This window comes from Panthera uncia (genome assembly GCF_023721935.1).
Source record: "Panthera uncia isolate 11264 chromosome A3 unlocalized genomic scaffold, Puncia_PCG_1.0 HiC_scaffold_11, whole genome shotgun sequence".
Classification (NCBI taxonomy): domain Eukaryota; kingdom Metazoa; phylum Chordata; class Mammalia; order Carnivora; family Felidae; genus Panthera; species Panthera uncia.
The window spans coordinates 9,356,269-9,428,357 of NW_026057578.1; the positions used below are offsets into that span (position 1 = coordinate 9,356,269).

The window sequence follows — 72,089 nt, forward strand, 5'->3', positions numbered from 1 at the left end:
AGCCACCCGATGGCTGCAACCAACATGAAACAATTCTTATCAACCTCCACAGAAGAACGAATACATGTGCAAACAGTGCAAATCTCTTCATATCTCTGTTACCACCCTCTAAGTTTGTTTCAACCAGACTTCCTTGTTAACATTAAAGTCATTCCTGTCCATCAATAAATGATCATGGAATGATGTCTTTATTTATCTTGTGCATTTTCTAATTCCCTCTGCTAGAATATAAGCTCTCAAAGGGCAATGTGATTTTCCGCATGTTTCCCTACTACATCCCCTGAACCTAGGAAGGCACTTGACATGCGCTAGGCACTCAATAAATTGCTGTTGAGTGAATGAATCAATGCATAGATAACTGTGTTTGCATTTCCCCAAATATATTTGCATTACAACTTGTAATTTCACACTGGGCTTAGTCAATGTTTTTTAACACACTGACACTTACAATCAAGACTCAGAGTCTTACTTATGCTAACAAATGCTGATTCTTCCTAATATACAGTATTGCTTTTCCCAGCTCTGAATATTAGCTTCTCATTCAATCATTATGACAGATATTTCTGAATAAATAAATAGGGTCCCATGTGTAGCGGCGTCTATTGTAAAACTGATCACTTTGATTCTATTTCATTAGGGGCTGGATACAGGAATAGAAACCTTCTGGGAAATAAAGAGCCATCACAAAAGCATACAAATAATTGTAGGAGTGGAACCACACTCTGACAATGGACATGGGTGTCCCCAGCGCGAAAGCCCTGAAAGGGTCAAAAAAGGAGGGGGTCGGAAGTAGAACGTGTGCTCAGGACACTTGAGTGGGGGGTCTCTGGAGTGGTGAATGCCCTTAAAGAACCAATCACAGTTGAATTGGCATGTTTAAGTCATTTTGGCAACGAGGACTGCAACCCTGTCTCCTGAATAAGATACTGCTGCTCTAGCAGAACAAAAGAACCATTAATGCCACCAACTAACCCGTGTAATTCTCATTTACACCTCTTTATTACCTTCCATATACTTCGTGAGAAGCATTACACATTCCATTAATTGTTAACATACACGCAAGTCAAGATCTTTTATTATGCGAGGTCATCAGTCAATGATAACAGAGATATTGATGTATTAGGCTCCTCATCAGAAGTTGAGCAACATTTCCGTTCAAGATGATACATGGACCTTTAAAATGTACTCAATAATATTGAGTCTCAGTATTCCATTGCTTTTCTCTGAATGTGCATTTAGACCTTATACATCTATCTACCCACCCATCCCTTCATTACATATTAGGTATTAATTTTCTACTCTTGGGGCCAGGATCATGCCTGTCTTGTTCACTTCTGTGTCCCAGGGGCTAGAACACAGTAGGAGCTCAAGAGACTGTTAGGCTTGCAAATAAGTGAGTGAGGATGTGGTTGGCAGAATTCTAAGTCCCCACGCCCTGGTGTTACTCCTGTGGTAATGTCCACTTACGTGGCAAAAGAATTTTGCAGGTGTCATTAAGGCTAATCCTCAGTCAATCTTAAGAAGCAGACTTAATCTAATTACATGAGAGTTTTCTATGGCTGAGAATGGAATGGGAAGTCAGTATTTCAAAGCACACTTACCGAGTTTAAAAAAAAAAAAAAACAACAACTATCCTGAGTTATAATCAATATACAAAGAACTGCACAAATTCATGTGTACAATTTGATATGTTTGAACATAAGCAAACACCCACAATTCCATCACCACAATCAATCATCAATGATAGACATATCCAATACCTCCTAGAATTCCCTGTGTCCCTTCTGTTTTTTTTTTTTTTTTCTATTTGTAAAAAACACTTAACGGGAGATCTACCCTTTTAACAATACTGTGCTGTTATCTCCAGGCACAGCCTTGTACAGCAGATCTCCAGAACTTCCTCATCCAGCAGAACTGGAAGTTTATGTCCATGAAATAACAACTCCTCACTCCCCCCAGCCCCCAGCTTCTGGTAATCACTATTGTAACCTCCACTTTGTCGTGACTTTGACTACTTTAGATACCTCATGTAAGGGCAATAATGCCGTATCTGTCCGGGGACTGGCTTCTTTCATTTAGCGTAATATCCTCCACATTCATCCATGCTGCAAATGACAAGATCTCCTTCTTTTCATGGCTGAATAATATTCTACTATATCTGTACACTGATGGAGGAAGCAAAGAGAGGACCAGAGAGAGAACCTGGGACTCAGGGTGACCTCTGGCTGACAGCCAGCAAGAAGGCACTACAACCAGTCCTAAAACCCCAAGAAACTGAATTCTGTCACCTACCTGAATCAGCTCTTAAGAGGATTCCGCCCCCCCCCCCCCCCCCCCCCAGGGCTCCAGAATAAGGCCCCAGCCCAGGGCGCACCTTGATTCCAATCTTGTAAAACCCTAATCGAAGAACCCAGTTGAGCCCATCCAGACTTTTGACTTACAGACCTGTGAGATAATGCACAGGTGTTCTTTTAAGCCACATTTGTGGTAACTTGTTACACACCACAGATCTCTACTACTGGAGAAATTGGGGGAAAATAATGGTAGTATAACAACATAGTATTTTGATCTCTTGAAAGCTTTACATAAAAATAAATAGAGGGGCACCTGGGTGGCTCAGTCAGTTAAGTGTCTGACTTTGGCTCAGGTCATGACCTCGCAGTTCATGGGTTCCAGCCCTGTGCCGGGCTCTGTGCTGACATCTCAGAGACTGGAGCCTGTTTCAGATTCTGTTTCTCCCTTTCTCTCTGCCCCTCCCCAACTCATACTCTCTCTCTCTCTCTCTCTCTCTCTCTCTCTCTCTCAAAAATAAATAAACTTTTAAAAAATTTTAATTAAAAATAAAAATGAATCAGACTATAGAAATCACGTATCAGAGTTGGTCAACTGCGAAAGAAAGAAAGATTGAAAGAAAGAAAGAAAGAAAGAAAGAAACAAACAAACAAAAAACAAACAAAAGGAAAGAAAAGAAAAGAAAAGAAAAAAGAAAAGAAAAAAGAAAAGGAATTACCCAAATAGCAAAACCATGAACAACATATACAACAAAAGCAGGTAACGAGGCATTTTAGAAACCCCAAATTTCAAGTAGGAGGGTGGGGACAAGAGCCCTGAGTCTTTGGCGGGTCAGACTCTGCAAAGAAGCAGAGGAAAGAAATGTGGTGTCTGCAGACCTCAAAACAGGAGAAACTCTAGAGAGCCAACAGGAACTCACTGGAAAGCACAGTGGGCCAGTGTGGGGCAGCAGGCAAAACCGGGAATGCCATGATCCCTCTGAGAGCCAGTGAGTGCCAGAGGCCAGCATGAGCTCAGAGAGGGAGGTTACCCAGGCCACATGAACCCTCAATGGCAACCAGCCAAAATCCCCTTCCAGGATTGGGCCCCACCTCAAGGAGAGTCTACCGGGAAGAGGTTCAAAACTGAAGGTTCAGATAAAAGTGAGTGTGGGGGAAGGAGGGATGCTGGAAGAAGAGCCAGAAAAATCTCAGAAAGGAAGCCACCCTACTTACAATGTACCTAAAAACACAGATGGGGAGGCTCTGTGGGATTGGAAAAAGTATCCCAAAGCACATTTCCTTCTCAAAGTTCAGGACAATTAATTTCATATAAAAGTGACAACAGAAAAGTATGGAGGTCAGATCCCTTGCAACATTACAAGAGGGAAAAAAAGAGAACCAAGAACCAGAACCAAGAACCAAGAAGCCAGTTCTTACAGAGATGTGAGAATACCAGAAAGAAATGCCCACAAAACAGATCAAACCGCAGCCTGCTACACTATACAATAAAATTATACAGTATCTGGGGGGGAAAAAAACCCTACACAGCACAAATCCGAATTAGATAACTCAGAAATGAGGTAAAAGAACACAAACAATACTTATAAATAAAAAATATCATTTTAGAAAATGAAAACCAAGATATAAAAATATGTAAGATTAGAACAATGAGCACACAATTTAGCACAATATATAATGCCTTAAGATGAACAAAAGGCTGAAAAAGAAATTTTTAAAAATTAAAAAGAAACAAAAGGAGATAAAACGTTTAAAAGAGAGGACAAATATTAAAGACAAGCAGAGAAGATTTAAAAAAAAGGAATGGGAAAGGGGATCCCTGAAGGAGAAAACCAATGTAATAAACAAAACAAATTCCAAAATATATAATTTAAGAAAAGCTTCCTAAATTTAAACACCATAGATATTTGAAACTAATTATTGAAGAGGTGCACCATGTACCTGAGAAATAGCGAACTGAAAATCTCCAAGACATATTCAAATAAAATCTGTCGGGCTTTCAAGCAAAAGGAATATCGTTAGAACATTTTAAGCAAAAAAGGAAAGTTATTTACAAAGGACAGAAAATCACTGTCATCAGATTTTTTGACAGTAACACTTAATGCCAGAAGAAAATGAAGTACCATGTTTAAGATACTTTAAGGAAAGAAAATGTAAGCTAAGGATTTTATATCTAGCAAAACTGACTTCCACATAGGAAGGGCACAAACTATCATCATGCAGGAACTCGGGGCAAAAATCAGAACCTCTACAAACCACAGAGTTCCAGTGCTTCCCTGTGTGGGGACAAGAGCCACAGTCCTGAGTGGATCGGACTCTGTAGGGAAGAGGCAGAGGAGAGAAATGGGGTGTCTGATGGATGTGAGAATAGAAGAAACCCTTAGTGCTACTTGAAAAATCTACCAGAAAATGAGCTTCAGACAATCAAAATGACTAGAGGCATCTACAAGAGGACTGGATGGGGATATGAAACATACAATTCCCTGTAGGCTTGAAGATAAAGGAGGGTTAAGGGGTGGAATGTAGTACGCAGAGAACATGTGCTCAGACCCTATGGATATAATATAATAATAATACAAAATGGGTGGAGATATTAAATGGGGAAAACATGTGAAAAATAATTTTAACAGTTTCAAGGAATCATATTGGTTATGGTGGTTCAGTACCGTTATTCCAAGATTGTTGTGTAATCGGACATAAGGAAATGAGTAATTATGAGATATTATCATTTCATCATCCCCTACATCTTTGAGCACCAAAATTCTCCACAAGGAAGAGGAAACGCAGATATAACATAGAAGAGGTTCAGCAAAATCCTGTAGGGCTGAATCTGAATTGGAAGTATCAGTAGAAACTCATATGGTATTTTATCTTCTTCTTGGTTCTTTATTCTGTGAACGAACACCTAAGACCAATGACCAGCCAAATAGAAGGAGCATCCCCAGCACACAGGTTGTGGTCTTGAAGTACCACTTTTAGAGAGCTGGGGCGGGGAGTAGGGGGTATGGAGGAAAGAAGGAAGGCTTCTTCCAGATTTGGAGCAGAAAATGTAGGCGAGTTGAGAACCTCTTACACCGGGAAGTGAAGGACCTATCAGGGTCACGTCAGAAGGACTCAGGACCCGACTGGAAAAGTCTCCCACTGGCAAAAAAAGGAGTAATTTGAGCTTCATTAAGATAATTGCAAAGGATTGAAACCCATCATACTCCTCATTGTGACATAATGACATTAGTAATAATATAATAATAATACTACTAATAAAACTAAATGGTCTCCTAACTAAAGGGAGGATGATGGAGATCCTCATTTTCATATTATGCCAAAATATATATAAATATATATATATATTTTTTATTTATATATTTTTTATATTTATATATATTCATATATTTATAAATTATATATAATTTATATATTATTTATATATATTTATAAATATATAATATATTTATATATATATAATAAGTTACATATATGTATATATACATTATATATATATGTATGTATGTAAACAAATCAGCATTTTATAAGCCACAGTGAAAAATCCGATGTAAGCATCATTCTTTAGGCTGTGTCAACAGCTGTGACACTAAAGGAAAGATGATGATCACACATTTCATGCCTCCTGATGAATGGACACACCACCCACCAAAAGCCTTGCCAGAGACGCTGGACCCAAATCTGACCAAGTCTCTAGATTTAAATGTCAATTTGCAGGAAATACAGTGGACACAGGAACATTCTCAGCTGCACCAAGAAGATGCAATCACAAAATCCAGACTGTGGGAAACTACAGGTTAAATGGCCTGGGTCCTCCACAAGTAAACTGCAGCGAAAATAAAGAAATAGAGACGGAACCCGTAGATTCAAAGAAACTTAAAAGACATAATGGCACCAACACAAAAAGAGGCAAGGCCTAGGGATAAACACTTGAGTGATAAAAATAATATAAAAACTCAAGGAGATTACCACTGTGAAAGCCAAGATTAGGAATCAGCAAGTTTTCCTGCAGTAAATATTCTTTAGGCATTGAGGGCCGGACAGCCTCTGTTGCCACCCCTCAACCGTGCCTTTATGACGCAAAAGCAGCCAAAGATAGAAAGTAAATGAATGGGCATGACTCTGTTCTAATAAAACTTTATTTACAAAACAGGTGCAGGCCGATCCCTGTTCAAGATCATAGTTACTGCGGGTCAGAGAGAGGGAATTTGAACTGGGATACAATATATGTATGGGCTTCTGGGGTGACCAGCACAGTTTTATTTCATGAGCTGAGTGGTTGTTTATTATAAATGTGTTTAGCTTACATTATTGCATTATGCTATATAATTCTTACGTGTGGTTTTGAGTATGTGTTTTATTTTAAAATAAAAAGTAAAATCAAGTGACTCATGCAGACAGTGACTAAAAATCTGCTATTCAGGTTTCCAATGAAAGATGACAATTACTTGCCCTCCGCGTAATATTTTCTCTTCAAAGAGGCCGAGTGAGCTAATGGTAGCCGAGGTAAAGTGTCTGGGCTGCAGTGACACCGCTAGGATTCGATCCCAGTTTCACTAGAACTGACTGTGATGGTTACGTAGGTGTCACCTTGACTAGGGCCACAATACCCAGGTATCTGGTCAAATGCCAGTTTAAATAAATGTCACTGTGGGGCTCCCGGGTGGCTCAGTCGTTTAAGCATCCAACTTCAGCTCGGGTTATGGTGTCGCGGTTTGTGAGTTCAAGCCCCACGTCGGGCTCTGTGCTGGCAGCTCAGAGCCTGGAGCCTGCTTCGGATTCTGTGTCTCCCTCTCTCTCTACCTTTCCCCCATTCATGCTCTCACTCTCTCTCTCTCTCTCTCTAAAATAATAAACATTAAAAAAAAATTTTTTTTAATGTCCCTGTGAAGGTATCTTTTAGGTATGCTTAACATTTAAAGCAGTAAACTGAGTAAAGGTGATTACTCTCCATTTGTGGATGGGCCTCACCCAATCAGTTGAAGACCTTAAGAAAGAAGACTGAAGTCACCCGAGGCAGAGGGGATTCTTCCTTCAGGTGGCCATCGGACTCCAGCTACAGCATCACCTCTTCCCTGGGCCTGCAGCCTGCCAGCCTGCTCTACCTGTTTCAGACTCAGCCCCACAATCTCTTGGGCTAATTCCTTAAAAATACACTTCCTGTTGGTTCTGTTTCTCTGGAAAGCCATGACTAACACACCTAACCATGTAACCCTGAATGAGTTACCCACCTCCTCTGTGCTCTGGGTGCTTCATTGCTAAAGTGGGACAATAACTGCAACAGATACCAAACTGTAAAAGGTAGTTTCTTGCCCCACGTGGGAGGAAGCCAATTGATATTTTCCCCCCGTCCTGACATAATAAAGGGATGCCGGGAGGGGTAGCAGCCACCTCGACCATGAAGATGAAAGCCACAGGCTGAGGCATTGCAGACAAGCGAAAGCAAAGGAGCCCGGGACTCTGATGTCACCACTTACCCATCACACCGCTAGGCTGAGCCAGAAAACCAGAATGGTTCAACTTAACACAGCCAACCCTACCCTTCACCTTTGTAGTCAAGCAGGAAACAACAGACAGAATAACGAGCTAGCATGTTGTATTTAGAGCAAATGCCTAGTCATCATTACCATTCTGGGCTGTCCCTCCATGTTGGACATCCTATCAGGGCTCAATGACGCTGCAGCCATTCCTCCAGATAATCATCTCAGCCTCAACTCTAGAGGAACGAAAGCACGTCTCTCCCACAGGCAGCCAACAAAAGTCTCAGTCTGGGTCCTCAATCGTCATAGGAAATGCTGCTCTAGCTTAGACCAGTTCGCGCCCAGGCCTGATGCTGATGGTTGGGGTTAGGGTTGCCTGATTTAGCAAATAAAAACACAGGCTGCCCAGTGAAATGTGAATTTCACATACACAATGAATTGTTTTTAATATAATATGTCCCACACAGTATTTGGGAGACAGCTGTACTAAAAAATTATGTGCTGTTTACCTGAAATGCAGATTTCACCGGGTATCCCGTATTTTCGGATGTCCCTAATTGAGGCCCATCACATCTAAATACTTGAACTGGGAGCTGTGATTCATTCAATGAGATTCTGGGGCTGTCTTACTGAAAGCAGGTGACAGGGCAGAAAACGCACACACACACACACACACACACACACACACACACACACACTCATAGATGTCCTCTGTAAACATCTCATGTTTCTAAACAAAACAACTTATAGGAACCACAAGCTGAATATCTATAACCTATAGATCTGGGGAGAGAGGGAGGGCCTGAAAAAGCAGGATGTAAAGCATAAAAAAAAAAAAATCCTACTTGTATCTAAGGTAGATATGATCCAACCACACTGATGTTTATGACAAAAATTTTCTATTTCTTTTCCTCCAGTCATTCAATTGCTGGATGAAACCCCCAATAAGACAGAAAGGAAATCATAGCACAGAGTATAAAGATTCAGAATGAATATAATTATATGATAGGTGTGTGTGCTGTAAGCTTGCTCATATCTATCTTTCTTAAAAATAGATTGCATAAAGAAAATCTCTGATTTCATTGAAAACAATAATTATGTCAGTTATACCAAGAAAAGGATTACAATACTTAGAATTTGGAATACTCAGTAACTCACAGCTTGGTATTCTGCATATTTGTTGCAAACCGGAATATTCTGGTATGATAAACAGCAATGTGTATATGTGTGTATGTGTTTGTGTGTGCACATTTATGTACATGTGTGCATATGGCCTTCGCCTGTGATCCAGTTGGATCTAGAAAAATCCATTTTTGAGATATGATAGGAATTAACAATATCATGTGAGTTTCAATGGTCTTAAATTAGACAGCTCTTAGGATGCCAGGATTCAAGTCCTTTGATTTTATGTAACTGACACCTTCCTCTCAGTACTTTAGTCAAGCAGGCTCTACAACAATTAAATAAGAACAAAAGGCACCTAGTACTGACATTACGGCAAATATATATGGGATGTACGCTTAATTGTCTCCGCCTGTATAAATTCCACTAACAGCCTAAGCAGAGCCTCAATTCTCTTGTCCTTTGTGCAGACTCAAGCTCTGTGATCACGGGGAGATTAGATGCAGCTCTTTCAAAAATGTGGTGTTTCAAAATGGACAAAAGAATTTGATATATGACAACTGAAAACTGTTTTTGTTCTAAAAAGAAGCTCGAAGGAAATCTATTTTCAAAACCACCTCGTTGAATGGGGAAGATGGCATTATTCATGTATTTCTTCTATGTTTCCATTCCTTTATCCTGTGTTAACTCAGCAGCTATTTTGCGCCAAGCACTAAGCACTGGGGACATGGGACGGTGTGGGGTATGCTGGCTACCCTTCTGAGAAGAGACGACCCCACCCCAATCTTCCAGGCTGGTCACTTCCCCAGCGCCTGAAGTGTTTCACATGTTTTGGCCTCCCGTTCACTGAAAAATGCTAAGAGGAACTTCTTGGAGGGAGGTATGTTTTGCCTTTGTTGTCCAAATGCTAGTATGGTCCCCTCTTGTACACAGCATTATTTGAGATGAGACGCAGATGCACATTTTAAAAATTTCATTAGCTAGATATATTTTGTATCGGTGCATACCTTTTATACCTGTTGCCATTTCTATTTCCTTTTACAATAGATTTCCGTGATTCAAGACAGGGTTAGAGACAAAGGTGAAGTAAAAGATAACACGGGGGGCACGTGGATGGGCCACCTGACTTTCAGGGACTCACGAGCGGGAAACGCTGTCTTATGTAACTCGGGGGACCCCAGAGAGAATCCTGCTGGAATTTCTCCTGGTGTGTCTGCTGGTGCCGAGATGCCCTTCATTTGGGGACAAAGTCACAAGATCCTTTGGCAGATACTGCAAGGTAAGATGCAAGAGCGAATGCCCTGGGAGAAAGAGCACATGACGCTTAGAGGAAAGCATAAAACTGGGCGACGCCAGGCTTCCTGATGTTTTTAGGGGATGCCACTGGAGACCTGAAAGGTGTCTGGGAAGGGGTTAAAGGGCAAAGAGGAGCAGTGGGCAGGTGAGCCCTGGTGAGCACTGAGTGCAATCATACAGTGATGCTTAGGGCGACCAAAAGGATCTAGAACGTTCTTGGTGCTTTATGGAGAGCAAAGTGCTTTGCACACTTCCTTCCATCTCCCTAAATGATAAAACCATGAAGCGGTACATTGTACATTTGAGGACATATATGACCAGAGTCATTTAGTAACTTGCCCCAAATCACTCAGCCACGCCAACTTGAATCCAAAAGTCAGTTCTCTAATTACCTAGTCTGTCTTACAGTAAAGGATGTAAAGGAACATGATTCATCTACTTGATGGACCACTGCAGCCCTTTGCTACTCTCCCGTGGGCCACAGACCAGCAACAGTGGTATCACCTGGGAGCTTATTAGAAATGCGGTATCTCAGGCCCCACGCCAGACCTGCTGAATCAAAATCCGCATTTCACAGAGCTCCCAGGTGGTCCATGTGCACGTTAAAGTCCGAGAAGCACTGCTGAAACCTTTCCTCCATTCATCCAAGACAGGAAATTGACTTAAAAAAAAAAATAACAAAATCAAGAATAAAATCGCAGACGGGACTGGTACGAACCTCCACGGACAAGGGCGGGAAGAAGGAGGGAGGGAAGGAACAGAGGGAGGGAAGAAAAGAATGAAAGGACTAATCACCTAGCAATCTGGAAAATATAGACCGTACTTCAGAAAACACTGTGGAAATATCCTTTTCCTCTTCTCATTTTGAGCAGGGATGTTTCGTATTTCTCAGGAAAGGGGGCAAAAAGCCAGAGCACGCATACACCGTATAGGTGCAGTTTGAATGTGCCACAGAGCCCCCAGCGCCTAATGAAAGCCTTTTAAGTAAATCTCACGGAGCTCTAATCTCGCGGAGCCCATCCGTGTTCTTCTCTGCTGTTCTTATTTAATTTTTAATAAGAACACTTCCATGCGGCTCGAAAGCACGGCTCAATTAAGAAATATTCCTACCAGGCATCTTTGAAATCTTACGGCATTCTCTTCCTTCTGTTTCTTGATGACCCTCGGTTTGGTTGCGGAGGGTGGTTTATGGGGAGGGGGGAGCAACGAAAGCTTATTTTTTAATTGCAAGTTCAATTTCACACTGTTCTTTGTGGGGTGGCAAGACTGATTTTCAAAGACAGAGCCGCAACTTGTTCATCTGCTGCCAGAAGGCTACAGAGGAATATCTTAGGATTGTATTTTGAAATTTCGAGTGGCATCTTTGATCTGATTCCTTAGGTATTAGATGCCCTTGAAGTTATATCGAGGTCATGAGAAATAATTCTAAATGAAACAATTGTTTCTGAATCCTATAACCCCAACTACAAGTATCTTAAAAGTAATCTAAATTTGAGTCTCTTATAATGCTTAAGGTTTATAACGGAAGAAATACCCGCCTGGGTCTTCCTGGCAAAATTTACCTAGCATTAACGTTTCCTTTCCAAAGACCGGTTTCTGAAGATTTAAATCTAGCCACAAGTTTTCACTATATGCTCATATTTTTCAGCTGAGAATTCACGGTCTCATCTATATCAGTGTATTTATACATCAAGCACATACACGCATGCACGTGTGTGCGTGCACACAGCAACGATAAATGGTACTGCCCGCGTAGGTTAGTTTCGAAAGCACAAAAGAATAATGTTTAATGTACATAATTATGTATTCATTATTTTCATCGGTAATCCATTCTCTGCCTGACATGTAAGCAGTCTTACTAAACTAGGCTTAATATAAATGGGACGATTATATACAGAATCATGAGGGGAGAAAAACAGGTAAAATAGCATTAAGACAGACATCACCATACATCAGAGCTACTGTTCCACTGACCATCAATTTTAACTTTGTCTATCCTCATGGCAAAGACAAAAAGAAAACATACTTTACTCTATGTCTCATACTTCATCATAGGAAAAACCGTACAAATGCATCACAAGTAAAATGTTTTCACGCCCAAAGGACATTTTCACACGGATCTATATTTTGGGGACCTCAAGCAACCTAACAGCCAATGTCTTCAAATTCGGCTGCACGAAAGACAAAATACAGCAATACGGATTTCTGTTTGGACAATCCTTGTAAGAATATCTCACAGAAAGAGGGGACTTCTGTAGGTAGGTGAGGTAATGCTATCCAAAGTTTATATAATGGGGAGATGTCACTGATCTTGGAGTGGATCTTACAAAATGTTGAATCCTCCCTTCAAATACCAGGGGTACCTGGTAAATTCATCAAGGCTACTTCCCAGTTTAGCGAAAGCGCTAACATTCCAGTTGACTTTGCCAGAGACTCAGTGTCTTTAGGAAGCAAATATTTCAAAGGCACGATTAAACTTCCTGCAGGAAGAATTTAGGAGCTTGAAAGATCATTTAACTCAGACACAAAGCATCTTTTTAAAAATAAGTTTACTGACAATGTTTATTACACAAAATTTACCCACTTCAATGATTTTTAGTAAATTTACCAAAGTGTGCAACCATCGCCATAATCCAGTGACAGAATGTTCGTCACCCCAAAATGCGCACGTACAGTTCACCTCTACTCCCTCCCCCTATCCTAGGCAATTGCTAACCTACTTTCTGCCTTTTTTTAATTTGCTTTTTTGGAGATTGCATATAAATGAAAGCATACAACACGGAGCCCCTCGTGGCTGACTTCTTTCGCTTTGCATGATGTTTTTGAGATTTGACCAAGTCCTAGCATGCATCAGGACTTACTTCCTTTTTACTGCCAAATAATATTCCACTGTGTGGATATACCACATTGTCTCCATTCACCAGTTGCTAGACATCTGGGTTGTTTCTAACGTTAGCCATAGTGACGCTTCCCAGTTTCCAGAGTCGTGCGACATGCCAGAGATAAATTAGGAACAAGTTTTGCCAAATCATAAATAATTTTCTGCACACCCCCTGTTTTCCCTCTGCCCCTTAGCTAATGTTTAATCATTGCAAGAGCTGATACTTATTCAAGCCTTAGGATATTTGAAGCTTATTATGAGTTCACGTCTGAACCCTCTGGCAATTAATTACTCAAGATCGTGCAGCTGGGAGCACGTAATAGAAGGGCTCGAAACTTAGCCGTTGGACTCTCGAGGCTGCATGTGGTCATGGTACACCACTGCCTCTTCATATCTCCATGCTGACCTCCCTTCCTCAGGGAAAGTCTCTTCCTGTTCCCCCAACAGCTTAGACTCCTGTTAAATGTCACGTACACCTCTGTGCTTCTACAGGACATCCTGGTAATTAACATTTCACGGCCCTATTTCCTTCCAGGCTGTAGGTTCCAGGAAGACAGGGAATTAGACTCAGCTCCTTTTTCCCCCCTCTGTTTTACCCTAGCCTTATTCGGGTCCAGTATAGGCATTCAACAAACATGTGTGAAACAAATGAGTCATTTTTCATTAGCATAACCTCCTAAAGTTCACACCAGGATAAGTTCGATAGTTGCCAAGCATTTCCAAAAAAACAGTATGAGATTTCTACTTTAGTTAGATCATTGAGCATAAGCACTTAAATATTGGAACACACTTGCTACATACAAAACTTTGATTTTGGAATATTTTGATGATAAGCAGAGCCCTTTAAAGTGAATTAACCAATGGGTTGGTTTCCCTTAATGGGGTTGAAACACCAAAACCATGCCATGATCTTAAGAGAGGATGCTGTCTTTCCTGGTTATCAGTAAGAAATGCTTTTCCTATACTCCTCAGTTTTGTTCTATTTGGGCCCTGTCATACTTTGTTGGGGGGTGGGGGGAATCTGTCCTGTACATTGTATAACGCTTAGCAGCATCTCTGGTCTCTACCCACTAGATGCCCGTAGCACCTGCCCTTCACCCCCACCCCAGGTGACAATCAAGAATGTCTGCAGGTATTTGCCACATGTCTCCCGGAGGGCAGACTTGCCTCAGTCGGGAACCGCCAGTCTTGGCATTTTTCCGAGTATATCACATGTATTAGCTCATCGACTCCTAACAACCCCGTGAGGTAGGTATCATCATCATCCCCATTTCAGAGAGTAAAACAAAACAAAACAAAACCAACTTTGCCACTGCAACTTTAAGGAAATTACCCAAGGTCACAGAATTCACTCTCTACTCTACTGCCTGTTGCTGGTTAGAGGGGAACCCTGCGGTCACTCGTAGCTGCATGAAGGCAGGGGACAGGAATAGCACATCTGGCTGATTCTAATCCCAATCCATTGCCTTCATATAGTAAGTGATTAAATCCATGTTACTGGCTTAGAACATGCCTGGGACACAGTAAGAGCTACCTCAGTGACAGTGTTGTAAACATTATTATTCCCTGGGTCTGAGCACATTGCCGCTCAAATGAAACCTGGGTTTATTAACAAGAGAGAAGCTTGGGCTAGATGTCACTCTAGAACATATTCTATAATAGCATGTGACACTGTCAGCAGCACCCCCATTTTCTAAAGCCAGGGGATCAATTTCATATAATAGCTCTACTAAGATATTGAAACATAAGTAAAATAGGAAGGCAGTTAATAGCCCTCTCATATCTTATATCATTTCAAACTGGAAATCCATCCATCATAAGAACTTAACTGTTTACTGTGAGTTTAGAAGTAATAAAATGTCACAGGCTTTAGGAAGCATTAAAAGCTTGTGCTTTATTCAAAGAATATTCAACATACTTCATCCATTCCTTCTGTTTACGAAGCCAAAAACCGAGGAGAAAATCATGATGCAGATAGAAACAGATGCTATCTCTCCCCAACCACTTGCCCACTAGAGTAAGGACTAGGGACTGAAAATTGTGCCCAAACCAATGAACAAGAATTTACTTATTCATTTAACTACATACATGTATGCCGTTGTCTATACATTGGAATATGTGCGTGTGTGGGTTGAGCTCACACTCTGAATCAGACAGAGTTCAAGATACTGAGCGTAGAGCGGTAAGAAAACCAGACAAAATTGCCTCCCCTCGTGGAGTTTACATGGTAGTGAGAGACAGAAAATGCACAAGATAAGTATAACCACCTAGGTTTTGAACTTGGATGGAAAGAGCCCATTATATTCTGGCTTCCTCCCTTGAATGATATGGAAACAAAAGCTTAGCTGAGGTTGATGAAGGCTGGGAGAATGTTACAGACAACATCAAGCCAAAAAATGCTGATGAACCCCTCATCTTATAAATAAGAAAACTGAGCCCAAGACAAAAGTGCTTTGCCCACGGTTACTGCGTAGGAACCAGAAATCTTTCTGACACAAAAAACCAAAACAGATGGAAATACTCCAATTGAACTCATTTATACCAAAAGGAGAGTAATTTGGCTCCTACAGCTGGCATGTCCAATGGGTAAATCTGGGTTTCACGTAAACTCCAGGGCTTCAGAGTATATTGTTGGGACCCTGACTCTCCACACATCTCTCAGTTCTATTTCCTTCTCTGGTGGTTTCACTCTCACTGAAGCTCACCCTCGAAGTTTACAAAAATGACCCCTGGCAGTTCCTGACCACTAGGCAATGTAACATGGTCTCCAAGAGTTCAGCTCGGCAGCTGACAAATTTCAGATCCCAGCTCTATCATTTGCAAGCCGTGTGACCTCACGCATATTCCTTTACCTCCCGGGGCCTCAGTGTTTCCATCTGTGAAATGGGGACAAATATGGGTACATATAAGACAGGGTTGCCGTAAAGACTGAAGGTTGTTGTATGTGAAACTATTCACATAATAGTGTGTTCTTCAAGCAGTGCCTGGCAGACGGTAAGTACTCAGGCATCTATTACTGTTGACAGTTTACCAGTTCCAGTGGGAAGAGCTTCTCCTTTCTCAGGAACTCATACTAGGCAGGAAAGGGAATTCTTCCCGCCCGGGGTTGTGTGCTTGTTCCTGAGCCACTGGAGGTGAGGTGGTAGGACACTCCCACTGGCCAGGCCCCGGTCATGGTCCACACTGCAGCCATGGATGTAGGAAGATGAATGAGTCCTGCAGAATCCCACAAATTGCAAATGAGGGGAAATGGATTCCCCCGAAGAACAGGGGGATGCTAGGCTGACAGGCAAAAGAGCTATTCATTCCAGAGGACGTTGGACATGTAGGGGACTGAGACATGGGGGGGGGGGGGGTGACATGCCAGAAGTTACCAGTGAAAATACACTTCATGTCAGTACAAGGATGGATGCCCTGGGAAACAAAACCAAGTTTAACTAACGTTTCCTCTGACATCGTTGTTTTGGGGGTAACATTTTGGCGGGAGGTGCTAGGGTGTTGACTTTGTGGTTACATTTCTTTCGGAGAGCTGGCTATTATTTTGCCCATTTTCTCTGTCCAAACTTTTGGGGGCAATTCCTGAAACTTGATTTTATAGCTAATGTGACAAACTGGTTTTTACGTGGGACAAAATTGACTCTCAGATGGCCTCATTTCACCCCACAAATTTTGTCAAAGTGAAAGTAAGTTGTCCAGTGTTTAAGAATAGACTTCTGGGGCACCTGGGTGGCTCAGTTGGTCAAGCGTGTGTTTGACTCTTACTTTGGCTCAGGCCATGATCTCACAGTTCATGAGATTGAGCCCCATGCCGTCAGTGTGGACCCTGCTTGGGATTCTCTCTCTCTCTCTTCTCTTTGTCTTTCTCTCTTTGTCTCCCTCCCTCCCCCACCTCTCTCCCTCTCTCTCTCAAGATAAATTTTTACAAAAGGATAAAGAGACTTCAAATTAATCACAAATTTCTGGTTCTTCCCTTGACAAATTTAGACACTTGTGCACTTTGGGACTGAATTCCCACACGGACATGGATGGAGTTGAGTTGCTCCTTTGGACAAAGTTGGTATATTCTAATGTCTTGCTGCTCAAAGCGTGACCCACGGGAACTTGTTAGAAAGGCACAATCTCGGGCCCCCATTCTGGATCAGCACGAACAACATCTCCTGGGTAGTTGAAGGCACATTTGAGTGTGGGAAGCACTGTACTGTCCACATTTGGGCCTCACCCACTTCCCTCACTGACGGTCATGACCAAGAGAGTGGTGGGGCAAGAGGAGGGATGGAGGGCATGAAATGTAAGAAGGCCTCGTTCTCAGGCTCAGGCCAATGCCCCACCTCACGGTGTCCAAACGCAACATTAGCTCACACACCCTGAGAGTGCACATCGCCTTCAGTTGTGTGCCTTAGACACATCTCTTGCCTGACTCCAGTCCAGGCCCCGTAGAGGGCCTTTCACTTAACTGTCAATGGCCTATTTCCATAGCGCTAGGAACAGAAGGCGACACGGAAACATCTAGCACAACTCCATATTTTTGTAATTGGAAAACCTAATGCTGAAAAAACCTAATACCTCGGGGATGCAAATGGCCCCGAGTTGAGCGTCTGATCAATGGCAGAGGAGAAAACCCAGGGGTCCTGTCATTAGGGCCACTTCCTACTACGCCCAGCGGCCCCTCTCCCCCGCTGGCCGCAGCTTCTGGATCCGCTTGTAGAAAAGTGACAAGGTCCTGGAAGTAGGTTAAGGATTGTGAAAGTACCATGTTTATTCCTTAACCAACAGATCATTACAAATGGTTGCTTGTTGATCAATAACCTGGTGGCCTAAATAACACGGATATCCTTAAAGGAATTCGAGAGGGTATTTTCTTTTACTTGATGAGAAAGTCAATTTTTAAAATAATCAAAGGCAAAGATTTCCTAGGTTCCACACCAAATCCATACAGGGGGTCGGGGGGGAACGATAAATTGGCCTTGATCAAAATTAAGCAAGATGCTATGAGGAGAATAAAAAGACAAGCTTTTGACAGAAAAGAAATACTTGGAAATCATGTATCCGATGAAAGGCTTGGATCCAGAGTCCATGAAGAATATCCAAAATGCAATCATCAGAAGGCAGACTAACACAAAAAGTGGGCAAACGATTTCAAGAACTGCTTCACCAAGAAGACATATGGAAGGATTGCAAATCAACATGTGAAAAGTTGTGCTGGTCATTAGGGACCAGAAATTAAAATTTCAAAGAAGTACATAACTGTTTAAACATCTAAAATTATCAAGCTGGCCAAACTAAGTGTTGTTGATGGACTCACACTACACGGCCGGTGGGAATACAAAATAACTGAATATCAATCATACCTCAATTTTTAAAAAATATATATACTAAGAGAACAATAACAACAAATATTCTTTTCCTTTTTTTTTAATTTTTTAATGCTTACTTATTTTTGAGAGAGACAGACAGACAGAGCATGAGCAGGGGAGGGCCAGAGAGAGGGAGACACAGAATCTGAAGCAGGCTCCAGGCTCTGAGCTGTCAGCACAGAGCCCAATGTGGGGCTCAAACTTGTGAACCACGAGATCATGACCCAAGCCAGTTGGACGCTTAACCGACTGAGCCACCCAGGCGCTGCATGGCTGTTTCTTTAAACACAACATACCATGTATCTACTGCCCAGAGATTTCACATTCACTGTTCCCTCTGCCTGTAATGCTTTTCCCCGGAGATTCAAAAAGCTTGTTTCTCAATACCTTTTCTGTCTTTGCTCAAATGTCACATACTCTACATATGAGCTTACTTCATCCCTTCCCCCAGAGCTCCCTTTTCCTATCCCCAGCTGTATCTTCCTGCCCTCCACTTAGTATCTGGCATACTATCTATTTTGTGTCTTTATCTACTTAAACACCTGCCTCTGCCCTCAGAATGTAAGCTCTCTGGGAGCCAGGAACTGTTGACTGTTTTTATTCAGGGCTCTATTTCCAGTGCCTGGAATGATACCTAGCAGGTATTAGAAGCTCAGTAGTATTTGCCGAATATTGATCCAGTTAGGTCTTTAACTTTCAGGGGCTCACGGGCACCTTACAGTGGCATTTTGGCACCTCCCCGGCAGGTATGTATTCTGAGACTCCACTATGAAAAAAAGTCACCGACCGAAATTCTTTTTGAGTTACCAGTTCACACAACATTCGAAACCCCAGAGTACGTATGTGAGAATAGACGCAACAGCATTTTATAAGCCGCAAATCACTACATTATTTTTTTAAGTAATCTCTATGTCCAGCGTGGGCCTCAAACTCATGACCTCGAGATCAAGAGCCACACACACCACTGACGGAGCCAGCCAGGTGCCCCAGAACTACACTACATCATTGTTAATAACAAGACTTATGTGACTTTTCTGAGTCTGGGGTGACTTAATTCTGAGCAAGTCACTTCTACATGTCTGGATCTCACTTAACCCACCTGTAAAATAGCGGTTTAAACTCAACAATGTCTAGATTCTTTAGGGCAGTTCAGCTTAGTGCCAGAGAATATAGATGGTTACCAGACAGACCTGGGCTCAAGTCTTGGCCATGCCCCAAACCCCCCACAGATCTTGGGAAGTCACTTAACTTCTCTCAGCCTCACTGTCTACATCTGTAAAATGGGGGCAAAAAAAAAAAATGTCCCTGCCTCTTTGGAAACCATTAAGAATAAAATGAGGGGGGCTCCTGGGTGACTCAGTTGGTTAAGCGTCCGACTTCAGCCAGGTCACGATCTCGCGGTCCGTGAGTTCGAGCCCCGCGTCGGGCTCTGGGCTGATGGCTCGGAGCCTGGAGCCTGTTTCTGATTCTGTGTCTCCCTCTCTCTCTGCCCCTCCCCCGTTCATGCTCTGTCTCTCTCTGTCCCAAAAATAAAAAAAAATAAAAAACGTTGAAAAAAAAAATTTTTAAATAAAAAAAAAAAAAAGAATAAAATGAGAGGGGCTCCTGGGTGACTCAGTTGGTTAAGCATCCGACTCTTGAGTTTGACTCACAGTTCCTGAGATCTAGCCCCATGTCAGGCTCCGCGCTGTTAGCATTAACAGCCTGCTTGGGATTCTCCCTCTCCCTCTCTCTCTGCCCCTTCCCCAATCCCTCACTCTCTCTCTCAAAACAAATAAATAAACTTTTAAAAAAAGAATAAAATGAGATAGTACCTGAAAACCACCAGGCATACCGTAAGTATCCAAAAAGTGAGATGTATTATAGCATTGTATTTTCCCTTTTTTCCCATCTTTAACACAATGTCACTTTTATTGGATATTCCAGTCCCTTCTACCTTCTACGAGAATTTCATTTCAATTTTAATTCAAATACTTCTAAATCTTGAAAGTGAATGAATTAAAGCTGCTAGCCAGTAAAACTCAATTCAGTATAAATGCTCCCAGGTAGAAAGTTTCCAAAAACCATTGAGCCCCACCCACCCATCTGGGCCTGGAGAGTCAGAAAGTTGAACCACATCACATACTGCTCTATTTTAAATGCCACAATGAACCGTACAGGCCTAACTGCAATTAAATAGTCCCTGCTGACCACTGAATATATAGTACATCATGTTCAAGAGAGGCAAAACTGTCAGATTAGTGGAAATTCATTTTGGGATTGCTGGGTAATTTCAAGAGCTGACAGCCAAAGAAAAATCCATGATCCCCTGTGTGTACCAGCATATATCACTCTTTAACAGCAGCTGTTTGGGAACTCATAATGCAGCAGTCTTCCTGATTCCAAAGTTCACTTCCAGAACAAAGTTGGAAAAAAAAATGTGAGTGATGAGATCATTGTTTTAAACGGTAAAAAAAAAAAGGAGAGAGACCCTTCTTGTACCAATCTTAGCTAAACAAATTGGAAGTGGGCTTCTAAAGCTGGCATAGGCTTTGGGAGCCAGTCACTTCTGAGCTGAGGACTGGGGGCTCTCACCCAGGTAACCGTTCTGGACATTAGTTCCGGACAAGCGTTAGGGACATTGGTTCAGAACCCTAAATGGGACCTTGTTGCTTGGGGTCCTTTGTCTGAATGTACATTTCTTTCAGATAGTTTTCTCAAAGTCACTTGGCCCTAGATAGGAGTCTTCAAACTCTCCTCAAGAAGATACTTCCTAGGTGAGAATTTTTTGATGGGCAAAAAACATTTCACTTAGTCGATAAGCCCTGGAGGGCTAACAAACATGTATGAACTGTTCGCTGTGTCCCAGGCACGGTGCTAAAGGCCGTAGCCCTACGGCATTCTTCTAATGCTTCGTTGGAGCTTCTGAAGTCTGCGTTCTTGTACCCACTATGCAGACGAAGAAGCTAAGGCTTGGAAAACACGGCACTAGGACTGTGATCCTAGCACCAGTACAGTAGATTAGATTCTAGGCCATCTACTCTAGAGGAGAAGTCTCCAACAGGGGTCATTTCACACACACACACACACACACACACACACACACGCCCCAGAGGACATCAGGCAACGTCTGGTCGTTGCAACTGCATGTTGCAAACAAAGGCTGCTGAACATCCTATAATGTGATGGAGAAGCATCCAGCCCCGTATCTCAACGGTTCTGGGAAACGTTGCTCTAAGACAGTGATTCTGAAGTGTGGCCCCTGGACCATCAGTATGAGCATCGCCTGGGATCTTGCTAGAAATGCAAAATATAGGGCTCCACCCCCAGATCCAGTGAGTGGGTTAGTGGCAGCCACCTGCGTTTTCTCGAGCCCTCCAGGTGATTCTGATGTAGACCAAAGTCGAAGAAAACCCCTATTTTAGGGCCATCTGAACATGTGGACTGAGCTCCGCTGCTCACCCTAAAAGCTTACAAAACCTGAAAAACAAACCACAATGAACATCAAGGCCTTTGGTTTGTCGAATGCTACCCCCATCAGAATTCTAGATCAGCCACACCCCCTTCCTTGTTTCTGAGGCTACTATAAGAAGGCCACTAGCCTGTCCAGGAGCTTCCCGGTGATGTGCAGAAACCAGACAGAATGCTGGTGAGTTCTTCGGGAGCATCTACAGTCCCCTTCTCAATGCTTCTCGGATCACTAAGATACTCCTTTTAGCAACATATCAGTGAACATATATCGGCCCCCCACTTAAGGCAGGTCCTGGGAGAAGGGCTCATACATGCAGCATCTCAATTATTATCGCTAAAAGGGACAATGATGAATACCGTTTCTGGAGGACTTTTCATGTGCCAGACACTTTACCTACGTGATCTCATTCCTCACTATGGCCCAGAGGTTAGGTTTTATAATCACGCCCATTTTAGAGATGAAGAAACTGAGGCTTATGTTGGGGATGTTCTATTAGATACAGACATGCTCTAACGGGGTCGCCAAATTCCAGTGTCAACCTTGGGGTTGACAGGAAAAGAGCACCAGGCTGCAGTGAATGGAAATTGTGCCACTAACGACAGCTTCTTCCTTGTTCGTAAAATGGAACGTTTAAATTAAAGCAACTCTAACTTCCTTCCACATCTCACCAGTTACGAATCATGGTGGTCATAATTGCTCTGTTTTCTCGGGATCAGTGCAATGAACACTGTAACTATTGCCATTGATGCTTACACTGATTTCATTACCTTGTACTGATATCAATTTCATCGATACAGCATCGGAAACTTTTCCCCGTGCTTTTCCAACCATGATCTCCATTCACTTCACCACTGTTTTGTAAGGTACGTGGAGGGCATGTTGACTTCGTGTGATATTTGGCCACTGGAATGGTATGTGGGTAGCGAACATTTATTGTATCCTCGCCACGTGCCTGGCAAGTGCTAAATGCTTTATAATCCTTCTCCTTTACCCTCAGGGTGACCCTCTGAGACGAGCATGACTCTCCCCACTTCGTAGATGAGACAACCAAGGCGCTGAGAGGAGTCAGGACCCAGGAAGAAAAGCCATCGGTGCTGGACCCGTGTTTGACCCAATGCCTGACCGCCCCCAAGCCCAAGATCTTAGCCTCAGAGGCACAGAGAGAGCTGACATCCCTAATGAAATTTATCACGATGGAGCCTAGAATTAAGTCCAAGCCCCTGCCTCCCATCCTGTGGTCCTGCTTCTAGAGCATAAGTAGACTCCAATCTTTTATTCTGGGGCTGTGGGTGGGCATGGAATCAGGGGCCGGATCATCCTTGCCAGGACGGCAAAGACGCTCACCTCCACCCTGCTGTCTGTGTGGGGGCGGGGCGGGGGCGGATCTGCACGGCGCTTGCTCCCTTTAAACGGATGCACGAGCCCCTTGGGAGATGAAGCTCGTTGGTTCTGTCACTCGTGAGTAATGCACCATAGCTCCCTGGTGGGGAAAATGCCAGATTATACAATAGCATGCTTTGGTGTGCAGCTGTCTTTAGAATAACAAATCCCCTCTTCTGCTTGTGAGCATTACGCTTTAATAAAAACCAAAATAGTGGCCACAAATCCCAGCTCTAGCTAAAGGGCATGACTTGTAAATTCATGTTGGTTACACCCCTCACCACGCCCCGCCCCCCAAAACACACACCTTTCATAATTCACAGGGAACGGCCCAGCCTGTGGCTTTATTCACCTCTGGTTTTTGGAGGGGGCTATATAAAAGGGAGCAACATTTCTCAGCCTCAGCACTACTGACGGTGACGTTTGGGGCTGGATAATTCTTTGTTGGGGTGCTGGGGATGGGAAGACTGCCCTGTTCATTGTAGGATGTTCACCAGCCTCCGTGACCTCCACCCAGCAGGTGAAAGAAGCCCCCGACTCCAGTTGTGACAACCACAAACATCTCCAGACATTGCCAAATGTCCCCGGGGTGGGGGTGGGGGGTGCAAAACTGCCCACCCTTTGAGGGACCCCCCCCATGTCAACGAGAAAACAATTAGCAAACAGTGTCGTGCGTGGGCGTTAGGAGAATTCATGCCTCACAGGTGAAACCCTCCTTTCCTAAAGAAAAACACGAATATATTCATCCCCGGAAGGAAGCACTGGGTCCCAACAGTGTGCGACATAAAACAGACCTCCTTCTGCAGTGATCCGAGCTCAGCGGAGCCCTTTCCAACCACCGGCCTTTTGGGAGAGCTGCGGGTTCCGCACACTCCCGGCAAAGCTGGGCCCGGAAGGCGGCAGTGGAGACGGCTGGAGGCGGAGGCCCTTCTCCCCGAGCTCACGTCTCCACTGCGCTCACGCCAACGTCACCCGTTCCAAACTTAGAGGTGAAAGCTCGCAGGTGAGACTGGCGAGTGGAGCGACAGGTTGGAAATAGCACGCTCAGGGGAGGCAGAGAGGATGCGTTTCCTCCCTGCCTGCCTTGGGTGGGGGCATGGTGGCAACAAACGGGGGCACTTTTCTTCGCAAGGGGACACTAAATCGGTGCTCACCTCCGGGCACCCTATTTCAGAGGCTCAGTAACCCGCCCCCCCCCCCCGCCCCCCGAAAGGTAGTGTCTGTCCACAGCGGTTTAAAAAATGTGGGGTCTTGCCCACATTGAAAAACTGCGATATTGCTTGTAAAAATGCAGGTGTCAGACTTCTCAAGAAAAATAGGCAGTTCCGGGTGCCTCAGGCCGGCAAGTCTGCAGGGCAACCGTGATGAGCTGGGGCTGGGTGGTGGCGCCTCCTGTCGGCAGGGAAAGCATGTGGCAGTTCACCGCAGAAGGGCGGACCCACTCTTCATTTTAAGGTTTTTTGTTTGTTTGGTTTTTTAATGTTTATTTATTTTGAGAGAGAGACAGAGCACTAGCCGAGAAGGGCAGAGAGAGAGAGAGTCAGAGCGAGACACAGGATCTGAAGCAGGGTCAAGGCACAGAGCCTGACACGGGGCTCGAACCCACAAAGCACGAGGTCATGCCCTGAGCCCAAGTCAGCAGGCTACTCGTCACTTCACACCTGTCTGACGGGATTCCGCAGACGACTGATTTAAGTGCCCCCTCCTCTTTTTATTTACTCATTTTTAATGTTTTTAACGTTTTTTATTGTATTTTTGAGAGAGACAGAACGTAGTGGGGGAGGGGCGGAGAGAGAGGGAGACACAGAATCCGAAGCAGGTTCCAGGCTCCGCGCTGTCAGCACAGAGCGGGACCCAACTCACAACTGTGAGCTCATGACTGGAGCCCAAGTCTGTCGCTTGACTGACTGAGCCACCCAGGCTCAGTTGAGCGCCCCAGCCCTCCTCTTTGTTTTTAACATGTGCTGTAGTAGACGGTGTTGGATATGTTAAAATACATTCAACGCATATATAATTTAGGAAGCATAACAAAACCAGCATCCGTGAATCTGCCACCTAAATTTAAACCAGAACATTACCTTGAATATGCTCATTATTTTCTCTCCCCCTCTCAGGTACACGTTATTCTGAATTTTGCGTTTGTCACTCTCCTATCTTTTTTGTATTTCGTTGCATCACGCACAGAGGCATCTCTAAATGATACCAGACTCAGTCTTGCTTGTGTCCGAGCTTTATAAAAACAGCACCCTAGGGTGTGTAGTCTTAGGTAACTTGTTTTTATCCCTCCCCTGTTGGCTTCTAAGACGCATCCACATTGTTGCACGTGGCTGTGGCTCTTTCATTCTTCACTGCCGTATAAGCCTCCACCACTCTGGGATTTACTTATTCCTTGCTTCATGTGGTTCCTGGCCCCTGCATTTCGCCTGACTCGCTCCTTCCCGGGGATCAGCTTTAGAATGACACTTTCTCAGACGGTCTCAGCTGCCATCCATCAAAAAGGATATGCTTTTGGGGCACTTGGGTGGCTCGGCTGGTTTAGCATCCGACTTCAGTTCAGGTCATGATCTCATGTTTCGTGAGTTCGAGCCCCACATCTCTGTGCTGACAGCGTGGAGCCTGGAGCCTGCTTGGGATTCTGTGTCTCCCTCTCTCTCTGCCCCTCCCCCGCTCATGCTCTGTCTCTCTCTCTCTCTCTCTGTGTCAAAAATAAATAAAACTAAAAAAAATTAACAAAAATTTTTTGTGCCCTTGACACAAAAAAAGGATATGCTTTCTTGTTCTTTTTTTCCCCTTAACTTTAATTCCAGTATAGTTTACAGTTCGTTTCAGGCGTACAACATAGTGATTCAACAATTCCTTGCATCGCCCAGAGCTCATCACAAGTGCCCTCCCGCATCCCCATCACCTATGTCGCCCACCTCCCGTCCGGTGACCGTCCGTGTGTCCTCTATAGGTACGACTCTGTTTCTTGGTTTCTCTCACTCTCGCTCTCTCCTTCTTCCTTTGTTCATCTGTTTTGTTTCTTCCATTCCCCAAAAGAGTGCAATCACACGGTACTTGTCTTTCTCTGGCTGACTGACTTGCCTTAGCATACTACTCTCTACCTCCGTCGTGTTGTTGCAAATGGCAAGGTTTCATTCTTATTTACGGCTGAGGAATAGTCCAGTGGACACACAGAGCACATCTTCTGCGTCCTTTCTTCAATCAGCGGACACTTGGGCTGTTTCCGTAATTCGGCTCTTGTCAATAATGCTGCCACAAACATAGGGGTGCGTGTCACACGTTGCATCGGCAATCTTGTATTTTTTAGGCAAATACCCAGTGGTGCGATTGCTGGGTCAGAGGGTATTTGAACTTTTTGAGGAAGCTCCATACTGCTTTCCACAGGGTCTGTGCAAGCTTGGCTACCCACCGGCATGGCACGAGGGTTCCTTTTCCTCCACGTCCTTGCCGACACTCGTTGTTTTGCTTTCTGGTTATTTTCTATAGAGACATTTAGATTTTGTTCCTTTCGGGATGCTTGCCACAATTTGTAATCACTTTTTCAGTCTGCTCATTTTCTTGCTCATTGCTGATTGTCAGGAGCCTCTATGTTCCGTGAGGGGAGGACCTTGTCTGCTCGAACTCTTGCTGTCACTTCTGTACTCAATTCTCCATGAATACATGTCATTTTTTTTTTCAAAATGTGATGAATATTCACTGGCAAGGAATTGTGATCACACCCCTGAAAAACGCTACCTGGCCCGCTACACCGGACAGAGAAATCCAGTATTCCTTAACCATGGTGCCTGGAACCGAGGTGCTCGGTCAACATTTGTTAAGGGCTGTGAGTAGAAGTGACGTCTTCAAATTCTAGGTCATGCCCTTGACACAAAAAGCTCTGCCTGCAGCTCTCCGTTTATGTCTCCCCACTTAGCGGAAGTGTAGACACAGTGGTAAGCAATTTTGAGCCAGGCAGACAAGGAAGTCGTCCCAGGCATGAAGGAGCAACAAGGAAGAAGGTGTCCAGGGACAGATACCGTGGGACCGTCACACCAGCCCCAGGCTTAGAGGGAAAATGAACTGTTCTCGTGTTTAACCAAAGCCATTCTGGATTCCTACCATGGTAGTCAGAGCACTATGCTGATGGATCCAGTGTCAGACGCTCCTGGGAGGGGATTCTTCTCCCCCAACGAGACATATCCGACCACCGACTGACTCTGTCCTCCTCTTGTCACCCAAAGAGGTGACAAGTGGACCCCCAAGTTCCAGGGATCCTCTCCGAAGCACCACCTCCTTCCCTTCCTCCAAGCTTCTCCACTCTGATACTTTCCTTGTTAAGAGTACTTCATTATTTTTTTAATTTTTATCTATTTTTGAGAGAGAGAGCACAAGTGGGAAAAGGGTACAGAGAAAGGGAAACAGAGGATCTGAAGAGGGCTCCATGCTGACAGTGGAGCCCGAAACGGGGCTCGAACCCACAGACCGCGAGATCATGACCTGAACTGAAGTCGGACACTTAACCGACTGAGCCCCCCCCAGACCCCCCCCCCCTTATTGATAGTACTTTAAAATTACCTCCCATCCCCATTGGTTTCTCTACAATGCTTGGGATTGGACTTCATTCTCCAAATAGCAGAGGGGCTGAGAGGAAAACAATGAGACGGCAGCAACAAGAAAATTCTATGACAATCGGTTTCCATGGCCAGAATTCCCAGACTTTCCCCAGAAACCTGTCTTGAATCTGCCCCCGACACAAACTAGATAGTCAAGACCCGACAGCATCTAGCATTCCCCAAATCTTTATGGCCTGAAAATGTCTAGGCAGGCATCACCAGGTGCCCTCCTCCACCAAAATGAAGTCCTAATAAAACCTGTAGCTACAGCCATGCAACTTCTCGGAGAACCCGCCCAAACCAACCATTTGGGAAATCCACACCAGAGAAACTAAAGGAAGTGACTTCTTGTATGAAATCGTTACTTATAAACCAGGAAAATGCTGAGGAACATCTGCCAAAAACAATAGTTTGAGAAGAGCGGGTCGGCTGCTGACCCATCTGACGATAATTAACTGGCAGGAGCTGTTGTCTCTTCAGGCCGCTCCAGGGTGGATCTAATGAAGTCAGACCGTTTGGGGAATAAGAAAAGGCTTATTTTTCAGTCCCCTGTTATCCCCGGGGTTGGCCTACAGCTCATCTAATAACAGTATCAACGCACAGAGAAACAAGACATAACGGTAACAAGAAATGGCAGCCATGTTTTGAGTGCTTCCCACGCGGCCAGGTAATAAGCCATGCGTTCTAAACATTGTCTCGTTACAGTTGCGTAACAAACAAAACTATGACGTAGGTCTTTTCCCCACGTCTATCCCCATGTTTATCTAGGGGAGAACCAAGGTTTGGAAAAGCTAAACTATCACGTAGGTCCTATCCCCACGTCTGTCTGGCGGAGAACCAAGGTTTGGAAAAGCTAAACTATCACGTAGGTCCTATCCCCACATCTGTCTGGGGGATAACCAAGGTTTGGAAAAGCTAAACAACGTGCCGAAGCCCACCCTACCAGCGAGGCGTAAATTCAGGATTCAAACTGCTTGCATCCTTCTTCTTAACAGTCATGACACTATTCCCCAAACTCTAGCCGTTTCTGTATCTCATACACAATTTTTGCCGTATCTGTGTAACAACAGTTATAACGATAGGAAATACTTTTCTTTCAATCAGCTTTCCTTTTATTTTTACTTAGCTGAATTTATTTCAATGGAAATGTTATATGAAAACCATAAATGTAAAACACCAAGAACCATTTACCTTAAATAGATAACCACCTTGAATATACCACAATATAAACATTAAAAAATGCTATTAAATTCTACCTAGACTTAGCTGCTGAAGGATCTGAGCCCGGAGTTTGTTCTTGCTTTGGTAGGTGGGGAGGTTAACACATGAGAAAGTGATGATAAACACTATACTAGCATCAAGTAAGCCTTGCTCCCCAACCCAGACAGAAGGACCCAAAGAGAATTCAATGGGCAACTCCTTTCCACTGTGTAGGAATGTGTCAGTGTTATTTAATGATGAGTGAATGTACTCCCAAACCGTACTGAGTATCCTATTTTCTGTTTAAAGAAATACCATATCATTCTCTGCTCTCATCCAAGAGAAATATCCTGGAAACAGAGACTTACACTCATGGACATTTTTAAGAGTCTACATCAATTACCTAGAAACAATGTGAAGCTTGCTCCTCTTGAAGCCCACTGCTAATGCCTGCTTATGGACTAAAAATCTGAGAAAAGTGGTAAAAGTCAACATTAATCTATTTTTCTTCAAAAAGGATTTATCCGTGAATTCACTGGTTCATTCGTTCAGTGAGTACTCACTGAGAGCTCTAAGCACTGGGAATAAAGTGATACGCAAGTCAGACGTTGTCCTGCCCTCACATGGCTTATGAAACATGAAAATGGCGTCACAGTAGCCTGACTAGATGGCAACATTTACCTAACAGCAATGGAACAATCCTATACAGAGCCTTCCTGCTCCTTAAGTAGAACACTGGACTAAGAAATTAGACCGGCAGATAGAGGGGCAGGAGGGATCATAATCTGGCCTCTTCACTCCTTAAAACAGTGTTTAACTGGGAGTGAAAACAGTCAGTTAACTGTCCTTGGTTTATTGGTGGGAAAGGAGCCAGCCTCCCAAATGTCTAGGACCTGAATTTCACTACTCAATTTACTCACTGTGTTTCTTCCTCAACATAGAGAGTCACAGAACCCTCTCGTGTCGCCAGGAAAACGGTGGTGATCAACCAGTCGGTGTCTGGGAATCAGAAAGACCTAGCCTCAGGAGGAGCCAAGATGGCAAAACAGCATGGAAGTTTTTTTATGTGTCTCACATCCATGAAATACGGCCGGACCAACACTAAACTATCCTGCACACCTAGAAAACGGATCTGAGGATTAACACGACAATCTGCACAACCTGAACCACAGAATTCAGCAGGTACGTGACGCAGAGAGGTGAACTGGGGGAGGAAGCCGCGGAGGGCAGGGAGGTGCTTTTGTGTGGGGAGAGAGGATGGAGATGGGGGGTGGGTAGAATATGAGAAAAGCACCCCCCCCCAACCCCGAAAGCAGCCGGAGAGAAAGTGGCAAATTGGAAACAGCCGCGGGGACTGAACTAAAAAGGGGGAAAGGAGAAAGGAGAGGGTTTAAATTCCATTAAGACTGTAAACAGGGGACGCGCAGTCTGAAACTCCGCAGCTCGATACCTGGCGGTGCTCTGATGGGAAGGGCGAATCCCCAGGAGCAGAGTGGGGTCCCGGGTTCTTCGGGCCACATGGGGAGAGGTGGTTCCCCCGCTGGGCGGACATCTGGTAGAGGCTGTGCGGCCCCCGGACAGGCAAAGGCCCCAGTGGACCCGGGAGACCAACCACATTGGCTGGCGCTGGAACGAGGTCGCTGGTGGTGAAGCCCGGGGCTAGACGTCTGCACGTTGGGATTTGCCACAATCCCTGAAACGCTGCTGCCACACGATCCGTGAACTTTTTCAGGGGCGGCCCGGCACCCAGCCGCAGTCTCTGGGCACCGGCAGCAGCACGGTCGGGCGAACGTTCCTGAGTGCGGCCGGCATTCAGCCATCGCTCTGTGAGAGCCGCTGCAGAGGGGCGGGAGGGGTCAAAGCCGTGATCCCCCAGAAGTAAGGGGTCGGGAAAAACAGCCACATCAGAGAGAAAACTCAGGAGGGAGGTACTGCCTGGGGCGTGGTCACAGACAGCGTAAAAGCGGGGAGCGGACGGAAGCCGAAGACAAAGGAAGGGTGCGCGACTGCTGGTCGGGGAAAACAGAGTTCCGATACTAGAGACTGGGTAGCCGGGTGACGCCATGGTCACTGGTCCCCCGCGCATGCGCAGAGGCACCTACAAGCGCCACAACAACCCACCGCAGGAAGCTAAGCAGCGCCATCTAGTGGAGAGCGGAGCCCTTACACTAAGCCCCACCCCACTGGGCCAACCTCGCTCTTGAGGAACACAAGTCTCTCCACCCGCTTAGTTTATGGACTATAAAACACTTCATAGTTTGACTTCTAGCGGAAAACGAAGTAATTTCAGGCATATTTCAGTCTGTTCACCGGTCCATCTATTCATTTTTCTTTCTTTTTTTTTCTTTTTTCTCTTTTTCATTTTTTTCTTTCTCTTGAATACAGAAAGGGAAAAAATCCATTTTTACTTTCAATTTTTTTAAAAAATATTTTTCTTTAATTTTTTCTACTCTATTTTTTACTTTTGTGTATAAATTTTTTCACATTCTATTTTTCGTTCCGTCATTTCATTTTAGTCTACTTCAGTGTATTCATTTTTTCAAAGCTTCAAATAATTTCCTTTTTTTATCCTTTTTCTTTCCCCTTTTGTCTCTAATCTATCAAGCCCCTTTCAACACCCAGAACAAAACACACCTAGGATCTAGCATCATTTATTCGATTTTGTGTGTGTGTGTGTGTGTGTTTGTTTTCAATTTTTTAATTTTAATATTTTTTTAATTTTAATTTTAATATTTTTTTAATTTTAATTTTTTCCCTCATTGATTACTTTTCTCCCTTCAAAATGACAAACAAAAAATTCACCCCAAAAGAACGAGCAGGAAGAAACGACAGCCAGGGACTTAACCAACACAGATACAAGCAAGATGTCTGAACCAGAGTTTAGAATCATGATAATAAGAATACTAGCTGGAGTCAAAAATAGATTAGAATTCCTTTCTGTGGAGATAAAAGAAGTGAAAGCTGGTCAGGATGAAATAAAAAATGCTATAACTGAGCTGCAATATCGAATGGATGCCATGGCAGCAAAAATGGATGACACAGAACAGAGAATCAATGATATAGAGGACAAAGTTATGGAGAATAATATAGAGCAGAGGGAGATTAAGGCAAAAGAGCACGATTTAAGAATTAGAGAAATCGGTGACTCATTAAAAAGGAACAACATCAGAATCATAGGGGTCCCAGAAGAGGAAGAGAGACAGATAGGGGTAGAAGGGTTATGTGAGCAAATCATAGCAGAAAACTTTCCTAACCTGGGGAAAGACACAGACATCAAAATCCAGGAAGCACAGAGGACTCCCATTAGATTCAACAAAAACCGACCACCAACAAGGCATATCATAGTCAAATTCACAAAACACTCAGGCAAGGAGAGAATCATGAAAGCAGCAAGAGAAAAAAAGTCCTTAACCTACAAGGGAAGACAGATCAGGTTTGCAGCAGACCTATCCACAGAAACTTGGCAGGCCAGAAAGGAGTGGCAGGATATATTTAATGTACTGAATCAGAAAATATGCAGCTGAGAATTCTTTATCCACCAGGGCTGTCATTCAAAATAGAAGGAGAGATAAAAAGTTTCCCAAACAAACAGAAATTAAAGGAGTTTGTGACCGTTAAACCAGCCCTGAAAGAAATTTTAAGGGGGACGATCTGAGGGGAGAAAAAATGAAAAAACGTAAACAAAAACAAAACAACAACAACAAAAAACAAATCAATAAAGACCAAAAGCAACAAAGACTAGAAAGGACCAGAGAACACCACCAGAAACTCCAACTCCACAAGCAACATAATGGCAATAAATTCATATCTTTCAGTACTCACTCTAAACATCAATGGACTAAATGCTCCAATCAAGACATAGAGTAACAGAATGAATAAGAAAACAAGATCCATCTATATGCTGTTTACAAGAGACCCACCTTAGACCTAAAGACACCTTCAGATTGAAAGTAAGGGGATGGCGAACCATCTATTATGCTAATGGTCAACAAAAGAAAGCCAGAATAGCCATACCTATATCAAACAATCTAGACTTTAAAATAAAGACTGTATCAAGAGATGCAGAAGGGCATTATATCATAATCAAGGGGTCTATCCACCAAGAAGACCTAACAACTGTAAACATTTATGCTCCAAATGTGACAACACCCAGATATATAAATCAATTAATCACAAACATAAAGAAACTCATTGATAATAATACCATAATAGTAGGGGACTTCCAACACCTCACTTGCAGCAATGGACAGATCATCTAATCAAAAAATGAACAAGGAAACAATGGCTTTGAATGGCACACTGGACCAGATGGACTTAACAGATATATTCAGAACATTTCATGCTAAAGCAGCGGAATATACATTCTTCTCCAGTGCACATGGAACATTCTGAGACACATATCAGCCCTCAAGAAGTACAAAAAGATCAAGATCATACCATGCATATTTTCCAACCACAATGCTATGAACCTTGAAATCAACCACAAGAAAAAATTTGGAAAGGTAACAAATACTTGGAGATTAAAAGAACATCCTACTAAAGAATGAATGGTCTAACCAAGAAGTTAAAGAGGAAATTAAAAAGTTCATGGAAGCCAATGAAAATGATAACACCACAACCCAAAATCTCTGGGATGCAGGAAAGGCAGTCATAAGAGGAAAGTATATAGCAATCCAGGCCTTCCTAAAGAAGGAAGGAAGGTCTCAGATATACAACCTAACATAACACCTTAAAGAGCTGGAAAAATAACGGCAAATGAAACCCCAAAACAGCAGAAGACAGGAAATAATAAAGATTAGGGCAGAAATTAATGCTATCAAAACCAAACCAAACCAAACAAAACAAAACAGTAGAACAGATCAATGAAACCAGAAGCTTGTTCTTTGAAAGAATTAACAAAATTGATAAGCCACTAGCCAGTTTGATCAAAAAGAAAAAGGAAAGGACCCAAATAAATACAATCAAGAATGAAACAGGAGAGATCACAACCAATACAGCAGAAATAAAAACAATCATAAGAGAATATTATGAGCAATTATATGTCAATAAAATGGGCAATATGAAAGAAATGGACAAATTCCTAGAAACATATACACGACCAAAACTGAGACAGGAAGAAATAGAAAATTTGAACAGACCCATAACCAGTAAAGAAATCGAATTAGTATTCAAAAATCTCCCAAAAAACAAGAGTCCGGGGCCAGATGGCTTTCCAGGGGAATGCCACCAAACATTTAAGGAAGAATTAATACCTATTCTCTTGAAGCTGTTCCAAAAAATAGAAATGGGAGGAAAACTTCCAAAATCTTTCTTAAAGCCAGCATTACCTTGATTCCAAAACCAGACAGAGACCCCACTAAAAAGGAGACCAATTTCCCTGATGAACTTGGATGCAAAAATCCTCCACAAGATATTTGCCAACTGGATCCAACAATACATTAAAAACATTATTCACCACGACCCAGTGGGATGTATATCTGGGATGCAGGGCTGGTTCAATATTCGCAAAATAATCAATGTGATTCATCACATCAGTAAAAGAAAGGACAAGAACCATATGATCCTCTCAATAGATGCAGAGAAAGCACTTAACAAAATACAGCATCTTTCTTGATAAAAACCCTGAAGAAAGTTGGGATAGAAGGATCATACCTCAACATCATAAAAGCCATACATGAAAAACCCAACACTAATATCATCCACAATAGGGAAAAACTGAGAGCTTTCCCCCTAAGGTTAGGAACAAGACAGGGATGTCCACTCTCGCCACTGTTATTCAACATAGTATTGGAAGTCTTAGCCTCGGCAATCAGACAACACAAAGAAATAAAAGGCATCCAAATCGGCCAGGAGGAGGTCAAACTTTCACTCTTCGCAGATGACATGATACTCTATATGGAAAACCCAAAAGATTCTACCAAAAAACTGCTAGAACTGATTCATGAATTCAGCAAAGTGGCAAAATATAAAATCAATGCACAGAAATCGGTTGCATTCCTATTCACCAACAATGAAGCAACGGAAAGAGAAATCAAGGAATTGATCCCATTTACAATTGCACCAAAAACCATAAAATACCTAGGAATAAATCTAACCAAGGAGGTGAAAATCTATACACTGAAAACTATACAAAGTTTATGAAAGAAATTGGAGAAGACACAAAAAAAATGGAAAAAGATTCCATGCTCCTGGATAGGAAGAACAAATATTGTTAAAATGTCAATACTACCCAAAGCAATCTACATATTCAATGCAGTCCCTATCAAAATAACACCAGCATTCCTCACAGAGCTAGAACAAATAATCCTAAAATTTGTATGGAACCAGAAATGACCCCGAATAGCCAAAGCAATCTTGAAAAAGAAAACCAAAGCCGGAGGCATCACAATTCCGGACTTCAAGCTGTACTACAAAGCAGTAATCACCAAGACAGTATGGTACTGGCATGAAAACAGACACTCAGATCAATGGAACAGAACAGAGAACCCAGAAATGGACCCACAGTCATATGGCCAACTCATCTTTCACAAAGCAGGCAAGAATATCCAATGGAATAAAGACAGTCTCTTCAGCAAGTGGTGCTGGGAAAACGGGACAGCAACATGCACAAGAATGACCCTGGACCACTTTCTTACACCATTCACAAAAATAAACTCAAAATGGATAAAAGACCTAAACGTAAGACAGGAAGCCATCAAAATCCTCGAGGAGAAAGCAGGCAAAAACCTCTTTGATCTTGGCCACAGCAACTCCTTACTCAACGTGTCTCTGGAGGCGAGGGAAACAAAAGCAAAAATGAACTTTTGGGACCTCATCAAAATAAAAAAGCTTCTGCACAGCGAAGGAAACAATCGGCAAAACTAAAAGGCGACCGACAGAATGGGAGAAAATACTTGCAAATGACATATCAGATAAAGGGTTAGTATCCAAAATCTATAAAGAACTTATCAAACTCGACACCCAAAAAACAAATAATCCAGTGAAGAAATGGGCAAAAGACACGAATAGACATTTCTCCAAAGGAGACATCCAGATGGCCAACCGACACACGAAAAAATACTCCACATCACTCATCATCAGGGAAAGACAAATCAAAACCACCATGAGATAGCACCTCACACCTGTCAGAAGGGCTCACACTAGCAACTCAGGCAACAACAGATGTTGGCGAGGATGCGGAGAAAGAGGATCTCTTTTGCGCTGCTGGTGGGAATGCAAACTGGTGCGGCCCCTCTGGAAAACAGTACGGAGGTTCCTCAAAAAATTAAAAACAGAACTACCCTATGACCCAGCATTTGCACTACTAGGGATTTACCCAAGGGATACTGGTGTGCTGTTTTGAAGGGATACATGCACCCCAATGTTTATAGCAGCACTATCAACAATAGCCAAAGTATGGAAAGAGCCCAAATGTGCACCGATGGATGAATGGATAAAGATGTGGTCTATATATCCAATGGAGTATTACTCGGCCATCAAACCGAATGAAATCTTGCCATTTGCAACTACGTGGATGGAACTAGAGGGCATTATGCTAAGCGAAATTAGTCAGAGAAAGACAAATATCATATGACGTCACTCATATGAGGACTTTAAGACACAGAACAGGTGAACATAAGGGAAGGGAAGCAAAAAGAATATAAAAACAGGGAGAAAGACAAAACATAAGAGACTCTTAAATGTGGAGAAGAAATAGAGGGTTGCCGGAGGGGCTGTGGGAGGGCAGATGGACTAAATATGTAAGGGGCACTAAGGAATCTACTCCTGAAATCATTGTTGCACTAGATGCTAACTAATTTGGATGTAAATTGAAAAAATAAAATTAAAAAAAAATAATAAAATAAGATAATAAATAAGATAATAAATAAGATAATAAAATAAAATAAATAAGATAATAAAAAAGACTTAGCCTCAAGACTTGGCTCCGTGACCTCCTATCTATGTGACTTATGTGGCTTTCCTCTCTAAGTTTCTGTATGGAATAGAATCATCATAATAATTATACTGTGGTTACTGGAAAGATTGAACGAAGCGATACACTAGATATGATCGCCCCTACAAGATTTTATTGCAGCTTGAAACACCACCCGTGTAGAAATGAATGTGCCAAGGCTCTGCGTTTCTTCAGGCATAAAAGGTGAAAGGAAAAAGACCCACTGGGATTCTTGCCTCAGGGGCTGTGAAATGCCTTGCTCTTGGAGAAGAATCATGGAACCCACTGAGCATGCTCCTGGCAGTCTTGTCATGCAGGGAGGTGCTGCTATGGTCATGCTTCCTGTATTGATGCAGGTGCCACTTGTCATTCACTACAGCAGTGGTTCTCAAATAGGGACCATTTTGGCCCCAGAGGACATTTGACAATGTCTGGAGATATTTTCGTTTGTCACGCTGGGTGGGATGTGGGTAGAGGACAGGGACACTGCTGAACAGCCTACGATGCACAGGACAGCCCCCACCACAGGAAATTATCACGGTCAAAACATCAATGGCGCTCCTGTTCTGGAATAAGGTGAACCTCACCAAACCAGTGCCTGGTGGTAAAGTAAACCCTTGTATTTCTAAGTCAGGACACCTGTGCCCTAAAGAAACCAGCTGATGCAAATGGGTAAAACAAGGATATTTCAAAGGGAAAGAAGAGTCAGATGTGGGAAAGCTTGGTGAGAGTGAAGACATGGGGCTTGGAGGAGGAGTGTTTACTCTCTTGAGTGTTCCCTCCACCAGTCTAAAGAGCAGAAGACAAGGATCCAGGTATTAGAGTGTTTGGCAGTGAGTCCCTCCCTTCTCTGAAGACGCCCACCGGGACCCAAACTGCCGGGGGTTCCATATAACCAGAGATGTTAATGAGTAACCCTAAAATGTGATTCAGTAAAATTGCCCGATTTTTTAAGTTTATTTATTTGGGGGAGGGGGTACGGGCAGAGAGAGGGAGAGAGAGAATCCCAAACGGAGCCGAATGTAGGACTGGACCCCACAAACCTTGAGATCACAACCTGAGCCAAAACCAAGAGTCAGATGCTTAACCGACTGAGCCACCCAGGCACCCCTAAAATTTCACAAGTTTTAAGGACCTTGCAAGGGAAGTCGGCTGTGGGCCAAATATGGCTCGTGCTCATCTGAATGACCTTGGAGGGGGAATCAATTCAACACAACGAGGTAAGTACAAAGTAGAAGTGAGTACCAAGGTGGAGAGGCAGCCCGGAGCTTGGCTGTGTTACCCTCCACCCAGATAAATGGAGAGGCCTTGGAAGGCAACAGGCACGGCAGCAAAGAACCTGGGCTGCAGAAGAGGTCCTGGCCACCATCACTCAGCTGGAGAAGTTCCTCCTGTCTCTAAGTATCTATAGGATGCGAAGCACGTCCCCTTGTGATGCTGGCCTCAGGCGGGGTGAGATAAGACATGCGCAGTACGTGATAAGGACACCGTTAAAGGCAGCCATGACAGTGGCTTGTTCTGCAAAGTCCCAACTTGGTTTTGAAATAGGCCCTGTGATGAAACCACAGTAGAATAAAGACTGTCAGCTTACAGCATTACTTCTGGTCTGACAGGTAAGTGGGCTTCCATTTGGGTCTTATGCTCTGTATTTGAGCACTCTAATTGGGGGAATGAGGTCCAAGTCAGGATGAATCACAGATATGCAAACTTTCTATTTTGTGTATAATTCACAAGCCAGAATTTCCAGTGAAGCTTTGGAGTTTATCCTTTTTTTTTTTTTTCCTTTTTTTTTTTTTTTTAGGATAAGAAATGTTCTTGAAACAGAAGACATTGTAGACAGCTCTCATTGCCTTCTGGGTAATCATGTCTTTAAAGTAAGCTCCTGAGGCTTATTATGAAACAAATTGCATCTTACTCATGTCCTTGGAGAGATGGTTTAGATGGATGGGTGTTGGAGTGGAAGCTTCCAGAAGCCGATCTTGTTTCCAAGGAAAAGAATATGCTTTCACTTTTTGATGGCACACAGTGGATTGTTTCTATGCCCATTCCTGAGTCTTCCACAGGAACACATAATGGCTATCTGCTGCCACAACGGTGAAGGAATTTTCCACTCTGATAACTGTGATGCTGTCTCATCTTTATGAGGTGCAGAGGGAACGAGTGTTTGCCCGGAATTAGCAACTGTTAACCCATCTTCTCCTGGGAGCTTACGACTCAACAGCAGCCCTTAGCTGACATTTACCGAACCCCTCCTATGTGCGTGCAGCGCTGTTCTAGAACCTAGAGCTTCAGGGCTGTGGAAGTCACAGTTATGTAGTCACGGTCACTGGAGTGGCCTCTGGGGAAGGTGGCAGGGACCAGGGCCAGGAGCAAGGCTCAGTCAGGGTCTCAGCAAGAGAGGGGCTCACGCTCCCAACTGTGTGCTGTAAGAAGCACTTAATAAAGGGACTGTCTACACAGACCGAGGCAGTGTCTGGGCGAAGCAATAAGTACATCTAGAACAGTGACAGTGGCAACCATTAACACCCCCAGGCCTGACGGGACAAGAAGAGAAAGTGCCACCAGAACCGAGAAGGGTAACTGCATGGAGAGGAATACCAAGGGGACCTGTGGCCTGTTTTACAGGGACAATCATCCCATGGACATGCAGAGGGGAGGGAGGTGGGGGAAATACCCCAAACTCTTTCTCTCCCACCCTCAATCTTCTTTGGTGCCCTTACTGGCCAAGCCCAACAGGAAACTCGAAGGCAGAGAGCCCATCGCTGCAGACCCCACGGTCAGCCTCCCAGGACACGGAGCAGGCTGATGGGGATGTGGACCTAGACAGAGCAGCGAAAGGGATCCCACACGTTGTCCAGCATCTGTGATGTTTGACTTTGTGCAAGGAAAATGCATGCAAGTGAAGAAGGTGAAGGACGCGAGGGAGAAAGAGGAAAAAAGGAAGAAAAGGCAGGAACAGGTGAAGAAAGGTAAGTCAACAGGCAATGAAGTTCAGAGGAGGTGTGTCCTTGAGTAAACACCAGTTGCTATGGGAACACCAGGAGGAGTCCCTACCTCGGACTTGGGGAGTCAGGTAGGGCCTCCTGAGGAAGGAACCCCTGGATGGACACTTGAAGAGCTGGTAAGAATTTGCCAGGTCAGAAGGTAGAGAATGGCACTGACAGAGGTCCACGAGTGAACCAAGGTTCTTGGAGGTCAAAGCTAAGTTTAGGGAAAAGCAAGAAGTAAGACTGGTGGAGGAAACAGAGCATCCGAAAGACCGTTGGATGTAACAAGGAGCTTCATGCTAAAGCAAATGGGAGACGTGGAAATGAGGGACAAGAGTAAATCAGCACTTTCATTTTTTTCCTCCAGCTTTACTCCCAGGAAGTACATTTAATGCTGCCAACCTTTTGGCAAACACATACCTGTTTGTCCCTGTACTTGACAAAAGGAAAGCATGCGTGGGAGATTCGTTTGTCTTTTTAATCCATGGCCAAGATCCAAAGGGCCCAGAAAAACAACACAGGTGGTTCTTTGGTTGGCTGAATGTTTCCATGAGAAAAGAAACTGCTGTCTACTATCCACGGCACACCTGAGTAGAGATACCAACATTTCGAAAGGCAATCCGACACACCTTTGGCATTTAAGAACCGAAGTCTTCAGCCTCGGCATGGTGAGCCGAGCCCAGATTAATGACCTTTCAGACTATAGGCTCAAGGAATTCGAAACAGGTCAGCCTTGCAAAGAATTTTAAGAAATCGTTGAACCACAGCAAATCAGACTTCTCATTGGTTCCACCCACCCTGAAGCAAGTGGCCCTCCCCATTTCCTCGGAGACTCCATTTCCTCTGCTCCCTCCACTTGGAGGTTGGGAGAACAAACATAGACTGCTTGCAAAGACACTACCTTTGGTGCAAAACAAAGGATGTACATAAATAGAAGCCTGGTAACTCCTCATTGGGTTCATCATTTCCAGGCCACCAGTTCATGGAGGAGGGCCAATTTTCATAACTCATGTGAGTGTTCTTTGCGTATTTGCTTTCTGTATGAGATGTGTTTTGCAATAAATGAATCATGCAATATAGTGATCTAACAGATAAAATTCCCAGGTCATGGTTTGTTTTTGTCTTTATCTTGGTAACATGCATTCTGCAATTATGAGTTTGGAAATAGAAACTGTCTTATCACCCCCCCTGGCACTGATAACCACTGGCAGGATCCCCAAAATCTAAAACAAACATGAACATGATCCACTGGTTTAGTCTATATGTCTTTCAAAGGACGAGGGGGGGGGGGGTTACGGATTTTACCTTTTTTCTGGATTTCCAAATCTTGTAAGATATTAACATCAGCACTTACCCGATGCCCTTTCTTAACAACAGATCTTCTCAAACTACACTACCCTTGCTCTCACTACACTAAATCTTTGCCAACATCGAGGTTCACATTTCTGCAAAGGACAGTTCTGGGGGGGCCATGGCTTTGTTATAAGGGTTCTACCCAGGACAGCTACCCCTTCTTGGGGCCAATGGCTCCTCCCCTACTCTTCCAACTTGTTCTGGGGGTGGCTCTTGGTCACATAAGTCCCTTCCCCTTCCTAAACACGTGAATGAACACAGTCTGGGCCAATGATCCCATCATATCCCCTGGCCACAGTGGTCGGTCCAGGGATGGCGTAAGTCTAAGGCCAAGGCCAGTCAGAGAAGCAGGGATAAGACTAATAGTGAAACTTCAGACTGAGTCAATGCCCTTGATCCACGTATGCCTGAAACTAGCTGCTCCATCCTGCCCATGGTTTGCTTCAAGAAGGCAATAAATGTCCCTCTTTTGCTTAAGATAGTTTGATTTTTCTATAACCTGTAAGTGAATGAGTCCTGATGAATATATCATGCTTGTCATGCTTTTTAGAAAATAAAACGATCAATTTTCTTTCTATATTAAATTTCTTTACCCATAAAATGCTAACAGAATATCACAGGTCCCTGGTATGGCTGTGACCTGTGCACCCCCGCTCCCACCCCGCTGGGACCACCCCACTTGATCAACGCCCTGCTGCTGCAATCTTGACATTTTAATCATGTTTAATGTTTGAAGGAAAAGCCCCACAAATTAGGTAGCTGGTCCAGAGAGAATCCAGCACTTGGTGACATCACAGAGGTAATAAGGGAGGGGTTTATACACAAAGGGCACCCATACCTCAGAGTGGAATCATTCTTTCCACTGGTGGTATAATGAGCAGACGCTAATGAGGGGGGGAAAGGGGAAGACCGTGGGGGGCGGCTGCTGATGGAATTGGCCATGACCTCCAGAAAGGCATTTTTGGTGGGTCCCTAGGAAGCACTGGGGAGAGACCCCCTAGGGTGGGGAAGGATGGGCAAACTCTGATCGTATGTTTAAGTCAGTAGGAGATGTTCTAAATGAAGGAACAAAATAAACACTCCTCATTAGGAAAAAAAAAAAAAAAAAAGTCATTAGGGCCAGACTGCCTGGGACAGGCAGATTAGGAATCAGACTGCCCGGCTTTCATTTCTGCTACTGCCTAGCTGTGTGACCTTGGCCAAGCTACCTAACCTCTCTGTATCTCATTTTCCTCATCTGTACAATAAAACTAAGAATTGTACCCATCTCATCATGTTTTGTCAAAAATCATATTAGGTAACGTATGCAAAGCAGACAGCACAGTGTCTGGCACAAAACAAATCTTCAATAAAATTCGATGACGACGATGATGATCGTTATGCATAATTTAGGAATAAGCAGTGTAGTTCTGTGAATAACTAGATAATTAAAGAGTTAGGGATAAGATATCTTTTACTGGGTGAGAAGCAGTGTTCTAAGCCAGAAATTCTCAAATGTTACATCTCAGGAAGCCTTTACACTTTCACAAATTATTTAGCTTCCCAAAGAGCTTTTGTCTGTATGGTGTAGAGCGATCAATATTTACCACAAGAGGAGTTAAAACCAGGAAAGTTTCCAAATATATATTTACCAATTCATGTTAAAACCATAATATATTAATAATAATACATAATAGAAATAAATAATAGCAAACCCATCCCATGTTAACATAAACACCCTATGCTTATAAAAATGTAACTATAGTTCCGAAAACATTTTTGTAGTGAGAGGCACATTTTTAAAGTGTGGTTTCAGGCTCTGGCTACATTGTCCTTCCCACCCCCCACCCCCGTACTCAGTCTGTTGTGATATGTTGTTCTGGTTGAAATAAATATATGAGGAAAATCCAGTCGGACACAAGTATGTGGTTCGAAAAGAGAAGACTATTTTAAGATTTTCAGATAAGAATGGATGCTCTCCTCTGATACTACACCAAAACTCAACAGGTAATAAAGTCGATTGCAATGTGAAATCAAAAAGCATTTCAGATTAACAGGAAAATCCATTTGCTCTATCTTGCGATTTAAATGGATCTTTTACACATGCCTGATTTTCTAATAGCAGAGACTGGTCGCCTGGAAAACACAGACTTACCAACCATCTCATCAGAAGTTGGTTAAGCGTCCGCCTCTTGATTTCAGCTAAGGGCATGATCTCACGGTTGGTGAGTCTGAGCCCGACGCTGGGTTGTGCACTGACAGCACAAAGCCTGCTTGGGATCTCTGTATCCCTCTCTCTCTCTCCCTGCCCCTCCTCTGCTCTCCCTTTCTCTCTCTCAAAAATAAATAAATAAATGCTTTGTTTTGTTTTGTTTTTAAGTACTGAAGTATGAGAATGCTGCCGAGCTCAGAGTGGTGGCTTCGAGTTTTCCAAAATTCTAATTTTTGCTCAAAAATAAACATGTTATCATTGGCCACAAATATCACTAGTTGCTGTCCTTGCAAGGACGGTTCCTTTTGTTCATTTAAAAAAAAAAAATCTGCCAGATCCTGAGGTCTGAGTCACCATAAATTGTCATTCATTCTTCCAGGTAAATATGGTGTTTCCTGGAAACAATGGTGACTTCATCTCCCAGTTCAATCAAACAAGGGTTTTCTCTTAAAGATACCGTCCTAATTCATTATACAGCAGCAGTTCTTTATATATACCTCCCATTTCATCAGACAGAATATTAAAAATGTCAAGATTTAATAAAATTAAGACATGTTACTACTTCAAGGGCGCTATTGATTGATTGATTGATTGATTTTTGAGAGACAGAGAGAGACAGAGCACAAGCGGGGGAGGGGCAGAGAGAGGGAGACACAGAATCCGAAGCAGATTCCAGGCTCCGAGCTGTCAGCACAGAGCCCGACGCGGGGCTTGAACTCACAAACCGCGAGATCGTGACCTGAGCTGAAGTCGGACGCTCAACCGACTGAGCCCCCCAGGCGCCCCTTCAAGGGCGCTCTTAAGTGAAACTAGCATCTAGTTTTTTCCCTGCAAGTACATTCTGGTGAAGACTAGGCTATGGCTCCTGGTCCAGATGTCTCCGGAAGATCTACCCATCACTGCTCTTGTACCATCAGCCCAGATGTCCACTCAGTGAGAAAGGCAGCCTCTTCGGCATCATTTCAAAAATACTTTTGCCTTTGTGGATCCTAGTCTCTGGGATCAAATCACACTTTGAGAACTGCTCCTCTAACCTACCCCCCCCCCCCCCCCCCCCCCCCCCCCCCCGACACTCAATCATTGCAAGAACTCTGGGACATGGATGTTATTATCCCCATTTGCCAGCGAAGAAAACTGAAGCAAAGTGAGGCTTGCTTCTGACCATCAGCCACTGAGAGGAAGGGGCAAAAATTCGGCTGAAGCATGGGCTCCCAGCCACTAGGGTGAAAAGAGGGTATGATTTCATCTGCATATTATTTCCAGCTCTTTGAGACAGATATGCTACAGTAATGAGGGCAAAAGGGAAAGGAATGTAAAGTCAGACCAAAGAATAAAAAGAAAGATCAAAAAGAGGAAATTAGCTTGGATGAAAGATTACCATTTATCCACGAAAGTAAGTATCTTCCCCCACAAACCCAGAACACAGCACATTTAAAACTGCACCGATGTAAAGGACAATTTAGATTTTTTAAAAATCAAGTAATAGAACAATGACAAGTATAAACTGAAAGCCTGGGATGGCACACTTGGGTCAACATCAGAGTTCAAGGAGAAGGGGCTGAGGGCTGAGCCAGGTTCTCAGAGAGCAGTACATGCCTTTTTCTTTAAGAGCAATTTACCAGGACTTATCCAAGCCTGTAAGAGCAATCCCTTAAGACCATCCAATTTCCTTTCTTTCTAATTCCGTACTTAGCAGAGCAACCTTCTGATAATTAATTTGGTTTCTCAGGTAAGTCAATACCGGGAAAGAGACTGGTTGAATTATTGTGCCAGCTGTATGGGCCTGCTCTAAATGAATAAATTGGTTTGTGGATTTATCAGTCCACTCCCCAAGAGTTCAGTTTGCAAATACCACTTTTCCTGGGGCGCGCTGACATTCGACTTGTCGACTTGCAATGCTGCGTGACCAAAGCGAGCGGGGCTGTTTTAAGACTTTCATAACTCTGGGCACTCATCATGGGGGTTCACCCTGCCGTGTTAGATCAACTGTATTAAAATGCACACACATTCCCCGGGCTGCCATATTGCACAACACCAGTTGTGAATGGAGCTCCCAGGAATTGTGACAATAAGTGGCCCCACTTCTACTCTACATTAAATATCATTTGTTTTGTTAAAAATAAGTGGAAAGAATTTTTGTAAGCTTGCCGGTTTCCCTGTAAGTCACTCATTTGATTTACTTGTGGCCACAAGTTCCCGGCAATCGTTATGTATGGCAGGAAATGCTAATCGCCCCCGGCATCCATTCTCTATTTCTTCATTTAGCTGAAGGCTTTCCTGTATCTCTAAACATGGCCGTGTCTTTAAGTCCGGCCAGTTGGGTATGAGTAGGCATTACGTGGGTGACTTCCAGATCACATTCCTTAGAACAGAAATGAGTTCATTTCTTTTATCCTCATTCCTTCTTGTAGTAAAACTTGGAACTGCTTAGTCAAGGTCAACAAGGACAAGACTTCAAAGGCTGGTAAAGCAAGGAAGGAACCCGGGCCCCTGGATGGCATCTTGGAACAGATTTGCCTCTGTCCGTGGACCACCTACCCACCTTCACACTATTGTACAGGAGAGAAGTAAACTACCATGGTTTTGTTTTATATTGGGGGGTCTCTCTATTACGTAGGCTTATCTTATACCCTGGCTGATAGCAGGGGTTGTAGTAAAGTGAGAGAATCAAATTATACATTTTTTTAATGAAGATTTTTATGATTGTTAAATTAAAGCCAGCATCCTTTCTACTAACTACCAGCCCTAAACTACCTGGCTCTGGCTCCTCTCTGACCTCATTTCCTCTTAATACCCGCCCCCCCCAACACACACACACACACACACACACACACACCAACGCACACTCTCAGACTCTCTGGACTCCTTGTTTCTCATCACATCAGACATCCCGTTGCCTCAGGATCTTTGCACTTACTGTCCCTTTCACATGAATACCCTACCCCGTAACACTTTATGGCAAATCCCCCCACCTGCTTCAGGCCTTTGTTCAAATGTCACCTTCTCAGGGAAGCCTTCCTTGACCACCTGACTTACAAGTACACTTACCCTGCCTCTCCCCCAGGCCACCATGCACCCAACGACTCCCCCTCTGCCTTATTTCTCCTGTGGGACTTATGAACATAAGACACATTTATCTCACGTACTGTCTTTCTCCTTTCATCACAAGGGCAGGTATTTTTGTGTTTTGGTCGCTGTAATACACCCAGAACCCAAGGGAACCTAATACATGCTTAGTAAATATTTGTTGAATAAATAAGTTAATCATTTTCAAATTAATTTTTTTCTTTATATGTTAAACTGATTTTTTTTTTTTTTTTTTTTGCTTTCAGGTTTCAAATATTTTGGAGGCCCCTAAAAGGTGTATAGGCTGTAGGCACTGGGCATAGAGTGCCTAATGCATGCCGTAGACCAGAATGTGTGAGGGACAAGGATGCCCCCCGCCCCCGCTCCCACCTTGCCGACACAGAGCCCTTGGCACAAGACAGCAGACACTGAGCACTTCTCACGGCCCCGGGACCCTAGTCATACTCTGTCCGTGTGCCCTGCCCCCATCCTTCCTGGCCCCCCAGTTTCTGCCATTGGGCTTTTGGGGCTGTTTTTGCCACATGCAAGAGAACTAGGTCCTGGGAGTTTATGCCCTTTCTACCTGGCTCTTAGCCAGCAACCAACTGGAAAGGAATACAAAGGCCCAAGCCTTTTACCACCAGTTGGGAAAGGCTCTGAGGTGTGGTTTCTACTCCAGAGCCTCCTTCCCCCATCAGGCGGTTCAGGAGGAGGCTGGGATTTGCCTGAGGTCACACATTGCTTGCCTTCTTTCCCTTCCCTGTCCTGCTCCCCTCCCCTGCTCCCCTGGGATCCTTTTATCCCATTCTTCTGGGAACATATTCTCAATAAATCCCTTGCACATGGATCCTTGTCTCAGCTCCTGTTTCTAAGGAATCTGACCTAAGACGCCCAAAACAGCCTCCCCGCCGGCCACACTCGGCTGCCTGACTTTGCCAAGAGATAAAAGCCACATTGGCCGTGGCTGCCAGGGGCTGCCGTCCCCCCAACCGAGGCTGAGGTAGCACACGGGACACTTTGCTGTGCTCCTCACGGCACCGACGGCCGGCACGGCCACCACCACGCAGATCCCCCGGGAGGAGGAAGAAACTACTGGACGAAGCAGGGAAAGAAAACGACCACACGATGCTCAGAAGCACAAAGGTTGGAGAACAGTGCCAAACTACTGAGAAGTGGGTTCGAGCTCAACTCACCTACAGATTTGTTATAGGACCCAGATGGGCCTCCGTGTGACAAGTTCCAGCGAGGCCACCCTCCAGTGCCAAGACAGGGTTGTCTTGATTCTTCCAGAGAAAATGTACCACGGCAGCACTCTTGTTTCCAGCCTGCTTGTTTGAATTAGAGCTTTGCAGCATTTTAGCTATGGTATCTCTGGGGAGGAGTGAATATGTCAGTGTAATTAACTCATCTGATGAGAGAGGTCTTGTTTATTTCCCCTACAAAATAACAGGTGGTGGCTGAGCTCCGATACATTATGGTGATATGAAATGCATTTAGCATAAATCATATTAAATAAATAGGGAGACAAAATGATTTCAAGGTACATTTTTTATTGTTTTAAATTAAGTTTTGCAAGGGAACAGCTGCATACCAAAAAGCCACAAAGCTGCTACCCACCTCCAATCTGCTCTTCTGAGAAAGTGTTAATGACACGCTCAAGTTCCACCCACCAGGACTAATAGAAACTTCAGTATTGTTTTCAAATTAGGAACCAAACAATCGCCGGCTTTCTGAGCACCCTCTTTGCGCAAGGCAAAGAGCGGTCTAATCAATTTGGGTAATCAGTTAAAACAACCTTACACAATTCATTTCACAAAATCCACAGTGACATTCATTTAATAAACACGTGGAAGCAACACCGTGTGCTGGGCATTAAGTAAATAAAGACAAATAAGACAGAGTCTTTGCCACCGAGGGCTCAGAGCCTAAGAAGGATAGTAGACAATGAAGTGTTTTCAGGGATTATAATGGCAACGCATATTCTTTCTCTCTGCGAAAACTTCAGAAATTTCCAAACGTGACTTTTTTTTATTTGCAGTTAAATGAAACCCAATCCTGGAAAGCAGAAAATGTAGTGTCGGTCAACAGGAAATGCTGCGGAACTCCGGACGTGTTGGATTTGCTCTGAGCATCAGGGACGTCGGGTGGGAGGAAATGGGGAAGGGAAGGAGGAGGGGGTGTGCAGGGAGCAGCAAAGACAACTCCAGCCTCAAAGTCTGCAACTAGTAAGAGCCGAGAGGCCTGAAATGTGCTGAGTACTGGCCCCAAACATACTAGTCCCTCGTCCCTGGAACCTGTCCCTGGTGCCTTATGGGGGAAAGAAAAATGCACAGAATGCAGACAGAGTTAAACTGATGGAGAGATTATCTGGGATTATCCCCCGGCCCTAATGCCATCAAAGTGTCCTTATAAGAAAGAGGCAGAGAGAGCTCTCCCACACAGAAAAGAAGACGGTGTGACCCCAGAGGCCAACACTAGAGAACATAGACTCACAATTTCTATTATTCCTCAAGAAGGAATTCTAGACAGAGAAATTATAAAACTAATGATAACAATACAACACAATCTCCTGGAGCTGAAGAAAGAAAAAAAAAAAATCTTTAAACTGAATGCGCCTTTGAACACCAAGCAAGACAAAAACTAATAATAATAAAATAAAAGCCCTCCCCTAACCACTTATGTGGAAATTTCAGGACAAAAGATACAAGTATAGGAAGTTGAAAACAGACCATAGAGCTAAAATAGCTTACCTAAATTATTAAAGTTCTGGTTCTCATTGGATGTCACGGATGACATTGTCACCAGCATCTGGTACCCAAGGCCTGAGTTCAAATTCTGCTGACACCATCGACAACCTGGTGGGCAGCATAGCACAGAACCAAGAGCTTAAGGGTCTGTCCTCACCAGCATTCAATGCTCAGTCTGCTCTGAGGCCAGCTATCCAAAACCAGGTAGGTGCGTTAATAAACCTAAGTAAACTTCCTTACCATTAGTTACGGCAAGCCTCAACTCTACAGCGCCCCGCGTGGTCATCACCCCTGAGAGCACATGAAGGCAGCGTAATAAACACAGGAAGTGCACAAGTGTCCTTGTAAACCATGAGTTGCAAACCAGAGAGCTTGAATTTGATCTGGTACAAAGACCTATTTGATTGCTCAGGAGTGAAAAATTAAAACTCAGAATGTCCAGAATAACCCAGATTCCCTAGTTCGCTTAAGGAAATCTGTCAAAGCCGGGACCACGTGCCGGCAGGACAACGGGCTGGCTTTGGCCATCTCTGTAGACTCCGACTTGGCTCCACAGGCTGGGAGGGTGTGGCTCCCAAAGTCCCCTCCGGTCTCTAATCACAAACACCTGCCTGATTCACCGGCTGGCATCAGCTGACTGACCCAGGAACATATTTGATTGTGCAGACTCTGCCATGAACAAGGGACTTCCAAGTAGCCAAGTCGGGGCTTGCAGGAGTGAGGTTTCTCCTCTCCACCCAGTTGGAACTCCCGGGGCTCAAGAGACCATGGTCCTCAGTCCATAATGGGCATGTCATATAATCACACTGTAGCACATTATCATTTCATTTAAAAGGAGTGACTGCTGAAATTACATTTCCCATGTAAAACAATAACACGATTCCCAGTTGATCAGCAAATAAATAAGAGAAAACAGCTTTGTAATTATTTCAACAGTGGTCTGATTCAAAAAAAAACAAAAACAAAAACAAAAAACAAAGCAAAACCCATCAAATGCCATGTCAAGAGAGAGCACTAAGCAGCAAGCACTGGGCAAACATTTTACCTGAGTTGAACCCAGCACCTGCTACTCTGAGGATGACTTCTATAATGAAAAGCTGTCGTGTGCAAATGACCCCTCACACGAAAATTCCGCTGTAGATGTCGGAGATGCACGTGGTGCGTGTGAGAAAGAAATTAATCAATACGAAGATGAACACCAGCAGTCTATCGCAACCACGCTGTTTGACAATAATGAAACGGAGGGCGGGGGGACAGACAGGGCTCAGGAAACTCACAAAAGTGCAGGAAACGCCAGCGGTAATCATGAATTAGTAACTCTGGCTAGAAATGGGGAAAACAAGAGTATGCAGAGGAAAAAAATATTGTCAGCAAATGCCCATCCCTGTGTCGCTAGTCGAAGCCACCAATATCTCTCCCCTGAATTATGACAGCGAATGGCTCGCTGGCCTGTCCCCCACCATACGTGACCCTCACAGCAGCCAGAACCGTCCCGTTACAACGCAATTCACATCGAGCGACCTACGCCTCTAATCGGACTCTTCTGTTGGCATCCCTGTCACTTGTTCATAAAAGCCCCAGTCCCCACGTGACCTATGGAACCTGAATGGCCGGATCCCCCATTCCCTGTCTTTCCTTCACGTCCTCCAGGCACAACAAGACGCAGTTTTCAAAACCTGCCAGGCGTGACAGGTGCCGTTCTGCCCTTCTGCAATTGGCTTCTCTCAGACAACCCAGAGCTTGCTCCTCAGGAGGTCTTTTAAAGGCCTCCTCCCCATGCAGCTCCTCCCGGCCAGTCTATCTGACAGCCATGACCACTCCCTTCCCTGTCTTCTTAGCGTGTGACCCTCTCAATTACAGACATTTGAGTCAAGCGTTGGGTGTACTGTCTGTCTCCCCAGTTAGACCACAGACTCCAGGAGATGGGAAAGGTCTGCCTGTTTTGTTCTCTGTTGCAGCCCATGTACCAGGAGAGTGTCTGGGATGTAGAAGGTGCTCAACAAAGATTTGTTGAATTCATGATGGCAATTCAGAGGTAAACAGGAAAACAATGATAATAACATGCAAAAAGGATTGGGTAAATTTACCATCCCCCAAACGGCCCCCTCCCCCTCCAAGAGGATCTGTACCAATCTCCTCCCAATGGAACAGATCAACTGGAGGTTCTGGAAAGAGGAGCTCCAAGAACTGTGCGTGGAATGGTGACCCTCTCCCCCTCCTCCTGTGGAGTATCTGTATGGTGCATCCTAGCCTAAAACCACCAGTCTCTCTCTCTCTTCCTCCTTCATCAAGAACGAAAATGGTTTGATTTGTAATTCCGTTTGACAAACACTTATTTGCTGAATTGAATTTGCAAGGACGCTCAGGCTTCAGTGTGGCAGAAAGAGAAAATTATTATTTAGTCTTAGAAGGAGTTTTTACTCCACTCATTTGTGAAGATTAACAATAAATATTAGGCATCAATCTGATTGCGTCGTATTTGCACACATCTTCTATAAAAACCATTGATGGTGGAGCGCCTGGGAGACTCAGTCAGTTAAGCGTTCGACTTCGGCTCAGGTTATGATCTCATCGTTCGTGGGTTCGAGCCCCGTGTAGGACTCTGCTGTAGCACGGAACCCACTTCAGATCCTCTGTCTCTGCCTCTCTCTCTCTCTCTCTGTCTCTCTCTCTCTCTCAAAAAAAAAAAAAAACTGATGGTAATTTGACAATATGTGATGCTCTTCTGCAAAACTACAGCACGACCAAGAGTTAAGAACCGGAAAACGGTGCATTTGCAAGAAGTCCATTCTCCCAATGCAGTGTCTGCTTTGGGGCAAGTCCTCCTCCTCTACGTGGAAAAAGAAGCCTCTTCCAGAGCAGATCACTGCTGCAAGACAGGTACATGAACTGAAGGAGGGGCCACATGAGCTGATTCACCTGAGAAAGCCATACGAAATTGGTAAGCATAATCTGCATTATCCTCTCTCCTTCCTTCAGTCTAGTGGAGGTATCTTAAAAGGTTGAGGAAGACTGCCTCATAAATAATCATGCTTATGACTGAGCACATTGTGTTTGCAATTTCTCAACTGCAGCACTGTTGAAATTTGGGACTGGGAAATTCTTTGCTGTGTGTGGGGGGGGGGGGTGGCGGGTTGTCTCTGTTCATTGTAAGACGTTCAGCATCGTCCATGACCTCTACCCATTAGATGCTAGTAGAACTACCTTCCACTGAATCAAAAATGTCTCCAGACATTGCCAAATGGTCCCTGGAGGGCAGAATCATCCTCAGTTGAGAACTACGGTTGTCAAATGATCTTGCCACAAACTGAATTATATTTTCATCACCTACGGTTAAAAATAATACATGATGAGGTCCTGTAAATGTATTACCATGGTATGTTTTATGGCCATTTCTTTTTCTCCTTCTGTATTACTTCCACCATATTTCAGGCTCTTAGGAGCTCGGTCGTAATCAGGGAGAAAAATTTGATTGCAAGGAATAGAAATCCAACCCACTTTGACCAAGTAAAAAAAGTAGAGGTCTGAAGTATGCAGAAAAATTTCTAGACCAAAGAAAGCACAGGGAGGATTTCCAAGATACACAGGTGGTCGATCTCTTTCCCTCCTCCTCTCCTTGTTCTTCATCCCTCCCCCCAACATGTTTGCCTTCCGCACAGCAGCAAGAGAGAGTCCTTGAAAACCTCATGCCTCATGGCTCTTGCACTCGTTCCTCTGCCTACAGTGTCCTTTCCCCCAGACATCCATGTGGCTTGTTCCTTCACTTCATTCAAGTTCCTGCTCAGGTGGGACCTTTCAGAGAGGCCTTCCTTGGCTAATCTATCTACAAGAGCAAGACTCCCTCCAATTATTCCCTGTGTCCTTATTCTGTTACCCTTCCTTCATAGCTCTTAACTCTACAACATGATTTCAAGCAGTGTTATGTACTGTCTCTCTCCCACTTCTATACAGCAAATGCCAGGAGGTGAGGCCATGTCACTCCCGCATCCTCAAAGCCTAGAATCCTCAGAGGCTGGACTTGCTGAATCAATACTTGTTCTCGATCAGTGTCTGTCAAATGAGTGGATAGATTCTTCCGTCTCTGAAGACAGACTCCTTTGTTCAACACCCTTCCAGGTAGATCTTCAAGGATATCCCAGAGTGTATGACCCCGACTTAGTAAGAGTTGGGTTCCAGTTTGGGTTCTACACCAGTTAACTAATCCAGTCTCTGTGTCATTCTGAATTTGGGAAGAAAAAACTACCTGATCTGAGTATCTTGTCTGGGTGCTCACTCCTTGTCCAACCAGGTGTGGTAAGGAATCAGGCTTCTAGGGATAAATCCTCTAAGCCACGCATATAAACAGATTATCTAAGAAAGGGGTGTGAATTGGTCAAGATTATGTAATTGTAGGTATTAGAGATTTCAGTGATGTCATGACTCCAAGAGCTTCCTGACTTTCTGGGGGATCCAGAGGACGAAGGTCTTGCACACAGCCTAAAACTCAAGTCGTGTTGGCAAAAGGCAGAAAGGCTAAAGTAATACACAGGCCAAAGACCATGGCAAGTGGGTGCTAACTACCACCACCACCTCTGGATCTTTTTTTTTTTTTTTTAATGTTTATCTTTATTTTTGAGACAGAGAGAGACAGGGCATGAGCGGGGGAGAGGCAGAGAGAGAGAGGGAGACCCAGAATCCGAAGCAGGCTCCAGACTCTGAGCCGTCAGCACAGAGCCCGACGCGGGGCTCGAACTCGTCCACTGCGAGATCATGATCTGAGCTGAAGTCGGAGGCTCCACCGACGGAGCCACCCAGCGCCCCACCCCTGGATCATTAATAGGAGTTTTAATCAGGAGATCAAAGAAAGGTTCCAAGACTAAAGTCGAAAGAGTCTAATTAAGGAGGAGAATGTAAATTATTCCCAAACTGCAAGCAAGCAAGTCGAAAGTATGTCCAAACTTGAAATCAGACGTGGGCTAGGCTGCAGTGTGGTTGGGTATACACCTGGGAATGGGCTGTGGGGAGGGAAGGGAATATTGACACGCCAAGACCCAAGACAGAAAGAAAGACTCAAGCATGTGGGTTGAGCATGAAGAAATGGATAAGAGATGAAATTATTCCCTATTATTTGATAGGAGAGTCTTTCACAAGAGAGTAGGCAGAACAGGGTACCTTGGCCACAATTTAACGAGGATCTGCCTTTGAGCACTGGAAAGGATGTCTGCAGAGATCTTATGTACCTTTTCTGAGAAAGTATGAAGAGGTATGCGATGTCTCTTGAACAAAAGGCCGATCTCAGCAGGAGGTGGTGATGTAGCTGGGCACAAGCCCAGGGGATTTCTCATGGTCCTAATAACCAGCTCCCATCACGAGCCAATCCATCATATACACTATTTCCACATTAATGTTATTAAAATGACACTTACAGCATGTCACTCCTTTGTTCAGAAGCCATCGATGACTCACTGATGCCTACTGGATGAAGTACAAATGACTCGACCCTGGCACTTACAATCTTCCATGATTTACGCTAAAGAGTTTATTGTCCAAGAGCCAGTGAGTGCAAGACTGAGTGTTATGGGTTAAAGTGTGTCTCCCCCAAAAGATATGTGGAAGTCTCAAACCTCAGTACCTCAGAATTTGACCCTACTTGGCAATAAGGTCTTTGCAGATTTAACCAAGTTAAGATGAGGTCATCAAGAGTGGGCACTACTCCAGTACAACGGATATCCTTATAAAAAAGGCAAATTTGGGCACCATACAAAGGGAAAACTATGTAAAGACACATGGGGAGAAGAGGGCCACGTGGTAACAGAGGCAAAAGTTGGACTGACGTACCTGCCAAGCCAGGGAGCACCAAGCTGGCCTGGCTAACACCTTCATTTCATACGCACAGTCTCCAGAGGGGTAATAGAATTCATTTCTGTTGGTTTAGGTCACCCAGCTTATACTACTTTGTAACAATAACCATAGAAAACTAACACCCTGGGGGAAATGGTGAGATAGGAGTTTTGCTTAATGGCACACGGCAAGAGGGTGACCAGTTCTCCCATTTTTTCCCAGCATGGAGGATCTTTCACAGGGACTTTAAATACTAAAACTGGGAAAGTCTGAGCACACTGGAATGAATTGGTCACCTTCTACTGCAGCTCCCTCAGTAGGGCAGAACCCCAGGGAAGAAGTAGACCAGTGCATAAAGAACCAGGAACTTCCTTTTGAGAGTCGAGTTAGAGAGGACGGTCAATGCAGAACCTAGTGGCTTCAACCAAGGCACAGTGGCAAAAAAAGGGGGGGGGGGGCAAAGAGACACAAAAGTTACATTTAACATGAAGGTCCTACAAATTAAGATCAGAAAACTCATCCCCACAGGAGCTGAACCAGGAGAGAGATCAGGGAAATGGTGAGAAACAGAAAGTGCTCGTAACTGACTTCCCTGGGACAGATTCACCACACCTTCCCCAACACCGAGTATTTTTTTCAATTTATACTTGTTTATAATTAGGAGGAAAGAGATCATGTTTTCTTTATTTTTTAAATATAATTTATTGTCAAATTAGCTAACGTACAGCGTGTAAAGTGTGCTCTTGGTTTTTGGGGTAGATTCCCGTGGTTCATTACTTACATACAACACCCAGCACCCATCCCAACAAGTGCCCTCCTCAATGCCCATCACCCACTTACCCCTCTCCCCCACTCCCCACTCCCCCATCCACCCTCAGTTTGTCCCCTGTATTTAAGAGTCTCTGATGGTTTGCCTCCCTCCCTCTCTGTTTGTAACTATTTCCCCCCCCCTTTCCCTCCCCCATGGTCTTCTGTTAAGTTTCTCAAGATCCACATGGGAGTGAGAACAAATCATATCTGTCCTTCTCTGGCTGACTGATTTCACTCAGCAGAATACCTTCCAGTTCCATCCACGTTGCTGCAAATGGCGTGGATTTCATTCCTTCTCATTACCAGGTAGTATTCCATTGTATATCTAAACCACATCTTCTCTATCCATTCGTCAGTTGATGAACTCTTTCCATAATTTGGCTGTTGTCGGTAGCACTGCTATAAACATTGGGGTGCATGTGCCCCTATGCATCAGCCCTCCTGTATCCTTTGGATAAATTCTTAGTAGTGCTATTGCTGGGTCATCGGGTACTTCTATTTTTAATTTTTTGAGGAGCCTCCACACTGTTTTCCGGACTGGCTGCACCAGTTTACATTCCCATCAACAGTGCAAGAGGGTTCCCATTTCTGTTTTAATATGAAGTTTTATTATGGTTGAACACTATGAAATGTTTATTAGCCTTTTGTATTTCCTCTTATATAAATGGAATATTTGGTCTTTTGTTCACTTTTCTCCCTAGACCTTAGTCCCTAAAAATTGGTTTTCATGAATTCTTCAACAGTAAATATATTTACACCTTTTGAGCCATGTATGTGGCACATATATACCCATGCTTATAGTGTGCCTTTTAATAGGCTTTATGTTACTTTCTAAAGTATAGAAATTTTGCAGGGGGGCCTGGGTGGCTCAGTTAAGTGACTGACTCTTGCTTTCTGGTCAGGTCATGATCTCAGGGTTCATGGGATCGGGCCCCACATGAACCTCTGCGCTGACAGCACAGAGCCTGCTTGGGATTCTCTCTCTCTCCTCTCTCTCTGCCCCTCCCCTGCTCCTGCTATGAATGAATGAATACATAAATAAATAAAATATTTAAAAAATAAAATATAGACAGATTATTTAAATTGTTAATGGATTCTTTGTGATGTCAATAATTTTTTTAAGGTTTAGATTGTCCTTGCCCACACAGAGAACAAATTAAAGTTGTTTTTAATTTTTTAATAGAAAATGTTAATATTTTATCTCTAGAAATAGGGACCCATTGGGTTAAAATACTCATCTTTCCATTTCACTATAAAAAGTCACGTCATCTTTGCTTGTTCTATTAAATGGCTCTCCTTCATCCTTCCTGGGTCTGACAAAACACAAACCAGGGCCCAGAATACAGCACAGAGTTTAAGAAGGCCTCACTCTCAGCACTTGGAAGGGTAGAAGGATCACCTAGTGAAGTAACTAACTAGCATATTTGAAAATATGAAAGTGACCCTGAAAACCCAAAGAACAGCAGAGAGACTAGAGGATGGAATGTTGGGAAAAATAAGGAAGGGAGTAAGATAAGGAACCGACTTCCAGAAACCATATCAGAGATAAAAGAAGGGATCCTCGAGAATTATGAGGATGAATTGGAACACTGTCATTTCCTTGTCAATGAATGCAATACATACTGGAGATCATATTAAATAGTGCTTGCTTATCATTCTGTACTTCTAGAACTAACTTTTAAGGATGTATTTCATGTTAAGCCATATTTCACTTTTTCTTAAATTTCTTTTAAATTTCTTTTGAAAAAGAGAGAGAGTGCGAGTGGGGGAGGGTCAGAGAGAGACAGAGAGAGAGAGGGAGAGCATCCCAAGCAGGCTCCGAGCTGTCAGCACAGAGCCTTATGTAGGACTCGAACTCAGGAACCATGAGATCATGACCTGAGCTGAAATCAAGAGTCAGATGCTTAACTGACTGAGCCACCCAGGCGCCCCCATATTTCACACTTTTGGTAAGTGATATCTCTAACTAGAGAGTGGAGCCATGGCGTCTCGAAATGCAGAAAGCCAAGCTTCATCATGGCATACTGTCCATACTTTGTCCCTTCCTTACTGACTTGAAGTATGTCGATGAGGCAACAAAAATTCAAGCCTCCTGTGGACTGCAGCTGCCTTCTGTCCTTCTGTCCTTCTGTGCTAGTCTCTGGGCGACATGGGTTTGAGAAACAGGCTGTGAGTTTCTCTTCCACTCTTCCTCTGTTTGCATAATTTCCTCCTCTCTTGCATGGCTTCTGCCTTTGATGTTAGAGCTTAAGGGCTCCTGAGACTCGCCCCACCCTGAAAGTTCACCTTTTAAAAAAGGGATGATGAGGGGGTGCCTGGGTGGCTCAATCAGTTAAGCGTCTGATTTCTGCTCAGGTCATCTCACAGTTCATGAGTTCGAATCCCACGTCGGGCTCTGTGCTGACAGCTCAGAGTCTGGAGCCTGCTTCGAATTCTGTGCCCCCCTCTCTCTGCCCCTCCCCTGCTCACACTCTGTCTCTCAAAAATAAATAAATGTTAAAAAGTAAATAAAGAATGAGTATATAACATCTTTTAATTTTCACTATATAAGTATTATTTACATGTATAAGACAGTATTCATGAGGTTGATGTGTTATATGTTCAAGATCTAGGAATGTGGCTCATGTTCTTTTATTTCTTATTAAATTCACCTGAAAATAACTCTTGTGTTACATTTTACAATTTTTTTTTTTCTCAATAAGTTGTGTTTTCTTCTTACGCATGCTCAGCATCTATCAGGGACTAAATAATGAATACCCATTATAAAACTTCTTTCTTTACTATAAATAGCCTTGTCTTGTAATACAACTTTACCATGAAAGATGAAATCCCTCTCTGTTTATCTCTCTATAACATGACCTTGGCATGCATGGAAATCTCATATATTTATGGAGCAATCTATACCAGTACTGTTAGGCGCTGGGAAGTCGGGTTCATACGATGGCCATGGTCTTTAGCACCAGGAAGCTCAGTTTGGAATGGGTTTTAAGGAACCTTCCCTTTTCTGGCCTCGCAGTCCCGCCTAACTGCATTGCAGTCCTTAGTTTAGGGACAGGGATGGCCCACAGGCTCCTAGAAGATTTGGTGTGGGAAAAAAAAAAAATCCTTCCTGGCAGGAAGGCGTGGTGTAGAATAACTCCACACTCTGTAAGCAACAGTTTCCAAGAAAGATGCAAAACTTTGCTGATATTGTCAACATCTTGTTGATTAACTTTCTTTGGAAGAAGCGTCTATAACAACTAATCAATAACAGGGCCAAATCTTCTCCTGCTACTGACCCTTCAGTTGATTGAAGTTTAAAAAAAAAAAAAAAGCAACTTATGTTTATGTAATTTTTAACAACTACCAGAACAAATCCTGAGTCAGTGTTTGACAATCCAAAGCCCTTTATAGGCCTCATAGGGATTGCAAGTTGTTTATTGATCAAATCCTTGTGTTTGGCAAATTACTTTCTCTATGAAATTGGGGGAAGATAGTCCAACAGTATGAACGAGTTAGTTTTTTTCTTCCAAGACCGATAACAAAAAAATTTACACAGAAGAATTATATGTGAATCAGCAAGCAACACTGTGAGACTTATCTTCAGAGGAGAAAATCTAAATATTTGTCCCATTGAAAATAGTCACACTTGTCTCCTATCTGTTAAGGAAAAAGGTAAAAAGCGACACACTACATTAATCCTTAAAAAGGATGGCTTGAAAAAGAAGATTTAAAATAGTCTCCAAGAAAAGGAAAATATGAAGTTTTTCAAAAGATTTTTTAATGTTTATTTATTTTGAGAGTAAGAGAGAGAGAGAGCAAGAGTGGAGGGGCAGAGAGAGAGAGAGGGGGAGAGAGAGAATCCCAAGCAGGCTCTGTGTTGTCAGTGCAGAGCCCAACGCAAGGCTTGAACTCACAAACCATGAGCTCATGGCCTGAGCCCAAATCAAGGGTTGGACATTTAAATGACTGAGCCACCCAGGTGCCCCCAAAATATGAAGATTTTTACCTATCTTTTCTTTAAACTGATAACATACAGTGAAATTTCACATTTGTAGACATTTACGACGTGAACAATTGGACAATTCTTCACTGTATTTTGTTCTTTCACTATGATTTTTAGGCAAAAACAATACCAAGACAATCAACAACATACGTAGCACCAACACCAACCAATCAGAACAGACATGCCCTTGTGTAGACGTTAGCCCTTTAGCTGCTTAACCACTAGGGAGGCTTAGGGTTGAGCCTTAGGTGGCCAGGAAAGGGTAGGGGCACTTAAAGGGGCTTAGAGAACTAGAAGGATCCAGATACAAACTGATCTGGCAATGCAATCATCTCTGTTGACTATCAACTCTAAGTTCAAGGTCAAACCCCATTACAAAGAATGTTACAGAACCATCCCAATTCTTTGGCTGTGACATTTTGTCATAAGAGATTCCATTATTACCATAACCCTACTTACACACTTTTGGTTTAAAGAGGACAGAAAGGAAACAACTGGGGTGCAATCCCTGTTAGTGTCAATGAGGAAATGCAAAGATCTTAGCAAACTGGAGAGGAGGTTTAATATTTTGTAGTTGTCAGTACCCCCATCTCTTCTGTTCTCAAAATCTTAAACGTTTTGGTGTGCTGCATTTGGTTTGGCTGGTGCATTTGGTCAGGGATCTTCAGAGAAACAGAACCAGTGGGATGTAAACAAAGAGAGAACTTTATTTTCAGAAATTTGCTCACATGATAGTAGGGGCTGGCAATTCCAGTTGTAGAGCAGGCTTGCAGGCAATTCAGGTAAGAGTTGATGTTGTAGCCTGAAGTCTGACTCTTAAGGGCATGCCAGCAGGCAGAAAAATTCAGGTAGGGTTTCTATGTGGCAGTCTACATTCAGAATGACTTCTCCCTTGAGAAACTTCCGTCTTGGCTTTTAAGGCCTTCGACTGATTGGATGAGGCCCACCAACATGATAAAGGGTAATCTGCTTTACTTAAAGTCAACTGATTATAAATGTTAACCACATCCACAAACACAGGTGCTAGGAATTCACATCAACAGCCGGACTAGTATTTGACCCAACAACTGGGCACCATAGCCTAGCGACGTTGGCACACAAAATTGACCTTCACAGGTGGCTATTTTGGAAGTTCAACAGTAGGCAGGGTGACGGAGATGCTACCCTGTGGCAAAATCAAAAGGCCAAGGCTAATTCAGTATCTTTAAGCACGTGCTCTCTTCCAGGCCCTGTGCCAAGGACGTGTCTCATTTATACCTCACAATGGCCCGATGGGATCAATATCTTTATTATTCTACTTTGCACATGATCAAACAATGCTTTAGACAGATCAGGTTGCTTGCCGCATTCGTTTATTATTATTGCTGTAACAAATTAATACAAACTTAATGGCTTAAAACAATACAAATTTATCTTACAGTTCTGGGAGCCAAGAGTCTGAAATGGGTCATGCTAGGCCACCATCAATATGTCAGCAGGGCTCCACTCAGGCTCTGGGAGAGAATCTGTTTCTTACCTCGCCCACCTTCTGGCCCTGTGTGTACCCCTTAGCTTGTGGCCTCTTCTTCCGTCCCCAAGGCCAACAACATAACATCTTCCGGTCTCTCTCTCTCTCTCTGTGACCCCCTTCTTGTGATGATATTGGGCCCGCCCAGATAATCCAGGATCATATTCCACCTCACGATCCTTAATCATACCTGCAAAGTCCATTTTGCCAGGTAAGGGACGTATTTACAAGGTTCAGAGATTAGAGCACCAGCATGTTTGGGGCAGCCATTTTTCTGTCTCCACACTTGCTCAATCTCACAAAGCTAATAGTGCTGGGGACTGGATTCAAAACCAGTTCTATCCGACCCCAGAGCCTACACTCTGGACTATGGTGGCACTTCAACTCTCAAAAATAGCACACAAACAGAATTCAAGTCATCAGGGTGATTGTTTACTTCATGACCAGAAGCAGGGACCAACAAAAGCATTGGTCATAGAGAGTTGTAGGCAGGTTAACAAAGTACCGCTCAAGAAGTTATTCAAAGGCACATGGAAATGCTTTGTTTTAAAGAATGCTTCGGTACCATGGGATTACACTTTCATGACCAATTGAAAAAGGTGAATTCTACAGGCTTTCAACATTAAACTGAAGCTTCTCTGATCACATAGCTTAGCTATAAAGCCAAATTTGGAAGAAGTTGAATCAAAAAGTGTTTTTGCCAGAAGAGAGAAAGGAGACAGATAAGGACACGTTAATGCCACAGCGATGGCTATTGTCCTCACACAAAACACCCCAAAATCTCAAGGATCAGTTTTCAAACTTGACCGACTCTAAGAAGCCACATGGATAAAATGGGCTTTGGAGGACTTGAAAAATAAAGCTTGGAATCTTCAGGCTTGTGACAGAAAGAAGAGGGATTTATTCCCTTGGGTGAGGGGGAGTTCAAAACAGAACTCTAAAACACCATGACTAAAATAGCCCAAGGAAACAGAAACTAAGACAACAAACAGCTCCATACAAACTCACTGTGTACTCCCATCTGATGGTCTTTTCCCAAATTGCTCAGCTAATCAAGCTGTGAGGCAACATTTAAACACCATGACCTTGGAAGCAGTCTGCCCAAAGGGCATGAAACACAGTACAGGGCGCAAGAATGCCTATCCCACAACCCAGAGGCACAAAAAAATCTAACTTTTCAATTACTCCATTCCTCCTGCCATTTTCTCTGCCCTGAAAGGTATTTGGCTACTGATTTATAGATATGATGGGCTCCAAAATACTACTTCTCTTCTTATTTTGGGGGAAGGAAGATTAAGCAATAGAGAAGAAAGGAATTTTCACCTGCGTTCTACGTCCACCTCCCAGGAAATACGACTCCTTTATCATAGACAGTGGGGGTTCTCTCCTGGGACCATTTGCCCCTCCGTGGAACTCTAGCCATGTCTGGAGGCCCTTTGTGTTGTCACAACTCAGAAGATGGGAATAGAGGAGGGGGAGGTGCCATTGGCTTTCAGCAGGGATATTGCTAACCATCCTACAAAGCCCAGGACAGCACATGTCACAGAATTATCCAGCTCAGAGAATCAATATTGACAGAGTTGAGGAACCCTGATGTACGCAGTGTAGCAGAGAAGGACAGGGCTCTGGAACCAGAAAGCTTGTGTTCAAATCCTGGCTCTGCCACAGCCTGGCTAACAAACCTTGACATGTGTTTCCTCGCCTCCAAACTCGACAATGAAAGCACCCACCTTGTGGGGGATTTGTGGGGATCAAACAGATTAACCTGAGTACTTGGGGTAGAGCCTGGCACAAATGATACACATATTGCTAAATATATCATACTATAATACTAGAACCACTGGCTCAAAACTATTTGTTACCTGCCCCACTAACTTGTGAATATCATGAGGGCAGAACTTGACCTTAATCATCCACATCATCTCAGCACCAACCCATGACCTACGTAGACTTAAAACAGACCAGAAGCCAAAGGCTCAGGGGCGCCCGGGTGGCTCAGTTGGTGAAGTGTCCACTGCAGCTCAGGTCGTGATCTCACGTTTCGTGAGTTCGAGCCCCGCGTCAGGCTCTGTGCTGACAGCTTGGAGCTTGCTTCAGATTCTGTGTCTCCCTCTCTCTCTACCCCGTCCCCGTTCCCGCTCTGTCTCTCTCGCGTGCTCTCAAAAATAAATAAACATTTAAAAAATTTGTTTTTAAAGAAGCCAAAGACTCAACCCACTGATAGAACTCTGAGCCACTGTCGTTGGTACCCACCATAGCTGTTCAGCCCTTGCCACGTCCGGGCACACTGCCCTGATGCCCTGTGTGCCAGGGCTTTCTCTGACTTCCAGGTGCACCCTCGCCACAAGCTGGCAGGCCCGATGTGCCAGAGAATGGACGCCTCTGGCCTCAGCCCTCAACCAGTGACTGACGGAAACGTGGCCGAACACCCAGCTCCTTTGCCCATGGCACGGATCACTCAGAACTGTTACTCTGTCTTCTTCTACTCGGTCTCCAGGGTCCCTGGCAGGAGTGAACTTCCTGGACAACACGCCTTCCCATCCTTGGCTCACTTTCCCACGCCCTTGGCTCACTTTCCCATCTCAGGGTGGGCCATGGGGGGAGTTCCAACCTACACAGGGGCGACAGGCGCACAATGGACCAAATGGTGGGGCAGGTGATGTCCCTGCCTTCAATATTCTTGCGTATCCGTGGCGCTCAGGTTTTACTCCTGCTCACTTCTCATTTCTCAGGGCTTGTGTCTCCGGCCTCGGCCTCGAGATGGCAGGGAATGGGAAACGGAAGGATAATCCATTCTCAGCGCGATGAAATAAAGAATTCGTCTCCAGGTGTGAGGCTGGTGTTGAATGAAACTCGAGAGGATCTCCGGAGCAGAGCTTGGGGGCACCTGTGACTTGTAAATGGAGCTCCTCTGTTTCCAGGGAAATACAGACTTTTAAAATGAAGCTCGAGGCTAAAAGCTTCCAACAATAAATCTCCCTGAGGCACACTCCCCTAGGGACAAATATACGGGGAAATTTTCAAAGAGGGTGCTTGGTTTATCACTTGGTGACTCTTTTTCACTGAGGAAGGAAGTCCCTTTGTTTCCACTGAGAAACCAAGTCCACCTGGACCTCTTCAGGAGTTTTTCAGTTATCCCCACTCCAACCCCCTTGAAGACCTTAACTCAGCGGCTTTTGAAAGTAACCTTTGGGGGGTTGAAACAGAGAGTATGTTAGTAATCACCGCTGTTCCTCGTGCCCTTTCCTCCTGACCTGAAGAAGAAAAAAAAAAAAAAATCCAACAAATGATAACAAAAGCCATCCTGCTGTGTGACCAAAAGACAACCTCAAATCTGTTGGCTTATCCTTCATAGAGAACCGCGTGGGGTAACAGTAATAAACATTTGTCGAGGGCTTTCTGTGTTCCAATGCTTACTGTCTCACCGGACGGCTCCGTAAGTAACACCGTGCCCATTCTACAGATAGAAAGTTCGAGAAGTAAGCTCAAAACATTGACCAAGGTCATGTCACCACAGCTCACAGATCGCAGGGCTGGGATTTTTAATCTAGGAGAGTCGGACTGCAGAATTCTACACTCAGTGATTACTCTATGTGAAATTGCGTGCAATTGAACTGATAAACATCATCTGAGTAAAGCTGATAATTACTCCACTCAAAATCAGGCACGAAGACAGAGAACATATAAAAACTGATCGTCATCAGAGGGAAAAGTCCGCTGAACAGGGAAGAATTGTTAACAGAGTGCCAGCGAGTTTTCCATGTAAGATTCTACCATTGTAAACTTAATTTCTCATATGGATGTCAAACGTGCGGGCACCCACAACAGAAGCTTGGAGGCATCTAATCTGTGGGAAGATAAAACTAGAGCCAGGAGTAATTGAATAAATACAAAAATGAGACTCTCTCTCTGTAACGAAAGAGACCCGGGCCCCACTGCAGTGAGGCTGACACAGAAATTGTAAGACCTCACAGATTGCCAGAAGTGAACGTGCTAAGCCCTCCCCACATTCCCCATCTGCCTCTCACTCTGAGCCTGGTGTCAGACTGCCCGAGATCGACTCGAGTGACAACACTCACTAGCTGTAGGTACTGGAGAAGTTCCCTCAATCTTTCGTAAGCCTCTGTTTTCTCACTAAAATATGACCAGGGATAACGCCTCAAATTGTTGTGAAGATTGCATGAGAAACTCATGCAAAAGGCATGACTGGATGGTGGCACATAATAAGCACTCAATAAATATTCAGGAGTATCCTTCTGCCTCCACGAAAGCCTGGCGCACAGTCACCTCCGGCCCCAAGCACTACCCACGTGCCTTGGTGCTTGGCCTTCCCTCACGGCCCAGAACAAAGACGAGAAACCCGTGTTCTGGGACCTGGCATGGAGCTCCCGACAGGGACTATCACATGAGCGGTACAACCATTCACAGGACTCTAAGCTCAGAGGACTCCCCTCTTTGGTTCCCAGCCTCCCTGGGATGGGACCTTAGAACGAAAATCCGAGAAGACAATCCAGCTGTGGGTAGACGAGTCCTCATGGTGCTTCGGGGACTCTTGAGCAGAAAGAGAATGCTAAAAACCGGGAGAAGGTATATTCAGGTCAGAATTTGAGAGAATGATGGATGGCCCAGAGCATGGATTTTTTTTTTTTTTTTTTTCCTCCAGAGGCTCATAAAAATATCCATTGACCAAAGATCCTTTACAGAAACTATTCCTGGTCCTCATCACAAGTTCAATAAAGTGCTACCAGTATGCCAGGTTTCCAGATTGGACTGATCTCCAGGTTCAACTAATCCACCACAGTGCCCTAGTTGGGAAGAGGTACATTTGGGATATGAATTCGGACATCCTGGTCCAGAAGCCTACAGTGCTCCTCCTGCCTCTTCTGTGTCTCTCTAGATCTATCCGGAAACAGTGTGTGGGAGACACAGAGAGGCACCCCCCGCACCCCCCCCTTCAGGGTTAAGACTCGCTGCTGTCTGTCTATTCTTGAATTCAGGGACTGCCACAGCCGGGAAATGCCCGCTGGCCCCAGGTCATGCCCTGGGAGCAGCTGGTACAGCGACAAAGTAACGTGGGGGCATGGAGGTCTGGCCATTTCTGCCCAATGTGGGACACCGTGATGGACAGTCCCAGCCCCGGAGCTCCCCACAGGGCTGGCCAAGGCTCTACTGAGCCTGCACTTCAGCTTGACTCCTGCTTCTGCGCAGTCCTGCTTCTTCCCCTTCTTTTTAGAGGCATCAATACCAATAAACATCTTAAACCTCCAATTCAGCTTCCAAAGAACTCAACCTGCACTATACACACAGTGAGGCCTTTTAAGCCACAGAAAGGTCGGCTCAAATAATTAGGTTTTAGGGCAAAAGACTCAGTTGGAGCCCAGCTCGTGCACTTTCTAGCTCTGTGTTGGGCAAACCGGGTAAAACCTACCGAACTGACATAAAAACAAAGACGAGCATTACTTCACGGAAACAGTCAAGACACTGTGAATAAAAATCACAGCACATCCTATAATGATCGTCCCTGATCCCGAAAGGACCCCTCACTCCAACACAGATGAGTAAGAAAGATTCTTTTGTGGCATGGGAAAATGCCCCTTTGCTCTCCCCACCCCCCGCCCCAGTGACTCCAGGCCCCTCTCTCTAACGGACAGCAAGTGTCATTCTTTCCCAAAAGTTTCCAAAGTCAGCATCCCCAGTAGCGGCAGAAAGTAAGGAACATTGTTATTCTTGTAACACCCGAGCTGTAGCATGTAATTAAATCATTAAGAGGCAAATTAACTCCTCTAGCGATACTCTTCTAAGTATTTGTGGGCAAACCCATTAGCATTGTGCCAGTAAATCCTGAAATTTCTTTGCAGGCAGACTGAGTAAGCGCAGCATCAAAGGCAAGGGGTGGGCTGGGGAGTGTGGCCCACAGGTGGTTTGACCTCCCATGGAGATGGGCGGGTTGGGGAGGGTGGGGAACAGATAGGACGTCAATGGCATGTTGTGACTGTATTTCATAAACCCTTTGAAAATACAACTGCCGAATTTCCCCTGCTCAGAGCCAATGATACCTCTAGTCCTTCCCCAGGAAAACCACTGAAGAGCTTTTTCTCCTTAATTCTGCTGGATTCGTTCAGTTTGGAGTCTTTGGTTTTCGGACGGGCACAGCTGGGGAGGAGGGCTACTGGGGAGTTAGAAAGGGCATCTTCCAGTGGTATATACTTTGTAGCTATTTTATTTAGCCACGTTTTCAGAAGAACGAATGTGAAGTTGGCTTCGATTCGGTAGCCAAATATATATTTACGCTATTGACTCAAATTCAAGCTGGCCAATCTGGTTGGCTGGCTGTGGCCTTCCATTCATCCAGGCTTGAGTATTTCAGTCAATATGTTGATCATTTATATGATGACCCTGTTTAAACCATTTAAGGAAATGTAAACAGCATGAAAGTGTATTGAAGTCAACATAACTCATTATTGCCGCTTATACACTCATCAAAATCCCGAGGGGGGTGCCTGACCTGATTGGAGGTTTCCTCCAGAGTCATACAATAATTTTAGCTGTGAAAGGAAATTTTATGGCATGTAAGATTAGCCCACACTAATGCAAGGTCAAAAATAATAGAATCAATAGGCAAACTCAATACTGTTAACATTTTGAGAAAATTACTCCCAGAAAACAATGTCAACAACAGATTGAAATGGGTCTCCAAAGTCGTCCCATTGATTTCCTTTCACTTTGGTGGCAATCTCTTTCTTTTATGCAATATGGAATTTTCTTAGTCTTTTTTTTTTTCAGCTCTGCTTTAAACATGGAATATTTCTGTTGTATTTTTTTATCGACTGATGTCAAGTATTACACGTGTCAAAAAAACTCGTGTGGTTGTTCATATTGAAGAGAACAGAATACGGAGACTCCTTTCATCATGTAAAGCCTTTGGTGGGTCTTTAATTCAGGGCTCACGTGATAAATTTGGGAGTTATTTTCATTATAGCAAGGTGTCCAAGTGTAAAGGTCAACAGAGTCATTACTAAATTAGTAACTAAATAAAAACCTTATACTAGAAACACACGGCCTTGGAAGTGGTTTTATATGAGACATGCCACGTTTATGGTCATTATCTTGATGTTAGAGGGGCAGATTGTGGTTGGACACACCCAGGTTCTTTAGTGTTATCAGTTAAGTGGCCAAGCATTAGCAGTAATATAGTAACCCGAACCCACCCCAAATTCCTCTGCTCCAGATTTCCTACTTTAGTCAATGACTTCCTCACCCTCACTACCCCAATGACTGACTTATTCAATCCAAAGCCTTGGGAATTACCAATTTCTTTCTTTCCCACAGCCGATCCATGTGGCAACTGTACCTCCAAATTATATCCAGAAACCACTCACTTCATGCCGTCTCTGCTTATTCATGGCCATAGCCTCTTTCCAGTTCTCCCAGGTTCCATTTTCCATCCAACAGGCCATAGTGATAACTTTATTTTTTTTATTTATTTATTTTGAGAGAGAGGGAGCATGAGTTGGGGGGGGGGCAGAGAGAGAGAAGGAGAGAGAGAATCCCAAGCAGGTTCTGTGCTGTCAGTGCAGAGCCTGATGTGGGGCTCGAACCAACGAACCATGAGATCGTGATCTGAGCTGAAATCAAGAGTCATCTGCTTAACTGACTGAGCCACCCAGGCGCCACCATAGTGATCACTTTAGACACAAACTAAATCCATGGACTCATCCTTGAAACTCTCAGTGGTGCCCACTGCACTTACAATAAAATCCAGACCTCCTTCCTGTGGCTTGCCAGGCCCTACATGGTCTAGTCCCTGCCCACCTCTCCCTCCTCACTCATCTTCAGCCTCTCCTGCCCTGACCTTCTAAGCTCCAGCCCCACGGGCCCCCTCGCATGACCTAAAACATGTCAAGCATAATCACACGTCAAGGCCTTTGCCTGGGCTGTTCCTTCTTCCCGGCCCACCTACCTCCCAATTTTTCCATCGTGGCTCCTCCTCTTCAACCAAGACTCGGTTCTCCTGGCACAGCTTCCTCTGAACGTGTTGTCAAAGGATGCTCTTGGCCTCACCCTCATCTTCCTAATTACTTTTATCACCTGCATCATTTCTACAAAGTTGACATTTACTACAATGACTGAAGTGTGTAAAAAAGTGGCGGTGAAGCCGAGTATATAAATCATTTTGCCTAACATATAATGCTTCTGTTCTTAAATTTCATTACTACTGACAGCAGAAATCCCTTCATTTATCACTCAAGGGCATCACGCCTCTTTTTGTTCCATTTTCTTTTGAGTTACCTTCTGACCTTTCAAAATTCTCTCTCGTTTCGGGGTTCTCGCCCGCTCTCCAAAACGCATTAGGGTACCATGGAAAGGCTATGTCCTCATAGCTCTGGGAAGGTGTGTCTGGCCCACCAGGCCCCCTTCCACATTGGCTCCTTGTGTTTATGGTCTTCAGGCATCACACTCACCATCCTTACTGCAACTGCTGTCCCATAGTGTGGCCCCCCTGCTCAGTGGGCCCTCTGGGCTGGGGTCTACCAAGATGGAGCTGAACCCATGTACTCTGTTAAAGGGTTCTGTGTTGGCACCCGGCGTTCAAGTCCACGGATCTCACCACTGCCTCCGGGCATAAAGTCCTAGCCACCTAAACTTCCTTTTCCCAAACCCAGTCTTCTTCCAGGCCAAATGGTCCATACAACTCTTCCACATCCCCTTCGGTACTGTAGCTGATTGTCCCCCCCCACCCACCCATGCTGGGGTTTCCCAGGCTGCCCAATGGTATTCTCCTGCCATAAGCCAAGTCAGAGGTACCCTTGTGCCCAATACAGTGCTGCCCTGAAGGGCTTATGATTTCTCCAAACTTTGAACTAAAGAGTTGTCTAGACCCAAAGTTCTAGACAGCCTCAGACCCAGAACCAAGATGTTCCTCTCAGAATTCCTGCCTTCCTCTCTTCCTGTCACATTTCCGGGCTCCTCCTTCTGGCCCCCAAGGGCTTTTTCCATCCTATGGGATCAGAAATTCCTCTGAATTCCTAGCCTCACCTTTGCCACTCAAAGTTGCACTTTGTGGTCTGCCCACCAAGCCTAGGATCCCGAGAGGTAAAAGCCCAGTTTGGAAAATATCAAGAGTAACAGTGATTTCCTGTCAATGCCTAGCTTTTAAGACTATGGCCTTATTAAATATCTATTTTGAAATTCAAAGCTAAGAATTGTAATTAAGATAATTATTCAATAAGTGTTGTCTGAGTATATATATATTTTTTATTTTGAGGCCATCTCAAAAGTGCAGAGAAGATGGGCGCCTGGGTGGCTTAGTTGGTTAAGCGTCCAACTTTGGCTCAGGTCATGATCTCACGGTTTGTGGGTTCGAGCCCCATGTCGAGCTCTGTGCTGACAGCTCAGAGCCTGCAGCCTGCTTCAGATTCTGTGTCTCTCTCTCTCTGCTCCTCCCCCACTCATGCTCTGTTTCTCTCTGTCTTAAAAATAAAAATAAACATTAAAAAATTAAAAAAAAAAAAGAATTATAAAAAAAAAAGTGCAGAGAAGTTGCAAGTAATAAAAAAGAATCATTTCCCCCTGATCTCTAAGAGGAAATTGCTGACCTACTGCCCTAAACCCTTCAGTGTATATCCCCTACAAGGATATTCTCTGACATGACCACAATCGACCATCAAAATCAGGAAACTAACATGATATATTCCTACCACCTAATTCTCAGACCCCATTCATGTGTCCCCAACTGTCCTAACAATGCCTTTTGTAGTAAAAGGATCAAGTTCAGAATCACCTGTTGCGTTTGGTTCTTATGCTTCTATCCTCCTCGGTCTGGAAAGTCGCTCTGGTCTTTCCTTGACTTTCATAACCTTGACACTGGCAGTATATAAGGCAGTAATTTTATAGACTTCCTGTGGCCCTTCAGCTGCTGTCCACTTCTCTTGTGTGTGAGATGCTATAGCGTGATCTGAAGCTAGAGGTAAGAAGACAGTCTCTAACGCTTCTGGGATCACATTCTATCTCCAGCACTCCTGACTGTATGGTCACGTGCAATTTACATAAAACCCTGTGCCTCATTTTCCTTGCCAGTAGAATGAAATTAACCACCATGCTTATTTCCTGTGGCTGTTGAGAGCAGTTGGCCTGTTGAGTCAAGAATGGATAGCATACAGACTGGCTCAGAAGCTGCTCGAGTTGTCCAGGTAAGACCACGTGGGCAGAGAAATGATTGTACACAAAATCTATCTGGAGGGGTAGTCTGCAGGAACAGCTTCTAATTTTTTTTTAATTTTTTAAATATTTACTTATATTAGAGAGAGAGAGTATGTGTGCATGAGCAAGGGAGGGGCACAGAGAGAGGGAGACACAGAATCCAAAGCAGCTCCAGGCTCTGAGCTGTTAGCACAGAGCCTAACGTGGGGCTCCAACTCACGAACCGTGAGATCATGACCTGAACCCAAATCGGACGCTCTACTGACAGAACCACCCAGGCACCCTGGACTGACTTCTAAGTAGGATAGAGGGAATAAGGGAAAGAGACAACTCAAGGATGAATTCTTAGATGTATGCAAAGGATTTCACATGAGAAGCAAAATAGCACTTTAGCTATGGAGAGCTGATATTCTTAGAATCTCCGTTAATAACACGACACA

General features: G+C 44.0%; 1 long non-coding RNA gene across 1 annotated transcript; it reads left to right on the forward strand.

Annotated features, from left to right (window-relative positions):
* The first annotated feature begins 42,178 nt into the window (after window positions 1-42,178).
* LOC125936044 (uncharacterized) lies at window positions 42,179-47,427 on the forward strand. Its single transcript, XR_007461908.1, has 3 exons — window positions 42,179-42,287; window positions 45,926-46,081; window positions 46,847-47,427. It is a non-coding gene; the product is annotated as an uncharacterized LOC125936044 (long non-coding RNA).
* The last annotated feature ends 24,662 nt before the right edge of the window (window positions 47,428-72,089 follow it).